Source organism: Pongo abelii, chromosome 1, assembly GCF_028885655.2.
Source record: "Pongo abelii isolate AG06213 chromosome 1, NHGRI_mPonAbe1-v2.0_pri, whole genome shotgun sequence".
In the NCBI taxonomy this organism is placed as follows: domain Eukaryota; kingdom Metazoa; phylum Chordata; class Mammalia; order Primates; family Hominidae; genus Pongo; species Pongo abelii.
In genome coordinates, this window is record NC_071985.2 from 211,499,343 (window position 1) to 211,563,067 (window position 63,725).

Below are 63,725 nucleotides of genomic sequence, written 5' to 3' on the forward strand. Positions count from 1 at the left end.
TAGATCTGTGTATTTACTGTAACAGTTCTAGCAGGCAGCAACCAAATGTCTTGCTTTGGAAAATAAAATCACTAAATTATTACAAGTCATTCATAAAGTGTCTTTAGAAGGGCCTTTTCTAATTTGCACAAAGGCTGTGTGTGGCCTGGGCAGTGGCCCAGATACCCATCAGGGGTTCCAACTGACCACCTGCACCGCAGCACAGGCACACAGAATACAGTAAGTGGATGGAGCACCCTGTAGGCTATTGAGACCAAAGTGCTTACCTCTGCCTGCTTACATCTCTGCACTGCTTGAGACTGTCATTCTCCAATGTCTCCAGTGCCAGGGAAGGGAACAGGTTTTTGATAAATAATGACACATGAATGTGTCATGGATATGCATGCACAGATAAAACTTTTACATTACTCTCGAGAGCAATGCAAAGTGGAAAGAGATGACATAGTTATTCAAGAGAAATCAGCTATCAAATTGTAAAGGAAAGAAAATTCCAAGTAGAAGTCAGGAGACATCTACTTTACTCTCTGTATATCCTCAGTGCCTTAATTGCTTTAAAAAACCTATTTGTTGAATTTACTAATTCGCTGTAAGAATGAACGAATAGGCCGGGCGCAGTGACTCATGCCTATAATCCCAGCACTTTGGGAGGCTGAGGAGGGAGGATCAAGAGGTCAGGAGTTTGAGATCTGTCTGGCCAACATAGTGACACCCAGTCTCCCTTAAAAATACAAAAAATTAGCCGGGCGCGGTGGCGGGCGCCTGTAATCCCAGCTACTTGGGAGGCTGAGGCAGGAGAATCACATGAACCTGGGAGGTGGAGGTTGCAGTGAGCTGAGATAGAGCCACTGCACTCCAGCCCGGGCAACAGTGCAAGACCCTGTCTCAAAATAAATAAATAAATAAATAAAATTTAAAAAAAAAACGAATGAATAGCACTGACTTGGGATCAGCTATATGCCGCCTCTGGGCAATGGAATACGAGAAGTGTAAATGCGCTTTCCCTTGCCCCTCTCTGGCCCACCATAAGCAAGTCCACACTCAAGCAGCCACTGCTCTCTGGGACTAGGCTCCAGAATGATGAACACAAAGCCCACCTGAGCCCAATCTGAAGGCTAGAGACAAGTTCAGCTGAACCATGAATGAGAAAAATAAATGCTGTTTTAATAAGCTACTGTTGGCATGGTTTAAACGCAACATTATTCTGGCAAGTGAATAAAATAAGGAATTTTTTTTTAAGGTGGAGGCACTTTGAAAAAAGACTCATAGTAGTAATTAAAAGTATTCATTCTGGCCAGGCGCAGTGGCTCACACCTGTAATCGTAGCACTTTGGGAGGCCGAGGTGGGCGGATCACGAGGTCAGGAGATCAAGACCATCCTGGCTAACACGGTGACACCCTGTCTCTACTAAAAATACAAAACATTAGCCAGGCGTGGTGGCACATGCCTGTAGTCCTGGCTACTCGGGAGGCTGAGGCAGGAGAATGGCGTGAACCCAGGAGGTGGAGCTTGCAGTGAGCAGAGATTGCGCCACTGCACTCCAGCCTGGGTGACAGAGCGAGACTCCGTCTCCAAAAAAAAAAAAAAAAAAAAAAAAAAAAGTATTCAAGCATTCAAGCAGCCCTGGAAAGAAAACATGATTGGGCCATGTAATTAAATCACCATGATCTGAAGTCGGGTGGATACAGAGTAAGACTTACAGAAAACAAGTGTGACATAAAGCCACTTCCCTCCAATAATCATTCAGAGATGCCCTAACCATCAACCGTTCCTGAAAGATGATGGAGTTGCTACTTCCTGGTGAAATGTTGTCCCTTCCCCCGCAGTTATATAACAAATTTCTAAATTTGTACCCAGCAGGGACTAAGTTTCAATCCTTCTTGAGCAGGGCCCTTGTATTGCGAGTTTCTTAGCACCCAGCACCAAAATAACCACTAATTTACCTCACAAATGGAAGAAGAAAGGAAAATAGTCCAAACCTAACAAGTAAAAGAAGTACCACTATTTAAGCATTCTATGAAGGTAACAATTATGATAGCACAAATTTAGTGACAACTTGCAGGGCAAAAGGAGAAAAAGTACTACTACATTAAATGTACACCAATGTTAAGAGATATCTTAATTACAATATGAAAATGTGAGAAAAATACACCTCAGAATGAAGGAAATATTACAATTGTTCTTTTAAACCACAATCCTTTTCTTCCCCCTTAGAATACACTCCCCTTGTCGCATAAAGTCCAGCTTGAAGAACATCGCTTTAACTATAGAATCTATTTCTAAGATGTTCAGTAAAACACTTATAAATAGCAATAATATATTAACATCTTATTAAATACTATAAATTCTGACACAAACTAAGCCCGTAAGGACTATTTTCAATAACCCTTTCCAGCCTCTAAATCATACTCCCTGGAGAGTATCACTCACCTCCTAAGCCACGACTATAAGCAAGTTTGTTAAGTCAAAAAGAAAACAATATTTAAATGGAAAACCTAAGCTGCATCCATTTTGCTACCCAAGTTCTTCTGACATGCAGAAATCAATTTGAAAATATTTAAGAAAACATTAGCTTCAATCAATCCCCGTCATCCTTGTTCTTCTGATACATGGATAATTCGTTACCGCAACTGTATGACCTGCTTTATTTCACTTACTCATTTATAAAATAATATATCCATCCAATGACTACTTCTAGAGCCATATCATGTCAAGCATTGCTTTAGGACAAAGATATAGCAATAGTCAAGGACCTATACGCCCCTGACTACACTAAGGATACATATGTCCCTGCTTTCCAGGGTATCACATGATCCAGGTATCTCTCCCTAATATAGTCAACAAGGAATAAATAAGACGCATTTCTTGGTTAGAACTGTTAAAGCTTACATCTGCCTCTTCCTAACCCCTTCTCAACCAACCCAGCTTAATTCTAGCACAGTATGCAAGTCATGCCAAACATGACTCCATGCAGAGAACTATCAAAATGAGGCCACAGTGTTATCAACCTTAACTGATTTTAAGGGTTCTTAGTTTCTAAGATTCTCATGCAGATCAGTATAATGTCCTAAAGGTAAATAAACCTTTCTTGCTACCTAAAGAAAATGTATCCCATATTCAGATTCACAGCACAGAATCTGTATTCTGATAGTAGTAGTTTGAGATAACCACCTAGGTGCAGTGATTCCCAAACTTGGCTACATTTTAGAGATGCCTGGAAAACTTAAAAATCACATTGTTCAAGCTGCACTCCAGTTTGAGAACCACTGATGCAGAAAACTTGGGGGAAAATGAGCTGCTTTCCAATGATCTATGGATTAAAGGTACACTGACATTTCCTTCCACCATGAGCAGTGAGCTTCCTGAACACTGCTTCACTAAGAATTATTATGGACCTAACTTGGTATTTAAGGGAAGTGTCAAACTTAGAGGAGAAAGCACAAACCTGAACATATAGAGGGCTAAATATTATCTCAAACTGAATGCCAGAAAATAAAAATAATAAAGCTTTAAAATTTTATCCCAAAGTTTGTCAGAAATTGATGTTATCAAGAGTCAAATTCCCACTCCTCAATATCTGAAAAGAGACGGAGGGAAAATAACAACCCTCAGGCTGGCTTGTGAAGGGTTTTTGTTTGTTTAATACATCTGAAAAGAATGCATATACAAAGAATTGAGACATGAGAAAGCATTGGTTCAACACTAATGAATCTACAAGAATTAGGATTGGGAAGGTGGGAAAGATTACCTCAATATTTTTAAAAATTGGAAACTGCAACCAAAATAAGCTGATAAAATCCCTATTAACACTTAAGAAGAGTCTGCATAAGACTCTTTCCATGATTTTTATTAAACTAGAGAGCCTCACCTGGCTGCTCTAGGGTTCCTCATATGCAAAACAGAAATAAGGGGATTCCCCTGACTGGTCCCCATGTTGTTAAGTGTTCTCCCCACCCCCACCCTACCCCCAGCTTCTTAATGAAGCAGGCCTCCATCCTCCTAACTTGAGAGGATGTGAATCATTCCACAGATGTCTGTCTTCTAGCACCACCCCTCGTATTTCCTCTACATACCAGGTCTTCAGCTGCATTCTAGGAACACCATATACTACTGAGCTGCAAATCTATGCTAAGCATATAAGACAATGACTGAAAGGGAAAAAAATTTTTTTAATTACAAACTCAATTCATTTGGTGCATTTCAAAGGTGCAATACTTTTCTTCATTTATCAGTGAAAGAAGTTAGAAATTAACTTCCAAAAAAAATCAGCGAATGGCAAACAAATGTCCTTGAAAGTCACAGTCACATATAGTGCGTCCTAGAAAAGAGGAGGGGCAAGACAGGCTCCACCCACTTTCATGAGTTTCATCAAATACTGGATCTACTCAAGGGTGGAGAGAAAAGGCAACTTTCAAAAAGGAGTATGTTATTAAATGAGGCATTTACTATACTCCTTCCTAAGAGCACCAGATGGGGAACATGTTTTCTAAACTAGATCTAGGAAGTGGAATGTGGAATCAATCCGTCCTCCTCCCCTTAAGGGCTATCCACTGGTTAATGAATTAAAAAAACAAGACTAAAAAACAAACCCCACACACACTCCCCCCAAAAAAAGAGGAGGGAAAAAAAAAAAAAAAACACTAAGATGTCCCAGATTACTCTCCAGAGTGGAACCAGGGAGCAGCTTCAACAATTCCAATTAGTCTGTTACAGAGTCATCCACAAGCATGCCTTGCTTTTAAACAAACCAACAAAAAAAAAAAAAAACAACAACAACAAAAATTTTTTTTTGAAACAACAAAAAAAAACTAGTACTAATCACTTTTCTGACAATACAATTACTCAAAATTAACTAGTACTGGGAGGGGGAAGGGGGGGCCATACCTATGGGCCTTGTCTCACACGAGTGCATGTGGGTAGGTGCAGGGCATTTGTCATTATTGCAAAAACGAATTTTAATTTTTAATCTTTAGTTTGATTTAAACATTGCTTTTAGTATGATGCCGACACCAGCTGTGCAGAAAGGGCTCTGGAGAGATGTTCATAGCAGCACACACCTGCGGCTCTTCTTCGGTTCTGGAGGCTCCAGGGCAGCCAATATTGCTTCGTCAAATACATTCTTTAGGCCTTTCTGAAAATGGGGAGAAAGAAAAAATGGGCGGTCTGATTTTCAGTATAATAAAGTTGGAGTTCAAATTCAAAACATTCAAACCCCCAAGAGTTGGCAAAGAAAGAAACATTAAAAACAACAACCCTGAATCTCAACACAATAATCTCACTTCACCAAGATTTGTCCAGGGCACTGGAAGGATTCAGCAATTCAGGAGCAGAGGAGCAGATATTCATGAGTGAGACAGTGGTCCTTTGAGAAAGCTTTGCGCAGACCAATGTATGTCACAAGAAGCAAACAAAAACGTGTCATTTGCTCATTCAATATGAGTTTTGTAATGTGCTGCTGAAACATTTTACATAAAAACAAGGGAAGCAGCTCTGCATTCAAATGAAACAGCTGGATATGAAACAGGACTGAGAGGACGGGCACGGGTCAGTGGCATCCTTATTCTATGGAAGGCACAGGCAAAGAGAGAGAGAGGGTGATTATGGTAGCTGCAAAGATAGTCACTTTGAACTCCCTTTATCCCACCAGTTAGACAGAGTCAAGGAGATTCAAGGGAGCAAAAATGTGGGTACCTGATACATATGTAAAATTAGAGCCAGTCAGTGCAACAGGAATAAGGCTTCATCAGGCATTTATACAAACGGTTGTATGTTTTTAATTTCAAAATTTGAAGGTAACCACAATTGTATATTTCCCTCACAATAAAATCAGAAGCAGGAAAATATAAAGGTGGCAGCTTTACATCTCAACATTAACAAACTGTAAGTCAACTGTTTAAATGGATGCTATTCTTAAAAGATAATGTAACAAATGAACTCATAAAGCAGTAGCAGATACATCAATATCTTCCCCACCCCAGACTGACAAATACTCCACTACAGCACAGACAGCCAAAGCAACAGCAACACAAAGTTTCACTGCACAAAGGAAAACCAGAAAAGAATCCTCCCTTCCCCATTACACTCTACTAGAAGGTCACCCCTTTTCCATAAGGTTTGTCATGCAATTACAATTAACAATTGATCATAAGAGTAAAATGATGTTTGTGTTACTTTCTCCATCTAGAACTAAGATCTAGAAGTGTTAAAACTCTTGTTATTTTCTCCAAGAGGACATTCTTAATGCCAGACCAAGTTCCCTTTTGCAATAGTAATCCAAACCAAAAAGCTCTGAGCATCAGGCTACTCAAGCAGCAGAAAGTTAAAACAAGTCCAACTTGACTACTGATCACAAAAGATTTCTATAAGATATTGCATTCTTGATCAAAAACTAATACAGAGGTTGCTCTAAGGTGGTGAGTAAAAAGACGCAGAGGCTTTCAAACAGGATGGTTTTATTCCTTTGTTTTTAAACGATCTTTCTACAGTAGTGGGACAGGAAGCAGCAGCAAAGAAGGGAAGGAGAAAACAGTTTAGAATATACAGCACTTCCTTTTGGGTTGAGTTTCCGGAGGCTCGAGGGCAGCTAGGATAGCCTCATCAAACACATTCTTCAGACCTCTCTACAAGACAGAGGGGAGGAGAGAGAATAGCAGCCAGGTTAGAGGATTAGAAAGACTAGCAGGTACAACAGCAGTCCGGATTAAATGAGCTGAATTCACAGAAGCAATGTGCCTTAAGAAAAATGCTAGAATGCTAGATCTTAAGCCCATTATTGGCAGAGTAGATAACTGACCAAAAACTTCACCTCAAGCAAGGTTAACTGAGCAGGAAAGCAATTTTTATTAAAATGCAATATGTTGACTTCTAACACATTTTGGAAATAAATCTATTACAATTTCAGGCTTATGTGAATTCAGCCCCTGAATAACTGAAGGACACAAATAGCAGACTAACAGGCATGCTATGTGTTTCTAGGTTCAATGACACATCTGAATGTGATTAATCAAGATTTCAGAGTAAACTGGTTTCCCAGAACAGAAAGGTTCAGACATTTAAAAAGTGTTAATTGTGCAACAGTACCAACTAGAAGGAGTTTAAAGAACAGACTCTAGAAACAGCATACACTTCAGTTATTCAGCAATGTTATTAGAGCAAGTAACCACCACCCAAGTCATAAGAAAACAAAGAATGGGGTCCTAGAATGAGTTTTAGCAAGCAGTCCAGTGCTTTAAGATGTCTGCATGGGTATCAGAGCATAAAGCATGGAGTGAAAACAAAGAATATTCTCAGATTTTATGAGGATTAAGATACAGAAATACACTTACACCTCAGCCACAAACTCCAACATGACAGTGTGACTCAGCAGTGGTGGTACTTAGGACCCAGGTCTACAGACTCACCTAAACTCACCTAAATCTGAAGCCACAAGTTTACCACCCAAGGTTGTTTCACATGTTCTTTAGTTTGATCAGTTTGATCCCAAGTAAATATGTCCTAAAAGTCCCAGAACACAGCTCCAATTTAAGTGCCAACTCCAGACCACCCCAAGTGTTCCCACCTCCACCCTGCCCCCATCCATGACATCCCACAGGACTGGTACCCACACGTCACATTAGATACAAAATAAATCAGAAAACAGCAGTAAATTCTTTAAAAGCAGCAAAAGTTAAAAAGTTTTCCTCTTTCTACATCATTTACAAAGTAGAAATGCCACATAAAAGTTAAAATTCCATTGCAATTCTTTCTACACATCTAGGAACCAACTCTGGCAGTAAAATATAAAAGGAAGGAAGGAGTACAGAAAGGGAAATATACTTTATAAGGAAAAAAAAGAGGAGGAGGACCATTAGAAACTGGAGTGTATCCCTTAACAGAAGGAATTCCTTTCTTGCTTACCGTGGACGAAGATCAACAAATGCTCTATGAAACAAAACTAATCTTTGCTTGACCACCATCTGTTTATATTAAGACTTTGGTTTTAGAGGAATCAACAAACAGAACCTGTAAGCCTCAAAGTTCTAGCTCCCAAACACAACCACAGACCCCATTTTCTAACTTCCCCTCTTTTGACTTCTCCATACTTCAAACTCTGGTAAGAAAAATGTACCTGCTAAGACCTTTTAAACTTCATGCCCTCTACAAACGGATTTACTATATACACCTGTTGATAAAGTAAAAATCTTACCTTAAAAGCATCCAATTATCTAAAGCATCACTAGTAACCTAAAAGTGAATCCACAGGGCCTATGTGTCTTCCCTCAAAGCAACCCATATCTAGAGAACAGAGGTATGCATAGAAGCACACAGAATTAGTGTCTAATATGGACATGAGTGTTTCACACATGACCTTCCCGTCTCCCCCAATATACACATACAGGCACGCTTTTCTGGGAATGTTACTAAAACAGAGAGAAGCACCAGCATTTTTTAAAACTCTCAAAACAGTGCTGTGCATGAAAAGATATAAAATCTTCTAAACTTTTAAGTAACTGCTTTTATAATAGCACTAAACTGCCCAAAAAAACTAGGATTAGAAGATTATGTTTAAATCATCTGATACTAGGCCTCAAAGTTATTCTGAGGGATATCCCAGTTAAGCATAAAAGTTTTATCTTTAAATATCCAACCAAGTACTAAACTGATTATTAAATTATGTACTAGGCCCTACAAACTAAATACCTAGTGCATATGTAATAAGTAATCATATATGCCATTTACCCTAGTATACATGTAGTTAAGAATCCAAGTGTTTTTAGAAACACAATAAAAATGAATTACCTGAAAACATAAGCATAAATATAATGAGTTTAATATAATTATTAGAAACCTCCACCCTTCAATCTTGCCCTATTAGGCATGTCTGCTCACTGTTTAAACTTCAAAGCACCAGTACCAGCAGAACATAAGACTTTTGTGCTAATTATTTCCACAACTTTTTCCTTTGCCCCCAGAACAGTACTCAAAGGACGGAATCAGCGATATCATGAAGGTGAAAAAGTTTAAACCACACACATCAGTTACAAGTCCCATCTTTTGCTCCCTATCTTCAAAATCTGAGTTTCCCATCAAACTACAAAAGGAGTTCCAATTAAATCACCCAAAAATGGCCAGAATACATGAGGAAGGAATACTTCCAAAAACATAGGAATAGAGACACTATATAAAGCATGCTTGAGAACTGTGGCAGAAATAGCCATGGCTGCCTTCTCTGACATTAAAGTCTCAATTATTATGACTAATTCCCTATCCTGGTTGAATTGCCCAAGAAACAGCATAGTATCAATTGTCAGAACTGGCAAGAAAAGATCAGACATATTTAGATGAAAATTTAAGTTAAGAAAAAAAAAAATCATTCACATCCTCTCTTGCAAGTGTGTGCTTATCTGAACCTTTCCTGTAAGGTTTTTGTTTTAACACAACCCTGACCACTATGAATCATTCAGTACAATACGAGAGCTTACCAACACAAGGGGTTTAGGAACTAATAATATTCTCCAAAAAACACAGAGGCCTCTAACAAAAGAACATACAATATGAAGCTGTTCATATTCTTGCTGGGCATCTTTGAGCACTGCTGATCACTGTTAGAAATAACTCCTGTATCCTAATGCTCTAACAAATGACTCGACCATAAATACACATGGGGTTTCATGCCATCCTTACCTGTGTAAGTGCAGAACACTCCACATACTTGACAGCCTTCAGGTCACGGGCCAGCTTTTCAGCAGTCTCTGGAGTGATAGGCTTCTGTTTGTTCTTGGCAAGTTTCTCAATAGTAGAGGGGTCATCTCTGAGATCAATTTGAGTCCCAACAAGCAAGAAAGGAGTCTTTGGACAGTGGTGAGTTATCTCAGGCACCCACTAAAAAAAGGTATTTTAAAATACACTCTTGTTAATCAACAAGCCTCTAATGCTATTTATAACAGGTCAGTAGAAATTCTGAGATGACTTTCTTAGGGCAAGAATATCTGATCAGCTTACCTTTTCTTTCACATTTTCAAATGAAGATGGAGAGACCACTGAAAAACAGACTAGAAATACATCTGTTTGTGGATAACTCAGCGGTCGTAATCTGTCATAATCCTCTTGCCCTAGAAAAAAGAAAAATATTGGAGAGAATTCAGCAACTGAATCTTGGTGTCCTCAAAGTGTTAAAAGCATGCTGGTCATTACTCAAAAAAGCAACTTACTTATCTAACAAAATGTATGGCTTTTTAATGTAATATGTGGGCAATATTCTCAATCAGCTAATTCTACAAACTTCAAGCACTCAGAACAGCAATGAATTTACTATTATGTTATTTGCTTTTATTACTAGTTTGTGGTGTTCAATCTTTGTGTCCCTTAGAAACCCAATAATAAATGTAATAATAAACTCTTGCTACAGAAATGGTTAAAAATCAATCCTTGTAATCCCAGCACTTTGGGAGGCCGAGACAGGCGGATAACCTGAGGTCAGGAGTTCGAGACCAGCCTGGCCAACATGATGAAGCCTCATCTCTACTAAAAATATAAAAATTAGCCGGGTGTGGTGGTGTATGTCTGTAATCCCAGCTACTTGGGAGGCTGAGGCAGAAGAATCGCATGAACCCAGAAGGCGGAGGTTGCAGTGACCCGAGATGGCATCACTGTACTCCAGTCTGGGTGACAGAGTGAGACTCCATCTCAGATATGGTAAAGGAACAATCACAGTGAAATCATCTAAGGAAAGAAAAACCTCACTGAAACCCAGATGACAAAATCCACTGCCCATCATGACTACAAACAGGTTCACATATTTAGTTAATGCGTGTATATAAGACCAGTATCTGAAAATGATAAAGCCTAGAAAACAAAGTTAGCAAGAATTAATGGATACTCAAAAGAATAAAAATACTTAGAATTAACTTAATCAGAGGCAAAAGACTTGGACAACAAAAATTTTGAAACTGCTGAAAGAAATTAAAGAAGACATAAATAAATGTAAACACATCCCACATTCATGAATTGGAAGACAATATTGTTGACATGTCAACATCATCCAAAGCAACCTACAGATTCAATGCAATCCCTATCAAAATCCCAACAAGGGATAATAATCTTGCAAGGGATAATAGCAAAAATAATCTTGAAAAAGAATAAAGCTGAAGGACTCCCACTTCCTGATTTCAAAACTTACTACAAGGCTACAATAATCAAAACAGTGTGGTATTGGCATAGGGAGATATATAAGACAATGGAATGACTAGAGAACCCAGAAATAAACCCTTACATATATGGACAAATAATTTTTCTTTTCTTTTTTTTTTTTTTTTTTTAAGGCAGAGTCCCACTCTATCACTCAGGCTGGAGTGCAGTGGCACAATCTCGGCTCACTTGCAACCTCTGCCTCCCTGGTTCGAGAGACTCTCCTGCCTCCACCTCCTGAGTAGCTGGGACTATAGGCACACACCACCACGCCAGGCTAATTTTTGTATTTTTAGTAGAGACAGGGTTTCACCATGTTGGCCAGGCTGGTCTGAAACTTCTGACCTCAGGTGATCTGCCCACCTCAGCCTTCCAAAGTGCTAGGATTACAGGTGTGAGCCACCGTGCCTAGCCTAGGTCAAATAATTTTTGATAAGGGTGCCAAGACCTTCATTCAGTGGTAAAAGGACTCTTCAATAAATGGTGCTGAGAAAATGACACATTCACATGCAAAAGACAAAGATGAAACCTTACCTAATACTATATACTAAAATTAACTCAAAATGGATAAAAGGTCCAAATGTTAGACCTAAAATTTTAAAACTCCCAGAAAACACAGGGCAAAAGATTCAGGTGGACTTGGCAATAATTTGTTTGGATATCACACCAAACCAACCAAAAAACAGACAACAGAATCTACAGAGAACTCCTAATACTTACCCCAAAACAAAAAATCCCAATTCAAAAATGGGTAAAGAACTTGATTAAACAGACCTTTCTCCAAAGATATATAAATGGCCGTAAGATGCTCAACATCACTAACCATTAAGGAAATGCAAATCAAAACCACAATTAGATACCACCTCACACTAATTAGGATGGCTACAATTAAAAAAAAAAAAAAAAAAAAAGTGTCAAAGAGAAGAATGTGACTATATCAAGCCCCCCACGTACTGTTGGTAGGAATATAAAATGGGACAGCCACTGTGGAAAACAATATGGAGGTTCCTCAAAAAAATTAAAAACATGATCCAACAATTCCACTTCTGGGTATATACCCCAAAAGAACTGAAAGCAGGGTCTCAACAAGGTATTTGTATACTCATGTTGATAGCAACATTATTCAAAATAGCTAAAACGTGGAAGCAATTCATAGCACCAGTATTAAAACTGGAACCCAAACATCCATCAACCTGTTAATGGATAAACAAATTGTGATATATTCATAGAACAGAATACCACTCGGCAATCAAAAGAAACAACTACCAATACACACAACATGGACAACTCTCACAAGCATTATGCTATGTAAAAATAGTCACACACAAAAGACTACATATTGTATGGTTCCATTTATATGAAACCCTAGAAAAGCAAAACAGTAGAAACAAAGAAAGCAGATCAGTGGTTGCCTGGAACCAGGTCAAGGGACAGGGCTGACTGCAAAAGGGAACCCAGAAATAAACGCTCACATATATGGTCAAAAAATTTTTGATAAGGGTGCCAACACCATTCAGTGGTAAAAGGACTCACCACAGAAAATTTGAGGGGTGATAAAAATGTTACACATTTTATTATGGTGGAGGGTCAGCAAAATGCATCACACTAAACACTTAAAATGATTTTTTTTTTGAAGACGAAGTCTCACTCTGTCACCCAGGCTGTAAGGCAGTGGTGGAATCTCGGCTCACTGCAACCTCCGCCCCCTGGGTTCAAGCAATTCTCCTGTCTCAGCCTCCCGAGTAGCTGGGACTTACAAGCATACACCACTACACTCGGCTAATTTTTGTATTTTTAGTAGAGATGGGGTTTCATCATATTGGCCAGGCTGGTCTCAAACTCCTGACCCTCAGGTGAACTGGCTGTCTCAGCCTCCCAAAGTGCTGCGATCACAGGCCTGAGCCACCGCGCCTGGCCTTAAAATGATTTTTATTGCACTACGCATCAATAAAGCTTTAAAAAGTACTCGCCAGAAAATGTAAAGGCTTATAAAAAATAAACTTTGAAATCTGAAAATATTAATTTTCAACCACAAGTAGCCATACATTATCTTTTCTCGCCAGGCGCGGTGGTTCACGCCTGTAATCCCAGCACTTTGGGAGGCCGAGGCGGGCAGATCACCTGAGGTCAAAAGTTCGAGACCAGCCTGACCAACATGGAGAAACCCTATCTCTACTAAAATACAAAAAAATTAGCCGAGTATGGTGGCGCATGCCTGTAATCCCAGCTACCTGGGAGGCTGAGGGAGAAGAATCGCTTGAACCTGGGAGGTGCAGGTTGCGGTGAGCCAAGATTGCACCATTGCAGTCCAGCCTGGGCAACAACAGCGAAACGCCGTCTCAACAACAACAACAACAACAACAACAACAAAACTTCTCTGTGCCTTTGGACACAAATGAACGCGGAAGAAAATCCCTCATTTATCATGAGATTATGGGTCATTGTTTTCTCTATATTCCAAATTTAATATACCATTACTTTTATGATTTTTAATTTTTAAAAATTTCTCTAATCTTTATTGTCTCTCCATTTCACGTTCTCAATTAAATCCAAACAGTTGCTTGTGGTACACAGTATAACAACACATTCCATGAGAGCAACATGTTAACTTGCAAACAGTAACACTAACTCAAAGCAGAAAGTTTAGAATTCCTACATTCTAAAGATACTCTAAAGGATTATCTTTCTGAGATCTTCCTCTGGCTAACTGAGCTGATAATAAGACGGCACATAGAGAAAAGTCAGAAATTAAGATGTGCAGCCACTCTTGAAAACAAGAAATAGCAGAGGAATTAGGTACATTTAAGGAAGAAAGTAATTTGTTCTTACAATTTGGATAGCTGACAAATGTCAATACTGTGAGCAGGTAATAGTTCACAAAATATTTTCAGATACAGTTTAAAGTAAGCTATCTATTGTAAGAAACTAAACATGTTATTAGACACATAAATTGAACACGCCTTCAAATATCAGAGAGTAATAATAATAAATACTGTAATGGCTTACGACCCTACAACCTTAGGCATATTTAGGAAACTCTAGGCTTTAAAAAGGAGCAGGTAGGGGTGAAGGGAGAGAATCAGTGGGCATGATTCCTATGAATTCACTCCCTTAGTCCCTCCCCAACCACTAATGCAGTCCCCAATTCTCTGCAAGGTGCACACATCAGGATTTTAGATCAATTTGGAGCGTGTATAATGCACTCTAGTCTCACTCTACTTCATCTACTACACTGTTCACCCAGGGTACTCCAAACTCCTATTTGCCAATCCGGGTCTGGGACTGCTCCTTGATCAAGCATCGACGATCATTATACTCAATCCTGCTAACTAATAACAAAAGGCAAATACTTTGCTCATGTGCTAGTTTCTCAAAATGTCCACAAGAGACAGACAACTAGCAACTGTTAAAGATCAAAACAGTATAAAAGACATTCAGTTTTCACCTGCAGTATCAAAAAGTCCAAGAGTATATGGTTCTCCACCAATCATAACTGTGACTGCATAGTTGTCAAAAACCTAAAAACAAAAAAATACAACACTGTTAGTGTGCAAGGAGAGAGTTAAAATGGGACAGGATAACTCTTAAGCTAAGGCAATGTTTCCTTGCTAAGACTTAATCGTCCCTTAGTCCATCCATCATCCTTATATAACCAATCTTGCCAACCAAGTCCTTGCATGAGCTAAATGATTCCTGGAAAAAGACAAAGGATGTGTTCTGAGATTTCTGCTCTACCCCAGCAGCCTGGATAAAGAGCCAGAGAAGGTTTAGAGGTGTCACAGGAGCAGAGTCCTCTAGCTACACAAAATGAACCTGTTCAAGTTTGAAACTTCTGAGACAGTGGTCTACCTCAACATTCAATCTGCTTCCTAAGAAATTAATTCTTCATAGACCATTTCCTTTTCATCTAGAAATAAAATCTCCTAGATCCATGATCTTTCTTCCTTTCAGAGTCCTAGAAAAGATAAGCCTTGTTACAAACAAGCCCATTTGAGAGAAATAACGGTTCCCTCAAAGTACTCAAAGTGTCCAAGAAAAAGCTGGCAGATTATTTGCTGGGAATATTTTTTTTTTTTTTGAGAGAGAGTCTCACTGCATCACCCAGGCTGGAGCACAATGGCATGGTCTCGGCTCACTGCAACCTCTGCCCCCTGGGATCAAGCAATTCTCCCACCTCAGCCTCCTGAGTAGCTGGGACTACAGGTACATGCCACCACACCCAGCTAATTTTTGTATTTTTAGTACAGACAGAGTTTCACTATGTTGGCCAGGCTGGTCTCAAACTCCTGACCTCATGATCCACCTGCCTCGGCCTCCCAAAGTCCTGGAATTACAGGTGTGAGCCACTGCGCCCGGCCAGCTAGGAATTTTGAGTAAAATTCATGTTACTGGGCACAAACTGCATGACCTAAGACATCTTCTTTAACAAGATGCTTAATATGTAAATAGACCAAAAAACCCTTATCAAATTCAGTACAGCATATGCTAATATTGGTTGTACTAAGTTATTTGTGAAAATGGGAGGTTTAACAATGCTAAATGGAAAAGACCCAACACAAATTCTGGAGTCTTTAGAATTAATTTACAATTGAAAAGCAATGCTTTCATATACAACTATAATCTGACAATTTACAATAAACATTTAAAAATTAAATGATATATATAAAAAGAAAAGAAAAGCTTTCCAACTAGGAGAAGAATGCCACATTTTAAGACCAGCCCTACTTAACTTTTAGGTACCTACTCTGATTTTCTGACTTATGTTTTAACAGACTGTTCAAGAGCTTATTTAAATGTAAAGAAGAGAAGCAAGGGCATGAGGGAGATGATGGTTAAAGGAAAGTCGGTTCTTAAAAACAGGAACAAAGAAATTGAATGAATGTGGTTAAGTTCTCAAACCAAACAGATTATTTTCTTAAATCACACTTAAGAGACTCAAAAACAACCCTCCTTTACTAGATTGTTCATATCCAAAACTAGACTAAGAATCAGAAAAGCTAGCTTCCATTCCAAAGTCTAGTTACGCTAGTGTAATTACACTAAGTAATTAGACTTCTAAGTCTCATCCCTAAATTGGGCCTGAGTACCCTCATCCATTAAGAGATGGGTAAGACAATATATATTGTCCCATCCAGCTCTGAATTTCTATTAATCTCTAGAAATGGCAAGCCCCAATTTATAGATGGGAACTAAAATGCATTTTACACCAAATCCATTTCCATATTAACTTCAACAGGTACCATGAGAACACTATTCGTGCCTCACGGTGCATTCATTTACCTAAATCGGCTCATTTAAAATTTTATTCTACTACTCCTCTTCCTTCCACCCCATCACTTTTCCAGAGATGTACACACAAACATACATATAAAACACCCACAAGCCCACTTAAAATACAACACCAGAAGATCAAAGTCATAAAAGACTCAGAAATTATGTTGACAAGTAAATAACTTCAATGGAGACTGAAACAGAAAAATTCTGATTCATGTACCTCTAAACGTCCCCTGTAAGTCCACTGAACCTCAAAATGTCTTCCACTTATCTTGTCTCCAAATGGGCCAATTCAAAATATCAATGTGATTTTAGTGTTTAATAATACCTTCAAATTCTCCCCCCTTCAAAAAAAAAAACTTTACTTATTTTTGAGACAGGGTCTCACTACCTTTCACAAATGAGTGTTACTTTAACTCTTGTCTCTCTCTCATTTCGGTATTTTTGTTATTCCCATCTTCCTTCTACCATTCCAAAGAGTTGATTTAAAAAACAGTTGTGGGGCCAGGCATGGTGGCTCACGCCTGTAATCCCAGCACTTTGGGAGGCCGAGGCGGGTGATCATTTGAGGTCAGGAGTTCAAGACCAGCCTGACCAACATGGTGAAACCCCGTTTCTACTAAAAATACAAAAATCAGCCAGGTGTGGTGGCGGGCGCCTGTAATCCCAGCTACTCAGGAGGCTGAGGCAGGAGAATTCCTTGAACCTGGGAGGTAAAGGGTGCAGCAAGCCGAGATCGCGCTACCGCACTCCAGATACAACGGGTGATAGAGACTCCGTCTCAAAAAAAAAAACGAACAGTTGTGGGGGTGACCCCCAAAGGTTTCTGTTGGTGTTCTCATAACATAACAGGTCTTCTCTTCTCTGCCCCTAAGAACCAGTTTGGAGCTCCATTACTGCTAAGACAACAGCTCCACAAGAAAAGTGGAGACACATACTACTTTCTCTCAAGTTACAGGACCCCAAATGGTATCCCAGGAGACCTCCAAGTACTGATCAATAATTGGCCAAAATATCCAAAAAAAAAAAAAAGTCACCTCATTCCAAGATGTAGGGCATACTTCACCAAACTGAGACTACCACTCGTTAGAATCTTGTCTACTGGAGTTTTGCCTCCCAGCACTTCTTGCAAACCCTTGTGTCACCCCTTCTGACTTTCCACTGATTTTTCAGCTGTTTAAAGTGTATAAAATTTACCCATGAGAAGTCAAGATCTTTAAAAACAGGAAACAAAGGCAGACAACAGAAAAAAATTCAGTACACATAGAGAAAGCGTTTTCAAAAGGATATCAAATTCTACAACATTTTACTAACAGAAGGAAGCCTTTATACTTACAGTCGGTACATATTCCGATGGAAATTTGTTTGTTGTGTAGGATATCAGGAGACATGTTTTACCAACAGCACCATCGCCCACAACAACACACTTAATTGTCTGCATTGCTGAAATAGTTTTGTATTCACTTTAAATATTTCAGATCTGATGTTGAGACCTGCAAAAAGATTAAAGACATTTGTTTATTTATACTTACATATGTATTTTTTTTTCCTCACTTAGCAACAGGTGCAGGCACTCGGAGCAAGAAAAGAACTAGCACAATTATTATGGCTAAAAGAACCCAATAAGAGAAACAATGACTTGCTATAAGTTACAATAACAAATAAGGTCCATTTCTAAGTTTCTGATCCCTGGCTGTTTCAAATTCTTAAGTGTTATTTTTAAAAGGTCCAAAGTGGTGTGATAATCAGCAAATTTATTTTTATAATGAAAGAGAAGAGGCTGTATCAGAGAAAATTCCACATAGTGTGCTAAATATTATTTTGTGAAAGCTGTTCTTCGGTTACATGTGCACACACACCTGTATGTATGCATGTATGTGAACTAGACTGCAATACAAAGGCCACTGCCTTAAAGAATGGTTCATTATCCAGCCTTATTCAGCCTTACTCAGGCTCTGACCAACAAGCAGCAGGACACCACAAGATCACACAGTAATTATGAGTAACGTGAGAAACCGAACAAAGAACAGGGTGATCGCTGGCCTCAGCAGCTGTTTTAGCACCAGGATGCCTAGTCCAAAACCTACATTTTTACAATGAAAAAGTCAGATTGCTCTAAAGCATACTGACTTATAAACAGATACCATAGCTTCTCTTACTAGAGTCTGCCTCCATTTTAAGAAGCTATCAATTACAAGTATCAAACAGTCATTAATTTGACATGCTTTTTTTCATTTAAACATCTCTAAAGTCAGAATGTATCTTTGAGTCTCTTACAATCATTATCAGCCATTTTTCCCCCACATGTTGACTTCTATGAAATTGGAATCTTAGATTCAATGAAATACTTTTAACAGTTTTCTGAAAGAATAAAAAGAAACACCACCCAATATATACCTAAATTTTAAGATTTATAAATTAATTTAAATTATAATCCTAAAGGGGTTATAATTAAACATAAAAATACAGAACCACCTAACTCTTGGTCAGATGCCACCATGCTCCTATAGCACCATTCACAACAATTAATCATAACAATTTATAAATGCCTATTAACATCCCTGTAAATGAACCTACACTACCTCATGCACCACTATACTTCTAGCACTGAGCACTTCTAGACTGACACACTGTGAGTTGTTGAATGGATACAAAAATCACGAAACAAAAGAACATGAAACTACATTAGTGTGAGTAACCTACAGGAAATACACACTCTCCCGCTCCTCATCAAAATTATCTGCAGTATATTTTTCTTTTTTTTAGACAGGGTTTTACTCCCATCACCCAGGCTGGAGTGCAGTGGCACAACCTCAGCTCATTGCAACTCCACCTCCCAGACTCAAGCAATCCTCTCACCTTGGCCTCCCAAGTAGCTGGAACCACAGACACATGCCACCACGCCCGGCTAGGTTTTTGTTTTGTTTTTTTAAGAGATGGGGTCTCACTGTTACCCAGGCTGGTCTTGAATTCCTGGGCTCAAGCAATCCACTCACCTCGGCCTCCCAAAGTCCCAAAGTGCTGGGATCACATGCATGAGCCACCGCAGCCAACCATATTTATCTTTCTTTATTCAACTTTCTTTTATATCTCCTTTTTCCTTCTCCTTTCCCTTTTATGCACTAAGAAGCACCCATACTAATACAACATTAAAGGTTAACAACCCTCATCCCTAAGATCAATCAATTACTGGTTAAATCTAAAAGCACTCAAATAATAATAGTAAGCAGCAAACACTTACACAGCATTTACTAAGTGCCATGTACTGCTCAAAACATATTACACATATTCACACATTTCATCCTCCCAAAAAGCCTATGAAGTATGTGCTATATAATCCCTATTTTACAGGTAAGAAGAGTGAGGCTCAGCAAGTAACTAAGCCAAGGCTATTCAGCCAGTAACTAGGAGAACTGTAATTTAAACCCAAGCAGTCTGACTCTCAAGCCCCTGCTTGTTGTGTGTGTGTGTGTATGTCAGTGCAGTGGCATGATCTCTGCTCACTACAACCTCTGCCTCCCGGATTCAAGCGATTCTCCTGCCTCAGCCTCCAGAGCAACTGGGATTAGAGGTACATGCCACCATGCCTGGATAATGTTTGTATTTAATAGAGACAGGGTTTCACCATGTTGGCCAGGCTGGTCTTGAACTCCTGACCTCAAGTAATCCAACTGCCTGGGCCTCTCAAAGTGCTAGGATTACAGGTGTGAGCCACCGTGCCCAACCTCAAGTCCCTGCTCTTAATAAACATTACATTACACTATACTGTCTGAGAAGTGACATTAATAAAAAAATATATAATCAGTGCTAGTGGAATGACAAGTATATATCCAGCAATGCAAAGAGGAAAGCAAATATAAAGAAGAGGAAGCAAAAAATAGGGGCTAAGCTCATTTCCTGTTTTTCACCCTGCATATAACTACTGAATTTTATTGGGAGAAGGGAGTAAGATAAGAGTTTGCTCTTCCCCTTTCTATTTACCCACAAATCTTCCACTTCTTAGACTTCCCAACCTGACTGCTCAGCAATTTGTTACAAACTGGTTGGTTGTGAGTCCCCTGTTAAGCCTGGGTTCTGGAGTCAGAGTGGCTCTACCACACTCTAGCTATTCAACCTCTGTGTTATTCAACCTCTGGGTAGCTTGGTTTCCCCTTCTCTAAAAATGAAAACAGTACTACCTTTCTCATAAGGTAAACTAAGATAACACATGTAAAGAACTTGCAACAGTGCTTGGCACATAGTACATGCTTAGTAAATGTTAATTATTAGTCTTCAACAAGTAACGGTACCTTTAAGTCAATATAAGGAATTTTAAAACAGCAATTCCAAACTTCTTAGAAAGAAACTCATAACACTTTTTATCTCCAAGATAATTACAGTACAGTCAGCCCTCCACGTACACAGATGCAGAACCCACAGATACATACGGATAACTGTACTATGTAATTTTACATAAGAAACTTGAGCATTCCAGGATTGTTGTATCCTTGGAGAGTTCTGGAATCAATCCCCTGCAATATCAAGGGACGATTATACTAATTGTTCTCAGTACAAATGTAGTCAAATGTAGAGTTACCATTACAAAGATGGTCATTTCAGAGTCAAGTTCTAATTAAGACTATTCTGCAAAGCATTTGACATGTATTAATAATTGTTTCATGTTTTAAACAAAAACTATAGGAGGCTACCGTTGTGGACTAATCTCCTGCACTAGGCCCCAAGTGACCAGACTAAAAATCAAAATGGAGTTACTCATGCTAAAGTTTCACATCACTAAACTTAAATTTAGTTGTTATCTGACCTTCTGAGAAACAGGAGAGATGACAGCCAGTTTACCAAACAGGCCACTTTCAATCTTCAATTGGAATGATAATGAAGTTCCCTCTGCTTTAATCCTTACACAAAAAAAGCAGCCTGAAGTAACCTGATAGTAACTAATCAGTTATTTTTCTATTGTTCTGTCTTCTCCCTGTTCCTGCCTTACAAGAAAGGTAGCTCTGAAACAACTAATAGGCCCTTTGTTCTTTGCTTCCCCTTTCCTCAGCTCTTCTGTCTATTAAGCCAACCTCTTCTGCTCAGCTCCTTTGAATTTAACTGTTTTGTGGAATGAAGCACTGCCCAACTCTAAAATCACAATAAAGCCAAGTGAGATTTAAATCTGTTGTAGTTTTGCCTTTTAACACATGTATTAAAGAGCACAGTGGCTCACCTGTAATCCTTGCACTTTGGGAGGCCAAAGTGGGAAGATCACTTGAGCTCAAGAGTTCAAGACCAGCCTGGGCAACAAACATAGTAAGACCTGACCTCTATTTCTTTTTTTTTTTTTTTTTCTTAATGTCACCAGATACTCCACAGATTGGGGTGGGTAAAGGGAGCAATCAGGGGAGAGACTTTGGGTTTTGCAATATATATAAGCCAGACATGTTCATATACTCTATGTTAATTTCCTATTGAAATAATGTCAAATCACTATGGCAGCAAAGAGGCCACATAGAAACAATTACCATTCTGCTAACCAGAAAAGTTATCCCGTGCTGGGCACGGTGCCTCACGCCTGTAATCCCAGCACTCTGGGAGGCCAAGGCAGGCAGATCACAAGGTCAGGAGATGGAGACCATTCTGACTAACACGGTGAAACCCCGTCTCTACTAAAAATACAAAAAATTAGCTGGACGTGGTGGCACGCACCTGTAGTCCCAGCTACTCAGGAGCCTGAGGCAGGAGAATCGCTTGAACTCGGGAGGCGGAGGCGCATTGCAGTGAGCCAAGATGGCGCCACTGCACTCCAGCCTGGGCAACACGGCGAGACTCCGTCTCAAAAAAAGAAGAAAGAAAAGCGAAGTTATTTTGCACCAATAACTGAATCCTACCTCTTTTCAACAGTGAAGTTCATTTGTACCACAAGTTAGAATTGGGGTTGGGCAACTTACAGCATAAAAAATGATTCTGCAGGGTCAGGCATGGTGGCTCACGCCTGTAATCCCAGCACTTTGGGGGGACAAGGTGGGGAGATTGCTTGAACCCAGGAGTTTGGGACCAGCCTGGGAAACAGAGTGAGACCCCATCTCTACAAAAAAATAAAAAATTAGCTGGGTGAAGTGGCACACACCTGTAGTCCCAGTTACCAGGGAGGCTGAGGTGGGAGGATTGCTTGAGTCCAAGGCGGCAGTTGGCTATGATTGTGCCACTGCCCTCCAGCCTGGATGACAGAGCAAGACCATGTCTCAAATTTTTTTTTTAAATGATTCTGCCAATCATAAGGAAATAAAATTGTGAAATAAGGTATATCTTCCTTCTTTCCTTCCTGGCATCTACCCCTCCAATACCCATATCTTCTAGTTTTTTATTTTTCTTTTTTTTTTTTTGACAGAGTCTTGCTCTGTCACCCAGGCTGGAGTGCAATGGTGCGATCTCGGCTCATTGCAACCTCCGCCTCCTGGGTTCAAGCGATTCTCCCACCTCAGCCTCCCAAGTAGCTGGGATTACAGGCACGCGCCACCATGCCTGGCTAATTTTTGTATTTTTTTTGTAAAGACGGGGTTTCGCCACGTCGGCCAGGCTGGTCTCAAAATCCTGACCTCGGGTGATCCACCCACCTTGGCCTCCCTGAGTGCTGGGATTACAGGCGCGAGCCACTGCACCTGGACTCTTCTAGGTTCTTAAAACTATGGGAATCCAAATATCCTTTGAGAATCTCAGAGCTACAGCACCTGAAATTTTAAGTCCACGCGCTACAGATTTTAAAAGGCTATGGAACCCTCTCTATGGTATCATTATGATTGGCTGGCTGCCATCTAAACTCCACCAGACAATCCCTGAGCAAACGATCTGTATGGAGGAAGGGGATACTCCCAGCTACAAATGCCCTATTTTCCCGTGCCCCATGGTTCATTCTAGGCACAAACATACAGCAATCTTAAGATTTGAGATTAAATATTTGCTAATAAGTTTCACAAAAAATTTATACTCTCAATCAGATTACACCTCTTATAAAACTATGTCAAGTATTAATAGTAATGGTGAATAAAAGGCAAGTCAAATTTTTGGTAAGACACTGTGGCAATATTTGGTCTCTGTCCCCACTTCCTAGCAGAGAGCTCCTAAAAACCCTAGGAATTTCCTGAGTGATGAGTGTCTCTTGTTTTTCATAACAAATTCACACCTGAATTTATGTTAATAAAGTGACAGGGGGGTGGTGGAAGGGATGCTAGGAAGCCTCAGGATGGGGCTGGTCACCAGAAAGACAAGGTGACTAGAGGGATGTAACTTTCAGCCCCATGCACCAACCTCCAGAGAGGGGAGGAGGGCTGGAAACTGAGCTCTATGAAAACTCCAGAACAGGAGATTTGGAGAGCTTCCAGGTCTGTGAACATTTCAAGGTGAGGGGAAAGCAAGTCCTGGGAGGGCAATACTTGAAGCCCTCCCCACCCACAACCATGCCCTATATATCTCTTCCATTTGGCAGTTCATGAGTTGTACCCTTTATGACAAAGGCATAAAGGTAAGTGAAACGGCTGGGCACGGTGGTTCACGCCTGTAATTCCAGCACTTTGGGAGGCCAAGGCAGGCAGATCACGAGGTCAAGAGATCGAGACCATCCTGGCTAACATGGCGAAACCCCACCTCTACTAAAAATACAAAAAATTAGCCAGGCATGGTGGCAGGCGCCTGTAGTTCCAGCTACTCGGGAGGCTGAGGCAGGAGAATGGCATGAACCCGGGAGGCGGAGCTTGCAGTGAGCCAAGATCGCGCCACTGCACTCCAGCCTGGGCAACAGAGCAAGACTCCGTCTCAAAAAAAAAGGTAAGTAAAACGTTTTCCTGAGTTCTGTGAGTTCTTCTAGCTAATAATCAAACCTAATAAGGGCCATGGGAATCCCAAAATTTGTAGTCTACTGGGCAGAGGTGTAGGTAGCCTAGGCACTGCATTTGTAGCTGCTGCCTGAAGTGAGAGCAGTCTTGCAAGACTGAGCCCTTAAGCTGTGGCGTGGGAGTATCAGAATTAAACTGTTAGTATCAGAACTGAATTTTCTTTTTCTGACACCACATTCACTCTAATCCAAAACACACTAAAAGTAAAGTTGTCTTCATGTGAAATACATTTGCCCCTGAAGTAACCCATTTTCATACTTAGGATACAAGAAAGAAGAGGCACTACAGAGAATCAAGAGAATCAAGAGAATGACCCAATTTCACAATCTTCCTTATCAGTTCAACAGAAGGACTAGTCTGGTTGTGGGATTAAACAGAATAAAATCAGAACTACTTGTCTCTCCTGTCAAATCCAGCCACTTTGGAAAATGCAGCTTATATAACCTTCTGCTGTAAGTTATAGTAGCAGTATCTAACGTACAATTTTTTAAACATCTACCCATGCATGTGATTTTTAGGCAACCCAAAGTACTCAAACCACAGCAATGTATTCCATGCATTCACACATGTATGCAAGTGTGCTAACAAACTGTCTTGTTTGCAAAACTTCTTGTTTGCTTCTATATCACAGAAGACATGTAACAAAAAGCATACAGCCGGCCTTACATGTTTGTTAGAAATGCTTGTTCCGACCGGGCGCAGTGGCTCATGCCTGTATCCCAGCACTTTGGGAGGCCGAGGCGGGTGGATCACAAGGTCAGGAGATTAAGACCATCCTGGCTAACACGGTGAAACCCCGTCTCTACTGAAAATACAAAAAATTACACATGTACCATAAAACCTAAAGTATAATAATAATAATAATAAAAGAAAAAAATAAAAAAATAAAAAAAAATAAAAAAGAATAAAAAAAAAAAAAAAAAAAGAAAAAAAGAAAATACAAAAAATTAGCCGGGTGTGGTGGTGGGTGCCTGTAGTCCCAGCTACTCGGGAGGCTGAGGCAGGAGAATGGCGTGAACCCAGGAGGTGGAGCCAAGATCATGCCACTGCACTCCAGCCTGGGCAACAGAGCGAGACTCCATCTTAAAAAAAAGAAAAAAAAAGAAATGCTTGTTCCTCAGTGCCGTAAAGAAATAGCACTTGAACATAAATTTAATTTTCTCAGCAAGGCCATTTATACCTTCTGCAGAAAGGATACACTTGCCAGCAGTTTTGCCATGAAAGTACACCAAGCAAAGGAGACAGGGTCATTTATAACCTGACGCATCTATCCTACTGCTGTGTCCGGTTTTTATTGGCTGGAACGGGACCTCACATTTTGTATTTGTCCTGATAGGCTAGCAACTTACAACTTTTAAAAAGAGGCAAAGAAGGCCAGGCGTGGTGGCTCACGCCTGTAATCCCAGCATTTTGGGAGGCCGAGGAAGGCAGATCACGAGGTCAGGAGATCAAGACCAGCCTGGCTAACACAGTGAAACCCTGTCTCTACTAAAAATACAAAAAAATTAGCTGGGCGTAGTGGCAGGCGCCTGTAGTTCCAGCTACTCGGGAGGCTGAGGCAGGAGAATGGCGTGAACCTAGGAGGCGGAGCTTGTAGTGAGCCGAGATCATGCCACTGCACTCCAGCCTGGGCGACAGAGTGAGACTCCATCTCAAAAAAAAAAAAAAAAAAAAAAAAAAAAGGCAAAGGCAGAGGAGAACAAAGGAAGGAGTAAACTTGTGGAATGCTGAGAAAGGTAAAAACACCTTTGAACAGGCTATGTCCTAATGCTTGCTTGGACCAGTATAAGCATGCCAGGGCAAATATTTAGGCTACATTGTGGGAGCTAAGAACATAAAGTACACTGATTTATTTATTACAGCTAGCAGGTATTTAGGATTGTTAGCACAGATCTTTGAATAAATTTTGCTTTTAAGAGAAGTTACTATTTATTTCTAATTAGATGGGGGGGAAGTCTTTGAAGAGGAATCTCTACTTTACTTTTTACATGTTCAATTAAGAATACAACATTGATTGCTTAGAAAATCCTACCCAGAGGCTGGGCACAGTGGCTCACATCTATAATCCCAGCACTTTGAGAAGCCAAGGCAGGTGGATTGTTTGAGGCCAGGAGTTCGAGAACAACCTAGGCAACATGGCAAAACTGCGTCTCTACCAAAAATATAAAAATTAGCTGGGCACGGTGGCATGCGCCTGTAGTCCCAGCTACTTGGGAGGCTGAAGATCACCTAAACCCAGGAGATGGAGGTTGCAAGTAAGCCAAGATTATGCTACTGCACTCCAGCCTGGGCAACACAGGGAGACGCTACCTCAAAACAACAACAAACAAATAAACCTCTACCAAGGCTGGGTGTGGTGGCTCATGCCTATAATCCCAACACTTTGGGAGGCCAAGGCAGGAGGATCACTTGAGCCCAGCAGGTCAAGACCAGCTTGGGCAACACGGCAAAACCCCAACTCTACAAAAAATTTTAAAAAAAAAAAAATAGTGGTGGCATGTGCCTGCAGCCCCAGCTACTGGGGAGGCTGAGGTGAGAGACCACCTGAGCCGGGAAGGTCAAGGCTACAGTGAGCTGTAGTCACACCACTGCACTCCAGCCTGGGTAAGAGAACAAGACCCTGTTTCAGCCAGGCGTTGTGGCTCAAGCCTGTAATCCCAGCACTTTGGGAGGCTGAGGTGGGCGGATCACTTGAGGTCAGGAGTTCGAGACCAACCTGGCCAACATGATGAAACCTGGTCTCTACCAAAAATACAAAAATTCGCCAGGTGTGATGGCGCTCACCTGTAGTCCCAGCTATTTGGGAAGGTGAGGCAGGAGAACTGCTTGAACCCAGGAGGCAGAGGTTGCAGTGAGCTGTGATTGTGCCACTGTACTCCAGCCTGGGGACAGAGTGAGATTCTGTCTCCGAAAAAAAAAAAAAAAGGAATAAAATGGAGATTACAGTAAGATTTTTCCTCAAAATATTTAAGACTTGTAGATTTACTCATTCATTCAACAAGCCTTTACTAAGCACCTACCATGTGCCAAGCTTTGTCCTATACGTAGGCACACCCCACAATTCACATAACAAAGTTCACGCCCTCTTGGAGCAACAATTCCAGTGGGGTATACAGACAATAAATAAGCATCACCCCCTACATATTCTTCCTTCAATAATACTACCAACTGACATCCTTATATGTAACTTTCTCATTCTAGTCTCTTAACTAAGAAACAGCAGGTGGCCAGAATACAGCACAAGCTGAAGCCAGCATGGCACCTGAGCACAAGACCAAGTTCTCCAAGAACCTGCTGCACATGAAGTTCATGCAAAGAGGACTGGACTCAGAAACTAAGAAATGACTAGAAGAGGAAGAAAATAAAATTAGTTAAGAGCAGTGGTACTCAGATTTGCCAGAACTTAATAAAAGTAAAGAATTTCATAACAGAAGAGCAGCATCTCTTGTTGTGTGAAGATCATTTCTATGGAAGGAATTTCATTCATCAGATTTACTCCTGAGGTTGAGAAATTAATGCTTCAGATGAATACTAAGAACAAAGCAGAAATTGAAGATGAAACAGTGGAATTTTACGTGTCAGATGAAGAAGAAACGGCTAAAAGAAATGTCTAGAGTATGAGACCTTGGTGGGGACAACAGGAAAAAAGCCTGCCAAAAAGGGAGATCAAGCCAATTATGAAGACAATGAAAATGGAGACTTACAACTAATTAAAGCAAAGAAAATGTTCTTAAAGCTCCACGATCAAAATGCACATCTTAAGAGATGGCTCAGAGATGCCTTGTGAAAGTTAGAAGCATGTTTTGTAAATAGCTCCGATGGTGCCTCTATAGTTATTAACACTATAATGTTTATTTGTAAAGAGATGTATAGTTCTGGAAACATGCTGTTTTTGAAACAGATGTGTAATGGATGTTATACATCCTCTGCTAAATGGTACTGAGTGGATTTTTAGCTCTTGATCTTCAAATATACAGGTTTCCTAAAGATTTTTGTTTGTTTGAGACAGGGTCTCACTCTGTCACCTAGGCCAGAGTGGAGTGGCTCAATCACGGCTCACTGCAGCTTCAACCTTCCTGGGCTCAAGGGATCCTCCCATCTCAGCCAAATCTTGGGTGTCTGGCCTTACAACTCACCCTATTTTCAAGCTACCCTTCCACTACAAAACCTCTCCTTCTCTGAGACCTTTCCTAACTAGTCTAGGTATTGAAACTGCCCCAACTGCCTGACCTCCTGCTATGATTAGAATGTTTGTGTCCCAAAAGTCATAAGCTGACACCTGATCACCAGTGTGATGTTGTTAGAAGGTGAGACTGTTGGGAGGTGATTAGGTCCAGAGGGCAGAGTCCCCTCATCCCCAAATGGGATTAATGGCCTTATAAGATACCCCAGAGAGCTCCCCTACCCCTTGCACCATGCAAGAGGACACAGCAAAAAGGAACAAACTGGTCTGGACGCAGTGGCTCAGGCCTGTAATCCCAGCACATTGAGAGGCCGAGGCAGGCGGATCATCTGAGGTCAGGCGTTCGAGACCAGCCTGGCCAACATGGTGAAACCCTGTCTCTACTAAAAATACAAAAATTAGCCGGTGGCGCATGCCTGTAACCCCAGCTACTCAGGAGGATCGCTTGCTTGGGAGGTGGAGGTTGCAGTGAGCTGAGAGCACCAAAGCGAACCTGGGAGGCGGAGGTTGCAGTGAGCTAAGAGCACCACTGCACTCCAGCCTGGGAAACAGAGTGAGACTGTCAAAAAAGAAAAAGAAAAAAAGAAAAAACCACCATCTATGAACCACAAAGCAGGCCCTCACCAAACATCAAATATGCCAGCACCCCAATATTGTCCTTCCCAGGATCCAGAACTGTGGTAAGTTTCTGGAATTTACAAGCTACCCAGTCTATGGTATTGTTAAAGAAGCCTAAATGGACTAAACAGAACCCATGGCAAGGCCCTTCTTAGCTCTCAGACCTTCTCATGCTCCATTCTCCTGTACTCTCCATGCTCTAGCTACACAAGTCTCTTACCTCCCCAAACGTGCCAGGCTCTGTCCTGCCTTCAGGTCTTTTCTGGCCCAATCTCTGCTCACCACAACCTCCGCCTCCCAGGTTCAAGCGATTTTCCAGCCTCAACCTCCCGAGTAGCTGGAATTACAGGCATGTGCCACCACACCCGGCTAATTTTGTATTTTTAGTAGAGACGGCGTTTCTCCATGTTGGTCAAGCTGGTCTCAAACTCCCAACCTCAGGTGATCCACCCACCTCGGCCTCCCAAAGTGCTGGAATTACAGGTGTGAGCCACTGCACCCAGCCATGCCTTCAAGTCTTTACCAACAGTACTCCTGCCCCTGCTCTTAAAGCTTTTGGCTTCTCACTCTCCAGATCTCAGCTCAAACCATCATCTCCTCCCAAAGTCCTCCCCTGACCACATTATCCAGGGCAATAGTGCCCTCTCTCCTTACACTCCTTCCATATTACCTTATTTCCTTTATTGTAAGATCATAATCTACAATTATCTTGTTTATCTGTCATATGGCAGTAGAAACAGACTTTTAAAAATAAGGAAATCTCTATGAAGGCAATAACTGCTGTATGCCCACAAAATAGCTCAATACCAGTCACACAGGACACACTCACCGAATAAATGAATCACAAGAGTAATTAACCATGTTATTTTTAGTCACATATGCTTATGTTTATTCTAACAGTTTTTGTTGTTGTTGTTGTTTGGAGACAGGGTCTCACTCTGTCACCTAAGCTGCAGCACAGTGGCGCAGTTTCAGCTTACTGCAACCTCTGCCCCTCACGCTCAAGCCATTCTCCTGCCTCGGCCTCCCAAGTAGCTGAGACTACAAGCATGCACCACTTCACCTCACCCAGCCCCTCTAATAGATTTTAAGCTCTCTGAGGGAACAACTAGGCTTATACTTCTTTATTCCCCACCCCCCCAATGCAGCCAATACAATATTGAACAATATATTAAGGGCAGGAAAAAATAAAATTCTTAATTAAATGTCTTTTAAAACTTTGTTGACTAAAGTAGTAATATGAAAAAAATGCCCAGGCACAGTGACTGTAATCCCAGCACTTTCGGAGGCCAAGGTGGGTCAATTATTTGAGGTCAGCAGTTCAAGACAAGCCTGGACAGCATGGTGAAATCCTGTCTCTGCTAAAACTACAAAAAATTAGCCAGTCATGGTGGTGCATGCCTGTAATTCCAGCTACTCGGGAGGCTGAGGCTTGAGAATCGCTTGAACCCGGGAGGAGGTTGCAGTGAGCTGAGATCATGCCACTGCACTCCAGCCTGGTTGACAGAGACTCTGACCCAAAAAAAAAAAAAAGGTGAGATTTTTAAAGACAAGCAAATATGGGTTCCAATCTTAGCTCCACCTCAATGTGTATGATCCTGGCAAGTTACTTCACTTCTATGCCTTAACTTTCTCGTCTACAAATTGACATCTAATTCACCAGACCACTACAGAGAAATGAGGTAATGTATATAAAGCAACTGGTACACCACCTAGCAGAGAGTAAATACCTAATATGGCACCTTATTCTTATGCAAAATTAAAATCTGCAGAAACAGCCCTAAAAAGATCACAACAGTTGTTAAGTAAAAGCATCTAAATACCATAAATGAGAGGGAACTCAGAAAAATCCTTGCTTCTACTAGACAGGGTTATTTGCTAATTTGATCAATCCTTTCAGAAATCCCTTCACTCCAATCTCAAAGAGCAAGTTAATTTAATAAGTGTCACACTGGTAGCCAAGAGATTCAAAATATTACAGAAAGGGCTGTAACCCACCTCGCCCTATTTTAAGAGACAAAATAACCTAATCACACAGCAAGTATTTCTCAAGTCTCTAACATGCCCAAGGAAGACCACACAGTTGCAGTAAAGAGCATATGCTTTCAATCAAGTAGCCCTAAAGCTCATATTCTCATTCTTGTGTGATTTTGGGCAAGCTACTTAAAACTCTTTTAAGCCTCGCTTCTTTTGTAAAACAGTGACAACAGTATCACCATAACAGGTTGTCAGTCACTCTGCAAAGAGCACTAAACACTCAACTATGAACTCTTACTATCAACGTGAAATAATCCAAATATGCAGGCAACTTAGTGGTGGCTCACGCCTGTAATCCCAGAGTGCCGAGGTGGGTGGATCACCTGAGGTCAAGTTCGAGACCAGCCTGACCAACATGGTGAAACCCTGTCTCTACTAAAAATACAAAAATTAGCCAAGCATGGTGGCAAGTGCCTGTAATCCCAGCTACTCAGGAGGCTGAAGCCAGAGAATTGCTTGAACCCAGGAGGCGGAGGTTGCAGTGAGATTGCGCCACTGCACTCCAGCCTGGGCAACAGAGCGAGACTCTCAAAAAAAAAAAAAAAAAGAATCTTCTCCAGGCAATCTTCTATAGCAGGCTGTGTTCTAAACTCCATCAAAGTGAAAGTCAATTATACACCCCTGAAAACAAAATAAGAGCACTCACAAGGCCAGGCGCAGTGGCTCACACCTGTGATCCCAGCACTCTGGGAGGCCGAGGTGGGCAGATCACCTGAGGTCAGGAGTTCCACACCAACCTGGCCAATGTGGCAAAACCCGTCTCGACTAAAAATACAAAAATTAGCAGGCACGATGACGCACACCTGTACTCCCAGCTACACAGGAGGCTGAGACAGGAGAACTCTTTGAACCCAGGAGGCAGAGGCTGTGGTGAGCCAAGATCACGTCATTATACTCCAGCTTGAGTGACAGAGCAAGACTCCATCTCAAAAAATTTTTAAAAAAGAGCATTCACAAGAGTATTTGATTAGAAGGGAAGAAAGATTACAGTAAGATTTTCCCTCAAAATATTAGGAAAACACAAGTTTTTTTTGTTGTTGTTTTTTTTTTTAATGCCCTACACATATATTTCCACTTCAGGTAATTTATCCAAAAAGAAGAAAATACTTTATCAAGAAACAATGAGATGCTATACCATCAAAACAGTTAATGTAACAAAAACAAACAAGTAATAATACATCACAGGATGAAATGTTATACATATTAAAGATGATAGTGAAGGCCTGGCACAGTGGCTCACGCCTGTAATCCCAGCACTTTAGGAGGCCAAGGCGGGAAGATCATAAGAGGTCAGGAGTTCCAGACCAGCCTGGTCAACATGGCAAAACCCCATCTCTACTAAAAATACAAAAATTAGCCGGTGTGGTGGCTCACACCTGTAATCCCAGCTACTCGGGAGGCTGAGGCACGAGAATCACTTGAACTCGGGAGGCGAAGGTTCCAGTGAGCCATGATGGCATCACTGCATTCCAGCCTGGATGACAAGAGCAAGACTCTGTCTCAAAAAAAAAAAAAAGTTGTGAAGGCCACCAACAAGGTAATACAATGTTATTAAAAGCACATAACTGTTAAATCCTTTTTTGTTCTAAAGGGGGAAAAAGCGCAAAAGAAATTTCACAGTAGTTGTGCTTGGTATATGTGCAGTTGAAGAACAAGATCCCAAGCACCTAACAGACCCTCTCTAATTAGGACACAAGTTAGGACCTAAAACATCTGTTAAAATAGGATTTCGTTCTTCCAAGAACCAACTCTATTAACTTACTACAAAAGTTATCTAAGTAAGATATCTAAATGCCTACTATAGCATTACACTAGGTAACAGAAATCTTGCCTTCAAAGGCCTTTAAAACATTTCAATAATTTACTAAATGCCTACTCTGTGCCAAATTCTATGCTAGAAAGTTCATCATACATCATCTAGTATACTTTACTGGTTATAAGAAGAGGCTAACAACTGTAGTAGTCTCAGATTGCTACAATTTTATACTATGAAATACAAGTGCCACAGATTTTCAGAGCAAACATGGGAGAGTAATCTAAAATAATGTAAGAATAAATCTCTAGTTAGATAGAAGTATCAGGAGAAAAGGCACAAGCAAGCATGCAAAGTGGAAAAAAGAAACAAAAAAAACTATGAGTCTAAGTCATATAGACTCTAAAAGCTAACCAGAACAGTCACTTCTTCCATATGCATGAACAGTGTTTTAGGAGTATCAATATTGTACCTGTATTCCAAGGTGGACTGCCAAAGACAACCAGATAGTTAAGGAACTCAGCTAAGAAACTAGGGTAATAATCTAAGATTGAAATGGAGACTCTGCCCTGCGGTAGTAGCATAGAAATAGAGAATAGGTCATCAGATTGGAGGCGGAGGGTTTAAGGAGAAAGTTATAAAGAAGCTTTTTGGTTTGAAAAATTAGAGGATAGGTTTGTACCACAGACAAATGGATAAGTTCAGAAAAAATCTTTTTTTTTTTTTTTTTTTTTTTTAAATAGAGCCACGGTCTCACTGTGTTGACCAGGCTACCAGGCTAGTCTCAAACTGCTGACCTCAAGCAATCCTCCCACCTCAGCCTCCCAAACTGCTGGGGATTATAGGGATGAGCCACCACACCCAACCAGGAAAAAACTCTTAAGATCAGGCAACTTATGTTCTTATACATGCATCAAAAAGACAAATCTTTTCAGAATCAGTACAGAGTAATTTGGCCATAAGTCTACAAGAATGAAATCATGCCAGCCTATATCAGAAATCCTAAACAAGCATATTATTTGCAGCATAAAATAAGTCACTACATTACCCAGGCAGCAAACGTGACAAATTGAGAACCTTTCTTTTAAAAGTTATGAGGTAAGATGCCAACTACAAAACAAACTATGATTATTTAGACTTTCTTTGTTCTAGCTGATGAGGTAGAAGTACCTACATTCAGATTCTCAGACAATTTGTCTTATAAACCACAAGCCATTTTTTAAATGGGTCAAACAGCCAGGCATGGAGGCTCATGCCCGTAATCCCAGCACTTTGGGAGGCCAAGGCAGGCATATCATTTGAGGCCAGGAGTTTGAGACCAGCCTGGCCAACGTGGTGAAACCCCCGTCTCTACTAAAAATACAAAAATTAGCTGGGTATGGTGGCACATGCCTGTAGTCCCAGCTACTCGGGAGGCTGAGGCAGAATTGCTTGAACCCAGCAGGCAGATGTTGCAGTGAACCGAGATCACGCCACTGCACTCCAGCCTGGGAGATAGAGGAAGAATCCGTTCTCCAAAAAAAAATAAATAAATAAAATAAAAAAGAGTGTAGTGTTCCATAGGGGTGATGGGGAGGATGAAATGCCATCAAACAAGTTTAAGAAACATCGAGTTAGGCCGGGCGCAGTGGCTCACGCCTGTAATCCCAGCACTTTGGGAGGCCGAAGGGGGCGGATCACTTGAGGTCAGGATTTCGAGACCAGCCTGGCCAACACGGTAAAATCCCATCTCCACTAAAAATACAAAAATTAGCCGGGCATGGTGGCGGGCACCTGTAATCCCAGCTACTCGGGAGGGTGAGGCAGGAGAATTGCTTGAACCCAGGAGGCAGAGGTTGCAGTGAGCCAAGATCACGGCACTGCCCTACAACCTGGGCGATAGAGCAAGACTCCGTCTCAAAAAAAAAAAAAAAAAAAAGAAACATCAAGTTAAACTGATTGACTGTCTAACTTCTCTAACCCTTTAAAATAAACTTATATACATGATGATTTCCAGGATGAAGACATAATAAAGGGTTTCTTTTTTTTTTTTTTCCTGAGACACAGTTTTGCTCTTGTTGCCCAGACTGAAGTGCAGTGGTGCAATCTCGGCTCACTGCAACCTCCACCTCCCAGGTTCAAGCGATTCTCCTGCCTCAGCCTCCCAAGTAGCTGGGATTACAGGCACCTGCCACCACGCCCCGCTAATTTTTTGTATTTTTAGTAGAGATGTGGTTTCACCATGTTGGCCAGGCTGGTCTCAAACTCCTGACCTCAGGTGATCCGCCCGCCACGGCCTCCCAAAGTGCTGGGATTACAGGTGCAAGCCACTCTGCCCCGCTGGGTTTCTAATTTATCTGACACCCAAGCCCATGGAAACGTCTTTCAGATATTCTGAAACACACTAAGCCACACAAGCCTTACTCTAAAATTATCCCCTACCCTCATCTTTAGTAGCTTATCAACTATTAGGATGATCTAACATTTCCTTTGCCCCTATGATGAGCAGAGCAAATAGCACGAATAAAATAGCAAAATAAAAAAACACTGATATCCATAGAACTATCCTTTCAAGTTATCTGATAAACCAAACTTTACACATTTTAAAATCTAATCACTTATTTTAAAAACTTGTTAATCTTAAACCCTATAATAAAAATGTTTTTTAGGCAAGCAAGTGATATGAATGTATTAATTCCATTTCAGAATTTATCTAAAACTGAGTTCTTCTCCAATAGTATTCAGCTAATGAAACAAATACTAGTAAAGTTGTAATGAAAATCCCTGAAACCAGAGATAAGTGTTATTCAAGTAACATTATTCTTTCACTTCCCACTCCTCTTCATCTGCTTTTATATAGATTAAAAACAAACTAAAAATATTACAAATACTCCTAAACTGTCTTCCAGTAAAGCAAATGAACCATAACTGAAATCTTGTTTATGCTTTCTTCTACTAAATTTATCCTTTTTTCTCATACCCCTTAACACTAATTAACATAATATTCTTTTATTCCACCTCCATCTCTCTCTGGTTTCATCATCTGTTCCTCATTTGGTTCTCAGACACCTCTCCTTCCACCAGGAGTAACGAATTGCAATAATCTTTTTTTTTTTTTTTTTTTCAATTTTTTGAGACGGAGTCTCAGCTGTCGCCCAGGCTGGAGAACAGTGGTGCATCCCCACTCACTGCAGCCTCTGCATCCTGGGTTTAAGCGATTCTCGTGCCTCAGCCTCCCGAGTAGCTGGGATTACAGGCGCATGCCACCACAGCTAATTTTTGTATTTTTAGTAAAGACGGGGTTTCACCATGTTGGCCAGGTTGGTCTTGAACTCCAGACCTCAGGTTATCTGCCTGCCTCAGCCTCCCAAAGTGCTGGGATTACAAGCATGAGCCACCGCACCCAGCCTACTAATAATCTTTTAATTGAAAAGGATATAGATGGCTTCAAATGGCCACTTAAGACACAGAGAATGGACACAGGTAATAAACACAGGTGTTCCTGAGACGCTGATCCCCCAGCTCTCAGAGATAGTCCTGGTGAATTTCTCCTACACCAAATAGTTAAAGAAGGAAAAAGGAAACATTAGAGAAATAAATTCAATCTGGCCCTTGAAAAATAACAGGCCGGGAGCCATGGCTCACACCTGTAATCCCAGCACTTTGGGAGGCCAAGGCAGGCGGATCACCTGAGGTCAGAAGTTCAAGACAATCCTGTCCAACATAGTGAAACCCCGTCTCTACTAAAAATACAAAAATTAGCCAGGCATGATGGTGTGCACCTGTAATCCCAGCTACTTGGGAGGCTGAAGCAAGAGAATCGCTTGAACCTGGGAGGTGAAGTTGCGGTGAGCCAAGATCGCACCACTGCACTCCAGCCTGGGCGACAGAGCAAGACTCTGTCTCCAAAAAAAAAAAAAAAAAAATAGCAATAATTTTTTCAAGCAGGTAGCTGAAAAAGATGATTTTGCTTCTTAACTTTTTCCCTTGAAATTGGAAATACGATTTTAGCAAAGAAAGCAGAAAACATGTTTACATTCAACAAGCTAAATGCCAAGTCTGTATTTCACCTAAGTTTTCATAATGAATATGAATTATCCTAATCACATGCTTAGACCATTCCTCTTCACAACAATTAGTTTTCAATAAAATGTCACTTAAGTTCAAATGTATGATTAAGGCCCCGTGCTGTGGTGGCACATGCCTGTAATCCCAGCTACTAGGGAGGCTGAGGCAGAAGAATCACTTGAACCTGGGAGGCGGAGGTTGCAGTGAGTCAAGATTGCGCCACTGCACTCCAGCCTGGGCAACAAGAGCAAAACTCCGCCTCAAAAAAAAAAAAAATTAAGGCCTGGTGCAGAGACTCACAACCGTAAACTCACAGCTCTGGGAGGCCAAGGTGGGAGGTCACTTGAGGCCAGGAGTTCAAGAACAACCTGGGCAACATAAGAAGGCCCCATCTCTACAAAAAATATATATATATTTACAATTAGCCAAGTGTGGTGGTGGTGCGTGCCTGCAATCCCAGCTACTTGAGAGGCTAAGGTTGGAGGATCTTTTAAGCCCAGGAGTTCAAGGCTACAGTGAGCTATAATCACACGACGCACTGCAGCCTGGGTGACATAGCAAGACTCCATCTCCAAAAAATAAAAATAAAATTAAAAAATATGTAATTCAGGGTGCGGTGGTTCACACCTTAATCCCAGCACTATGGGAGGCCGAGGTGGGTGGATCACCTGAGGTCGGGAGTTTGAGGCCAGCCTGACCAGCATGGAGAAACCACCAACATGGAGAAACCCCATCTCTACTAAAAATACAAGATCAGCCAGGCGTGCTGGCACATGCCTGTAATCCCAGCTACTTGGAAGGTTGAGGCAAGAGAATCACTTGAACCCGGGAGGCGGAGGTTGCAGTGAGCGGAGATCGCGCCATTGCACTCCAGCCTGGGCAACAAGGGCAAAACTCCATCTCAAAAAAAAAACACTTTAAACAACACATTAGTTCCTGATAATGAGCAGACATGAGGCAATTCTACATAATAGGCAGGAAACTACAATTCCTTTAAAAACTAAATATGCTTCAGATCCATTTTCAGATTATGATCCTTGCAATAAATTCTGGTACACTGCCTAAAATAAACCAGGTTATGCTTCCGTAGGAAAATAAAATGAAATAAAGCATTCATATTGCTTCTGAAATTTGAGACATCACTCTAGCAGTCCTGAAGACGGTGCTTCAAGCCTTAATACACATAAAAATCATGTGGGGATCTTATTAAAATAAGACTGAGTCAGTAAGACTGGGATGAATCCTGATAGTTCTAATGAGCTCCCAGGTGATGCTTATGCTGCTGGGTCCACGGACTATACTGCATACCTGAGGCCTGACACCCTTGCTTCTATGACAGTGGTAAAGATAACGGACAAAAATGTAAAAGAGGCCGGATGCAGCGGCTCACGCCTGTAATTCCAGCACTTTGGGAGGAGGAGGCAGGCAGATCACGTGAGGTCAGGAGTTCCAGACCAGCCTGACCAACATGGTGAAACCCCCACCTCTACTAAAAATACGAAAATTACCCGGGCATGGTGGCGGACACCTGTAATCCCAGCTACTCAGGAGGCCGAGGCAGGAGAATCCTTGAACCCGGGAGGTAGAGGTTGCAGTGAGCCAAGATCGCGCCACTGCACTCCAGCCTGGGTGACAGGGTGAGACTCTGTCTCAAAAAAAAAAAAGAAAGAAAAAAAGAAAAGAAAAGAAAAAAAAAAAGTAAAGCAATCCCCACTTCATTTAGAAATGTTTTTGGGCCAGACGTGGTGGCTTACGCCTGTAATCCCAGCACTTTGGGAGGCCGAGGCAGGCGGATCACCTGAAGTCAGGAGTTCGAGACCAGCCTGACCAACATGGAGAAACCCCATCTCTACTAAAAATACAAAATTAGCCGGGTGTGCTGACACATGCCTGCAATCCCAGCTACTCAAGAGGCTGAGGCAGGAAAATCGCTTGAACCCAGGAGGCGGAGGTTGCAGTGAGCCGAGATCGCGCCATTGCACTCCAGCCTGGGCAACAAGAGCAAAACTCCGTCTCAAAAAGGAAAAAAGAAATGTTTCTGGATTCATCAGATTAGTCCAGGAGAAGGATGGTTATTAAAATGTTTATGTTTGAGAGAAACACAGCTTCTCAAAGATGGCGGGGAAGGGTCCTCAGAGTTGTGCCAAGAGCAAAAATCTATACAGCACTCACTATGTGCCAGTGAATAGTCCTAAACACTTCACATATATTAATTCAATCTTCCTAACACTGCAACACTGTGAGGTAAGCACTATTGCTACCCCTATTTTAGAGGAAGTAAACCTGAGTCACAAAGACGTTACTTAGACTGCACATAGCTGATAAGTGGCAGAACCCGGATCTGAACCCAGGCATTCTGGTTCCAGAGCCTATGCTTTTAATCACTATAGTAGCAACATACCAATCAAGAACACACAGCAGAATTGAAATGGCAAATGGCAATGGCTTAATTTTACAGAAAAGGACGCAAGGTTAAAGTGTAAAGCGTTACAGAACAACGGTAAGTAACAGAGCCTAAATCAGAATTTCTCTTAAGGTGATAGAGCACCAATGCTTAGTGAATACCGTGACTTAACAATATAGTTTTCTGCTCTATTAGAAATTGTTCTGGACTTTAGTATAATGGCTAATGCCAAATCTTTGATTTAAAAAATATTTTTCTAAAATTGCAAGGAGGGATGCCATACTGGTGGCAGAAAGCCTGGTTTCACTTCACGGAATAATCAGTTTGAGATCAATGTCCCAGAAGAGTTTTGACATTCAGGACTTAAAATAGCTGCAGCAGCAGAGGTAGCTGAAATGGCAAGTAATGAAAATTGCTTTAGTAAAAATATTTTGGACTGAAGGTATGAGAAACTAAAAGTAGAAACTAGTAAGACACAAAGCATAACATGACCAGGAATCTGATACAGTAGTGAACAAGTGGCAAAAGCTATTTGCAAACAAAGAAATAAAGGAAGATAAGGAAACAAACATTAAGTGAATAATTTTTAGGAGAGTAAGAGAACTAGTAGTCATCACAGATTTTCTAAGTGATGGTAAATTGTCCAGACAGTGCAGCTGCAGAAGATACTGAACTAAACAGATGGAAAAAGTCAAGCAAGAGTAGATTAGTAATCACTACTTCAATAAGCCCAAATAAAGATATGGCTGACCAAGCACAAAAGTTGTCTCAGGAAACACAGCACAAAGACCCATGGAATATTAGGGAAAACGTTAACCAACCCTCAGACATCATCAAATTCATTCACTTGAAAAATATTTCTTAAAAACTACTGCATGTATGGCAGTATTCTAGACATTAGCAATGGGTTGACCATGCCAGGCCAAAGCCCTGCCCTCACAGAACTTACAATCTAATGAGGAAATGTATGTGGAAGAGAACACTGAATAAGGCATTACCATAAAATTCCCGAATGAAGCCTTTTAATACAGAGAGATATTTTCATGGAAGATATGTTAACACAATATTTAACCCTCTCTCCCCTTCAAAGGAAGCCCTGTAACCTAAGGTGCTCATTGTTTCTCATCCTCTCAAAAAAAAAAAAAAAAAAAAAAAAAAACTCTAAAACAATAGAGAAGTGCATTTAAAATACATCTATAAATAAAAGCACAACTTGTCTTTTACTTCCAAGAAAGCCTGTCAGCGGCACAGCAGCTCATGCCTATATCCCAGCACTTTCAGAGGCCAACAGGAGCAGATAGCTTGAGTTCAGGCATTCCAGATCAGCCTGGACAATATGATGAAACCCGATCTCTACGAAAGATACCAAAATTAGCCGGGTCTGGTTGCATGCACCGTAGTCCCAGCTACTGCAGAGGCTGAGGTGGAAGGATCAGTTGAGCCTGGGAGGCTGAGGCTGCAGTGAGCTGTGATCACACCAATCACATCACTGCACTCTAGCCTGGGCGACAGAGTAAGACCCTGTCTCCAAAAAAAAACAAAAAAAAACACCAATTTTTTATTTAAGTCCCTATACTACTCTAGGCTGTAACATCTGCCTTAGATTCCCAAAAAATTAAGTTTAATAAGAACAGGTATTGGTTGTAACATGAAAACATCTTAAGAGTATAAACAGAGAATGTGATACCTTTCTGGTCTTTAAGAAATTACTGAAAACGAGCTCATTTAATACTTAGTTGATTACCAATCTCTTATCTCCATCTCAGTATAAAAACTATAAATTCAGGCCAGTCGCGGTGGCTCAGGCCTGTAATCCCAGCACTTTGGGAGGCCGAGGCATGTGGATCACGAGGTCAGAAGATTGAGACCATCCTGGCTAACACGGTGAAACCCCGTCTCTACTAAAAATACAAAAAATTAGCCGGGCGTGGTGGCGGGCGCCTGTAGTCCCAGCTACTCAGGAGACTGAGGCAGGAGAATGGCATGAACCTGGGAGGTGAAGCTTGCAGTGAGCCGAGATCGCGCCACTGCACTCCAGACTGGGCGACAGAGCGAGACTCCTCCTCAAAAAAAACTATAAATTCAAACTACCGTTATTTTCTAAAAGGAAAGATACAAATTGATATTACTTAAAATTATTAAATATAGAAAGCTCAAGAAAATAAGGCAGAGGTGTTCCAATTTTATATGCCTAAAATATTACATCAAGGCTAACAAATGTATTTCAGAAGATTCAAGTTCCACACCTATCCAATGGTCTGTAATGCCTACACACCCCAGAAAGCTGCCTTGAACCTACACACTCCTTTTGAGTGTTTACCAATCTATTCTCTATAGAAATGAGAAACAGTGGGAAAGCACTTGTTTCGACATGAATTATCTTTACAACAATGCATTACACAATTGGATCTCATTTGCTTTACAGTGTCAACATTTTTCTGTGATACTATTGCAGTCGCGGAACGATATAAAAATTTAGAATGTAAACACCCTAGGGAACAAAAATTGTGATCTCTGCTTGACCCCGGGAGTCCGAGACCAGCCTGGGAAACACGGCTAAACCCTGTCTGTACAAAAAATACAAAAATTAGCGGGGCATGGTGGTACATGCCTGCAGTACCAGCTACTCGGGAGGCTGAGGTGGGAGGATCACTTGACCTGGAAGGCGGAGGGCCAAGATCGCGCCACTGCACTGCAGCCTGGGAGTGCAATATCCATTATATTTAGTAACATCTTTGAGATCCAGTCTCAAAAAAAATAAAAATTGTGATCTCAAAATTATGAAAATATTAAGTTTTTTGCTCAAAGATCCAAGTCTCGTTTTTAATTACAAAACTAAAATGTCTAGCATAGATCAGGCATAAACTGATCCTCTTTTCAACACAACTTCACCACAAAAAGGGCACTTGAATCAACCTAGGGAGATTCCCAGCATGCAGTAAGTCATAAAGGAGAAGAAACAGTCTGGGAAAGTCATTTTGGACCGAAAAGTGTTCCCACAAATAAACCCACTTCATTCTAGTATAGTCAAAGGGTCCTCTATTTAAAGTTAATGCACGCAAGGGGCCGTGGACGGTGTTGTCTTACACTTTATTCCCTGACACAAACTAATCCTGGGATTTTAAACCTTCCTGGCTTTTAGGTGCACTGAAGGCGGTCATGAACACAAGTAACAAGCTTTCAAAACATCATCTGTGAATACGACGTGTTGGGAAGCAGGCAGGATAAGCCACTGGGTGACCGACTAAGGCTGCAAAATGCTGTTTGAATTTAAGTCCCTGACTTGTAGGAGTTAAGTCTCACTCCTTATACCGCGATGACGTAATCTTCCACACTGCATTTATCTTGGACTTAAAGGGGAGGAAAAACAAACGAACAAAGAAAATTTCCCCCCGATAAGAGGAATTAACCAAGCAGCAGAACGACGGCTTCGAGAGGTGGTTAGGTAACTCCCCGAAAGGGAAGCTTCAGCTGAATCGGCAGGGAGCGGGCTGGAGGAGCGGATGGAAATGCCAGGAACTCGACCTCCAGCAGGAAGAGCAGCCTGGAGCCCGGGGCTCGGGGCCCGGGGCCACCCCGCCCAGAGGACGCGGCCGGCGCGGAGAGGAGCGCGCACAGGCACCGCCGCGGGCAGCCCGCGAGCCGCCCTCCTGCCACCGCCCCGCCGCGGCCGCAACGCCACTCCCCTCCCCCGCCCCCCCACCCCCCGCCGCAAAATGTCCGCTGCGGCGCCCGGCGAAGCAGGAAGTCCAGGCCGGAGCGCAGGGCACGGAACGCAGCCTGCGAGCCCCGACGACCGGCGCTCGGCCAGGCCCAGGCGCCCGCGAGTCGCTCTGAGGTCCCCGGCACCCGGGCCCCGGCCGCCCTTAGGAGCCCACGGGGCCGGGCTGGGGGGAGGGGAGCCTAGGCGCCCAGAATGGGTGTGACCCCCTTCCTTCCGCCGCTGCCGGTGACAGCCCGGTCCCGCTCGCGCCCCAAGCCCCGGCCGCGCGCCCCTCCGCAGACGGGCGCCCCCTGCTTCCCCGGCCGCGACCCCCGCCCCGGCTCCCCCACAGAACGCGGACCCACGCCCGCCCGGAGGACGCAGCGCGAGCCGGTCACTCCCCCACAACCCGTGCTCCCGGGCCCCCCTCGATCCCGCTGACAGGGTGTCCCCGAGGATTGGGAGAGGACGGAGACGGCGGGAACGGGACGGTGGGGTGGCCGCTCCCGCGGGGAACCTCGGGCCCCGCACTCACCTCAGCTTCTCCACCGGGGCGTTGGCAGCACTGCGCGGGGTCTCCTCGGCTGCCGGACAGGGGCACGCACCTGACGTCAGCGCGCAGGAGACGCACAGTTGGGTGCCCGCGGAAGTGGGAGGAACAGGGAAGGGGAAGAGGCTGGGGCGGGTCAAGGCGGTGCCTGGACTGCCCTGGCTCCGCCCGCCTGTCGCGCAGGCGTGGGCCGGCGCAGCTCGTGAGTTCGGGGCTATGCTCCGCATCTTTTCCCAATGGTTGTATTTGTAATAATACTGTGAACGGTAGTATGCAAAGCGCTTCCTCTACCAGTTCTTTTTTGTTTGTTTTTCTGAGACAGAGTCTTGCTCTGTTGCCCAGACTGGAGTGCAGCGCGCGATCTCAGCTCACTGCAACCTCCACCCCTTGGGTTCAAGCGATCCTCCTGCTTCTGCCTCCCTAGTAGCTGGGATCACTGCCACCACGCCAGGCTAATGTTTGTATTTTTAGCAGACACGGAGTTTTCGCCATTTTGCCCAGGCTGGTCTCGAACCCCTGACCTCAAGTAAGTGATCCACCTGCCTCGACCTCCCAAAGTGCTGGGATTACGGGCGTGAACCACCGCGCCCGGCCCACTACCAGTTCTTTTGATCCTTGCAACCTTGTGAAGCAAGGTATTATCGTCCCATTTTGCAGAGAAGACGGAAGCTTCTCTGAAAGGGCTGGTGACTTGCCCCAGATCACAGGGGTGGATGGTCTCTCACTCCCCCGGGCCTGTATTCAGTCCGCCGTGATGTGAGAACTGAGTATCACTCTTCTTATCTCTACCTACAGCCAGTGTCCCTCGCTATAGCCACATGGGTCTTTTTTAGAGTTACAACCTTCCCCCAACCACAGGCCTTGTTTTTTTGTGGTTTTTTTTGTGTGTGTGTGTTGTTGTTGTGGTGGTTGTTTTTTCTTTGAGACGTTCTTGCTCTGTCACCCAGGCTGGAGTGCAGTGGCACGATCTGAGCTCACTGCAATCTCGACGTCTCGGCGATTCTCCCACCTCAGCCTCCGAAGTAGCTGGGACCACAGGCGCATGCCACCATGCCTGGCTAATTTTTGTATTTTTTTCTAGACACAGGGTTTTGCTGGATTGCCCAGGCTGGTCTCGAACTCCTGGACACAAGCTATCAGCCTGCCTCAGCCTCCCAAACTGCTGGGATTACAAGGTGTGAGCCATTACGTCTGGCCAAGGCCTTGAACTTTCTTTGCTCTGCCTCCCTCCTCTTCCCCCAAATTTATATCACTGCATTCTTCTATCATCCTATCTTCACAGTATCTATTATTTGTCTTCTCTGCTAGTATGAAAGCTTCAGGAAAATAGAGAACTTCCCTCTCTTATTCTTAGATGTTTCCCCATGTTAGAGAAAAATCACTTAAATTGCTTATCCTAGGCCGGGCACGGTGGCTCACGCCTGTAATCCCAGCACTTTGGGAGGCCAAGGCAGGCAGATTACGAGGTCAGGAGATCGAGACCATCCTGGCTAACACAGTGAAACCCCATCTCTACTAAAAATACAAAAAAATTAGCCGGGTGTGGTGGCGAGCACCTGTAGTCACAGCTACTCGAGAGGCTGAGGCAGGAGAATGGCGTGAACCCGGGAGGCGGAGCTTGCAGTAAGCCGAGATCGCGCTACTGCACTCCAGCCTGGGCAACAGAGCGAGACTCCGTCTCAAAAAGAAAAAAAAATTGCTTATCTTAATAACAGCTCATTTATTGTCTACTGCCACAGCTATCTGGCCAACAAAGACACTTAATTCCAGTATATTGACTTATAGACATATTTTCTTTTGTATTTTTTTTTTTTGAGACGGAGTCTTGCTCTGTCACCCAGGCTGGAATGCAGTGGTTCGATCTCGGCTCACTGCAACCTCCGCCTCCCGGATTCAAGCGATTCTCCTGCCTCAGCCTCCCAAGTGGCTGGGACTACAGGTGCCCACCACCATGCCCGGCTAATTTTTGTATTTTTAGTAGAGACGGGGTTTCACCATATTGGCCAAGCTGGTCTTGAACTCGTGACTTTGTGATCCACCCGCCTCGGCCTCCCAAAGGGCTGTGATTACAGGTGTAAGCCACCGCACCCAGCCCTCTTTTGGATTTTTTAATTACCCAAAAATAAGAACTACATTTTTTAGCATTTACTGCAGGTATGGCTAATAGCTTTGCAGGTAGTAGTACCTAATTTAATAGTCACAGCCACCCTATGAGTTAAGAACTGTTACCCCCACTTTATGGTTACATGAACTGAAGCTCAGAAGTGTTAAGAGACTTGCCCATAGCCGCCATGCCAAGCAGTGGCAGAGCTGAGACTTCCACTCAAGAGGCTGGCTCTAGTAGACTATGACACTACCACACTATCAAGCAGGCTTATTATAGAGAAATTAGAAGATAAGCTTCAGGCCAGGCACAGTGGCTCACACCTGTAATCCCAGCACTTTGGGAGGCTGAGGCTGGTGGATCACCTGAGGTCAGGAGTTAAAGACCAGCCTGACCAACATGGTAAAACCCCATCTCTACTAAAAAATAAACACACAAAAATTTGCTGGGTGTGGTGGCAGGTGCCTGTAATCCCAGCTACTTGGGAGGCTGAGGCAGGAGAATCATTTGAATCCAGGAGGCAGAGGTTGCAGTGACCCCGAGATCATGCCATTGCACTCCAGCCTGGGCGACAAAAAAGTGAAACTCTGTCTCAAAACAAACAAAAAAGCCAGGCGTGGTGGCTCACGCCTGTAATTCCAGCACTCTGGGAGGCCGAGGTGGGCGGATCAGTTGAGGTCAGGAGTTCAAGACCAGCCTGACCAACATGGTGAAACCCTGTCTCTACTAAAAATACAAAAATTAGCTGGCTGTGGCATGCACCTGTATTTGCAGCTACTCGGGAGGCTGAGACAGGAGAATCGCTGGAACCTGGGAGGCAGAGGTTGCAGTGAGCCAAGATTGTGCCATTGTACTCTAGCCTGGGCAACAAGAACAAAACCCCATCTAAAAAAAAAAAAAAAACAAGAAGATAAGCTTCAGCTGTAGTCCTACTTCTAATGCAGCTCACACCTATCATCCCAACACTTTGGGAGGCTGGGGCGGGTGGATCACTTGAGCCCAGGAGTTCAAGACCAGTCTGGGCAACGTAGCAAGACCTGCCCCCACCCATCTCTACAAAAAATATAAAAACAAAACAAAACAAAAAAACTACATTGTGAACATCTTTCCATGTCAAATAAAGCATCATTTGTAAAAGCTGCATTTTACTCTCCAGGCATTACAATATTTACCCAGACTCCTACTGTTGGAATTTGGGTTGTTTTGGGCTATTGTGAATTTATTACTATTGTAAAAACGCATAAGCTTCATTTTTTAAACTTGAGGGGAAAATGGTCATTTCTTCCCTTCACAAGTCCAGCTGGCAGTGCCCTTTCCTTCATCCTGTCTCACAATCCCATGAATGTCCCCAGACAACGTCTGCCCTTTCCAGTAGCAGCACTATCTTGATGGGGTGTCACCCAACTGTTCAGCTTTTCCTGCCTTTATTCTGAGGACAAGGACTTACTTAGCACTGTCTTTTATGTTGTCAGGTTTTTTGTCCAAAGAACCCTCCTAGACCTTTTCAAAGCCCCAAACAGCAGTGGCAATGGTGTTACTATTACTCGACCCAATCTACCATGTCCCTCACTGCCGGCCCAGCCCCCAGCCTCCTAGTGCCTCCCCGAAACTGCCCCACTGCTATAGCTGCCTCATGTTAACAGGAGGGACGGCCTGTGGGGCTCCAGCTCCCTTCCCGGTGGCTACCATTCCTGTGTCCATTCTTCCTTCTGGTAACAGCACTTCTATTTCTCCTAGAGCAGCCCCTGTCCCCACTCTCAATCCATGTGGCTCTAGAGATGACACTATCTCTAGTTGCGGGAATGGACACGTGACCCAGGCTTGGCCATTCACAGCATTATAGAGAGCCCTGTTGCCACACCATTTCAGCAACAGGCATGTGACCCAATGAGATTTAATCCTGGAACTTTGGTCAGAACTATTCAGTTCAGTGAATCTCTATTTGCTGAGGGTAGGATGTAATCGTGGCACTGCTGGCAGCCAGCTTCCCACTGCAAGCAGAGATGCTGCCTGAGAATGAGACCAAGACAGAGGGGGAAACAGAACTGAGAGATGGAGACATGAAACCAAGTCCCAGTGGCATTGCATGAGCCATCAGATCCAGTCGTGCTTCAATCTTCAGTCACATTAGCAATAAATTCCCTCTACTGCCTGAACCAGGTTGAATAGCTTTCTGTTGCTTATGACTGCCAAACTCGATGAATCACTGCCACCCCTGCCCTGCTTGTCTGCCCATGAGGTACTTGTCCCTAACCCTCTAGGTAATAACTCCCAAATCTATACCTCTTCCAACCCCTATTCCCACTCCCAATTTTTTTTTTTTTTTTTTTTTTTTTTTTTTTTTTTTTTGAGACAGAGTCTCTCTCTGTCACCCAGGCTGGAGTGCAACGGCGCCATCTCAGCTCACTGCAACCTCCGCCTCCCAGGTTCAAGTGATTCTCCTGCCTCAGCCTTCCGAGTAGCTGGGATTGCAGGCAACTGCTACCATGCCCAGCTAATTTTTGTATTTTTTAGTAGAGATGGGGTTTCACCATGTTGGCCAGGCTGGTCTCAAACTCCTGACTACAGATGATCCACCCGGCTCAGCTTCCCAAAGTGCTGGGATTACAGGTGTGAGCCACCGTGCCCGGCATCCTACCCCCATTTTCAAATTTCCAGCTACTCAGCACCATCAAAATCATCTTCCAGCTCCCACCGACTCCAGGGTCTAAGCACCTATGTCTGCTCTTGGCCCCTACAGCCTTGTAAATCCAGGAGTTCTCAACCTTTTCTGCATCACAGATCCTATACCCACAAAATTCATATCTAATTTCTAGAGGCTCCCTTCAAGCTCTCTGCTTTAGCCAGGCATGGTGGCTCACGCCTATAATCCCAACACTTTGGGAGGCTGAAGCGGGAGGATCACTTGAACCCGGGAGTTTGAGACCCGCCTGGGCAACATACTGAGACCTCGTCTCTACAAGAAATATAAAAATTAACCGTGTGGTGGCAAGCACCTGTAGTCCCAGCTACTTGGGGAGGCTGAGATGTGAGGGTCGCTTGAGCCTGCAACATTGAGGCTGCAGTGAGCCATGATCATGCCACTACACTACACTGCACTCCAGCCTGGGTGACAAAGCAAGACCCTGTCTCAAAAAAATAAATAAAAAGAATCTCGGCTGGGTGCGGTGGCTCATGCCTGTACTCCCAGCACTTTGGGAGGCCAAGTCGGGAGGATCACGAGGTCAGGAGATCAAGACCATTGTGGCCAACATGGTGAAACCCTGTCTCTACTAAAATACAAAAAATTAGCTGAGTATAGTGGCGCGTGCCTGTAGTCCTAGCTACTCGGGAGGCTGAGGCAGGGGAATCGCTTGAACCCGGAAGGCAGAGGTTTCAGTGAGCAGAGATCGCACCACTGCACTCCAGCCTGGCCACAGAGCAAGACTCCGTCTCAGAAAAAAAAAAAAAAAAGAATCTCTGCTTTAACTCATTTGACAAAGCACAGCATTTATCTTCCTAGATCATTGCTCTGATTAGGTCACTCCCTTACTCAGAAACCTTCAGTGTTTTCTCCTTTGTCTTCAGAATAAAATTCAAGATCTTTGGTTGGGTACAGTGACTCAGACCTGTAATCCCAGCACTTTGGGAGGCCGAGGTGGGCAGATCACGAGGTCAGGAGTTTGAAACCAGCTTCACCAACATGGTGAAATCCTATCTCTACTAAAAATACGAAAATTAGCTGGGCGTGTTGGTGCATGACTGTAATCCCAGCTACTCAGGAGGCTGAGGCAGGAGAATCACTTCAATCTAGGAGGCGGAGGTTGCAGTGCCTGGGCAACAAAGAGAGACTCCGTCTCAGAAAAAAAAAAAAAAAAAATTTAAGACCTTTACCCAGACATTCCATGTCTTCTATGATCTTTGCCTTTCCAAAGTGATTTCCCTTTCTTTTTGTATTAGTCATAGTTCTCCAGAGAAACAGAACCAATGGAACGGTAATGTATATTATTTATGTATTACATATAAAACCATTCTGACCATGTGCGGTGCCTCACACCTGTAATCCCAGCACTTTGGGAGGCCAAGGCAGGTGGAACACTTGAGGTCAGGAGTTCGAGACCAGCCTGGCCAACATGGTGAAACCTCCTATCTACTAAAAATACAAAATTAGCTGTGTGTAGTGATGCGTGCTTGTAATCTCAGCTACTTGGGAGGCTGAGGCAGGAGAATCATTTGAACCCAGGAGGTGGAGGTTGCAGTGAGCCAAGATTGAACCACTGCACTCCAGCCTGGGCGACAGAGGGAGACTCCATCTCGAAATAATAATAAAAATAAAACCATTCTCTATATAGAGAGTGGTTATATATACATATAGAATGGTCTATATATAATACATATATTAATCATATATAATATATAAATTATATATTAATCATATATATTAATCATATATAATATATAAATTATATATTAATCATATATAATATATAAATTATATATTAATCATATATAATATATAAATTATATATTAATCATATATTATATATTAATCATATATAATATATAAATTATATATTAATCATATATAATATATAAATTATATATTAATCATATATAATATATAAATTATATATTAATCATATATAATATATAAATTATATATTAATCATATATAATATATAAATTATATATAATAATCTCTCTATATAAAATATACATATATAGAGAGAAAGATTTATTATAAGAGATTTATTATAATTGGCTCACTCACACGACTATGGAGGACAAGTCCCAAGATACACAGGGTGAGTCACTGAGCTAGAGACCCAGGAGAGCCAATGGTGTAGCTCCAGTCCAAGCCTGAAGGCCTGAGAACCAAGAGAACTGATGTTTCAGTTCCAGTCCAAAGGCCAGCAGGCTCAAGACTGAGGAAGAGCCAGTGTTTCTCTATGAGGTCTGAAGGCAAGAAAAATTCTCCCTCAGTCAAGGGAGGGTCAGCCTTTTTGTTTTATGTTGGCCTTCAACTGATTGGATGAGAGGGCAATTTGTTTTGCTCAGTCTCCTGATTCAGATCTTAATCTCATCCAGAAACAAGTTTGCAGACACACTGAAAATAATGTTTGACCAAATATCTGGGCACCCCATGGCCCAGTCAAGTTGACATATAAAATTAATCATCACACCTTCCACTACACACCTATGCTACAGCTAGACTGTATACTACTTAGTATCATACAGGCAGGAACCATGACTTCTCACCTCTCTGCCACTGCTCATGCTGATCCTCTTCCCTAAAACAGCTTTCCTGCTTATCCATCCTACCTGTCAAGTCCACTCTCCTTCCCACCATGAACTGTACATTTTGCCAACATCCACCTTGTGTCCTTTCCCACCTCTGTGCCTCTGTGGATTCAGTGGCTCCCTTCTCTGTCTGCCAAACTCCACTCTTCTCTCCTTCAAGGACTAGCCTAGGTCTCAGTTTTGAAATCTCCCAACAACCCCAGGCAACCAATCAGTCTTACATCACTTTGTATTTAAAGCATCTCATATTGGAATTATTTGTATCTATTTATGCTAAACTATTAGGCCATAAGCAGGCAGAGATCTTATTCATTTTTTTGTATTATTTTACCTAATTTCCTGGCACACTGCCATCCCTCAAAAATGTTTGATAAATGATGCATGAATGAATACAACAGCACCTCTTACACAAAGCCAGCTCTGCTTCCCACTGCCAAAAGGGATTGCTGGCTCTTCTAAACCCCCAGAGCACTTATCAGAGTCCCTCTCCAGGCCCTCTGTCTGGGCTGTCATGTTTACCCACACTTTTTCCACCCTACTGCAAGCTCCTAGGGGCAAGCTTGGTTTTGGATGCATTGCTGTGCCCCTCACAGTCCTCTTCAGATCCCTAGAACACTTTGGCTGAATGAGAGAAGCCTCATACTGCATTCTTTGCCAAATGCAAGACTGCAAATCCACCACCATCTCCCCAAGGGCCTGCCAAGATTTACTAAAGAAGAAGATCTACATTAAAGAGGCTCTCCTCCAAGGTCTTCAGGCTTGGGATTTGTGTGAGAAAATTCTAATTTAATTAGAATTTTAATTTGTGTGATTAAATTAATCACACAATCACCTGTGTGATTCATAGGTGAAAACTACGAAGAAAACCAAGGAAATGATTACCATACAAATTCAGCTAGTGGCCGCCTCTAAAGGGGGTTAGAATCTGGAAGGGATGGGGGTACTGGGGGGGCAGTGTTGGCAGTGTTCTATTTCATGACCTGGGTGATGATTACATGGATGTTTGCGTTATCATTATTTATTCTATAGTACATGTTTTATTTGCTTTTCTTATGTGTAATAGTTCATTAAAAAATAAAAGGCCAGGTGCAGTGGTTCATGCCTGTAATCCTAGCACTCTGGGCGGCTGAGGCAGGTAGATCACGTGAGGTCAGGAGTTCAAGACCAGCCTGGCCAACAGGGCCCGTCTCTACTAAAAATACAAAAATTAGCCAGGTATGCTGATGCATGCCTGTAGTCCCAGCTACTTGAAAGGCTGAGGCAGGAGAATGGCTTGAACCCAGAAGGCGGAGGTCGCAGTGAGCCAAGATGGTGCCATTGCACTCCAGCCTGGATGACAGAGCAAGACTCTGTCTCAAAATAAATAAATAAATAAATAAATAATAAAAGTTAGGGCCAGACACAGTGGCTCAAGGCTGTAATCCTAGCACTTTGGGAGGCTGAGACGGGCAGATCACTTGAGGTCAGGAGTTCAAGACCAGCCTGGCCAACATGGTGAAATCCCATTTCTACTAAAAATACAAAAACTAGCAGGTGTGGTGGTGGGTGCCTGTAATCCCAGCTACTTGGGAGGCTGAGGCAGGAGAATCACCTGAACCCAGGAGATGGAGGTTGCAGTGAGAGGAGATCATGCCACTGCACTCCAGCCTGGGCAACAGAGTGAGACTCTGTCTCAAAAAAAAAAAAAAAAAAAAAAAGTTAAAGCCTAGACAACATAGCAAGACCCTCATCTCTACAAAAAAATACAAAAATTAGCCGGGAATGGTGGTGTGCGTCTGTAGTGCTAATTAACCAGGAGGCTGAGCTGGGAGGATCATTTGAGCCAGCAGGTCAAGGCTGCAGTGAGCCAAGATCACACCACTGCACTCAAGCCTGGGCAACAGAGTGAGACCACCATCTCAAAAAAATAAATAAAAATTAATTAAAGCTAAAAATAATTATATTAAAGTATCTCTGCTGTTGCCAAAAGGTTGATGTGTTGTATAATTCATATCACTGAGACTGCAGCCCACTCCTCTTTCCTGATTCCCCTGGCTGGTCATGGCCCAGACCTCTCCAGGAGCCCCCCAACCCTACTGCCAGGACTCCAGCCATGTTCCTGGTTTACCTGCTGCACCACAAGGGGTTACAGCTGCTGGGGCTGCCTCCACTAAGGGATCTGCTCCCTCTGCAGCCCCTCCAGCTGTTCAGCCTCCCTCCTCCACTTATGCCCATATCATTATGCTTGTCTAGGGACCTGGACCCTTCCTGGAGGCAGAGAAAGGGGAGGAACTCACCAAACCTGTTTCCTTCTTGCCTTTTCTCTAACTGGCCCAGGCTTGCCTCCTTCATCTTGCTTACACATCTCTGGCGAAGATAATCTGGGTCACTGAACAAGGGTGGATGAGAAAGGATAGGGGAAAGAGTAAAGTCTAGAAATAACTGAGCAATTCTGTCCCCATCCTGTAGGCCCTTGTCCCTCTCTCCAATCTCATCAGTACTACGTACTCACTCACTGGGCTCCAGCTATGCCGCCCTGGTTGCTGTTCCTCAGATACACTGAATTTATTCCGCCTAGCTCAGACGCTTTGCTCTTGCTGTTCCCCCTGGTTATCTGTACACACCTGCTCCTTTCCACCCCACAAGAATTTGCTCCAATACCACCTCTTCAAGAAGACCTCCTCCTTCTCAGCTTAACTAGCACCCCCTACCTGCTATCACACACAGCTTTGCTTCCCTCAAAGTGCTTATCTCTATCTGAAATGGTCTCAATTCTTTATTTTTCTTACTGTCTCCTCCCATTAAAGCCAAGTAAAACCCAGTAAATCCAAGGGCTTGCTTCATCACTGTACCCTCAGTGCTAGAATATAGTGCATACTCAATAGAAATCTGTTAAAGAAATACAATAGGCCGGGCTCGGTGGCTCACTCCTGTAATTCTAGCACTTTGTGAGGCCGAGGCTGGCGAATCACAAGGTCAGGAGATTGAGACCATCCTGGCTAACACAGTGAAACCCCGTCTCTACTAAAAATACAAAAAATTAGCCAGGTGTGGCAGCGTGCACCTGTAGTCCCAGCTACTCGGGAGGCTGAGGCAGGAGAATGGCGTGAACCCAGAAGGCGGAGCTTGCAGTGAGCCGAGATCACACCACTGCACTCCAGCTTGGGCGACAGACCGAGACTCCGTCTCAAAAAAAAAAAAAAAAAAAGAAATACAATAAGACCATAAGACCAATCCCTACTCAAGGAATTAAGGACTCCCAGTGGGACAAACAATAATTAAAACAAGGCTGGGTGGGTGCGCTGGCTCACACCTGTGATCTCAGCACTTTGGGAGGCTGAGGCAGGCAGATCACCTGAGGTAAGGCGTTCGAGACCACCCTAGCCAACATAGTGAAACACCGTCCCTCCTAAAAATACAAAAAAATTTAGCCAGGTGTGGTGGCACGCGCCTGTAGTCCCAGCTACTCAGGAGGCTGAGGCAGGAGAAACACTTGAACCTGGGAGGCGGAGGTTGCAGTGGGCCAAGATTGCGCCACTGCACTACAGCCTGGGTGACAGAGTGAGACTCCATCTCAAAATAATAATAATAATAGTAATTAAAACAAGCACTAAGACAGGGTATGTATAAGGTGTAGAGGAATTGGAAAAGCAGAGTATTCACAATAGTTCCAGCTAACATTTGTTAAGCACTTCCTACACTCCAGGCACTGCTCTAAGTATTTAGTATGTTATTATCTCACTTGAAATTCACAACAGCTCTGAAATATATAAATTATCAGTAAAAGTCAGGCATGGAGAGGTTAGTAATGTTTGCACAAATTCATGCAGCTGGTAGATGGAAGGGCTGGGATTCAAACTCAGAGCTGATCACGGAAGTTTTCCCAAAGGAGCAAGGTCTGATCTGCGTCTGGAGGAGCTGCCCAGACTGGCTGGGCCAGGATAGAACATGCTGTGTCCTGGCAGAAAGAACAGGCGTGTTCAGGTACACAGGCATGGAAAAGCAGGATGCTCAGGGGATGGATGATCTCACAGACAAAGTATTCAACATAAGAAGACAGACACTAATGACTCCCTTTGGTTCAGAAACAGACAACACTAGGGCAATAATATTTCGGAGGTTAATAATTGGGAGAGGGCCTGAGGAAGGCTTCTGAGGTGCGTGTAATATTCTGTATTTTGATCTGGAAGGTGGTAATAAGGGTATGCCCACTTTGTACAAATTCATTAAGCCATACAATTAAGATTTGTACACTTTATAGGATGCATGTTATATAGATATGTGAAATTTATTATATATTCTGGTTTTTTGTTTTTTTTTTTTGATATGGAGTCTCGCTCTATAGCCCAGGCTGGAGAGCACTGGCGTGATCTCAGTTCGCTGCAACCTCCACTTCCTGAGTCCTGGTCAAGCAATTCTCCTGCCTTAGCCTCCCAAGTAGCTGGGATTACAGGCACGCGCCACCATGCCCAGCTATTTTTTGTATTTTTAGTAGAGATGGGGCTTCATCATGTTGGCCAGGCTGGTCTTGAACTCCTGACCTTGTGATCCGCCCATCTCAGCCTCCCAAAGTGCTGGGATTACAGGCGTGAGCCACTGCACCCGGCCTATTTTTTATTTTTTTGGAGACAGAGTCTCATTCTGTCACCCATGCTGGAGTGCAGTGGCACAATCTCGACTCACTGCAACCTCTGCCTCCCAGCTTCAAGCAGTTCTCCTGTCTCAGCCTCCCAAGTGAGCGATCTGGGCTCACTGCAATCTCTGCTTCCCAGGTTCAAGGGAAGCTGGGATTACAGGCACGCGCCACCATGTCCGGCTAATTTTTTTTATTTTTAATAAAGGCAGGGGTTCATCATGTTGGCCAGGCTGGTCTCGAACTCCTTACCTCAGGTGATCCACCCCCCTCGGCCTCCCAAAGTGCTGGGATTAGAAGCGTGAGCCACTGCGCCCGGCCTTTATTTATATATTTATTTTCTTTTGACTCAGGATCTCACTCTGTCACTGAGGCTGGAATGCAGTGGCATGATCTCAGCTCACTGAAGCCTTGACCTCCTGGGCTGAAGGAATCCTCCCACCTCACCCTGCTGAGTAGCTGGGACTACAGGTGTGCACCACCATACCTGGCTAATTTTATTATTTTTTTGTAGAAATGGAATCTCACTATGTTGCCCAAGCTATCCTCGAACTCCTGGGCTCAAGTGATCCTCTTGTCTCAGCCTCCCAAATTGTTGGGATTACAGGCGTGAGTCACCATGCCTGGCCAAGAACAGGATTTGATGTATAGAAATTTGACATAAGATGGAGCTGCCTGCAGAGAGAGGGTCAAAAGAACAAGATCCAAGGGACAGCTGAGAAAAGGTCACTCACTGAATCTTCCCCTAATTAAGCAGATTCAGATTCAGATACAGTAGCATTTACTGAGTATTTGTGGACCTGGGGTGCTATGCTAGGGTAACCCTGCCTGAGAATAAGCCAGGACTAAGACAAGTATAGGAGCTGAAGCTCAGAAAGGTGGCATGACTTGTCTGACATCACACATCTAAGTGGTAGAAGTTATTGTTGCTAGAAACGTTCCATTTGTGTTTCTAAGACAGGGCTAAAAACAATAAGTATTGGCCCCAATTGGAGGCGGAGTTTTGGCTCAGAGGAAGTGAAGGGGAGGCCCAGGCTGCTCTGGCGGTGTTGGTGGCTTCCTGCCCAGGAGACCACACCCAGCTTCAAAATCACCATTCTGGGTAGTCAAGTTGTTGCTAGGCACCTAAAGAGGCCCCTGAACTTTGCAGAGCCAACTAAGGGCAGTTAACCTCATCTCACTGCAAGGTCAGATGCAGAACAGAGAAGTGAAGCCTTCCCCTTGTAGTTTTTGTTTTTCTTTTGTTTTGTTCTTATCTCCATCCCTACTTCTTCTACAGGAATTAGTAGTCTCACTCCTTGTTCCCTCCATAACATAGCACCTAGTTGTCACTGATGAACTGTAGATACTTGCGTTTGCTAAAAGGAAATATCTGAAGAAGTAGCAACTGTGACCGGGCACGGTGGCTCACACTGGTAATCCCAGCACTTTGGGAGGCCGAGGTGGACGGATCACGGGCTCAAGAGATCGAGACCACCCTGGCTAACACGGTGAAACCCCATCTCTACTAAAAATACAAAAATTAGCTGGGCGTGGTGGCACGTACCTGTAGTCCCAGCTACTTGGGAGGCTGAGGCAGGCGAATCGCTTGAACCCGGGAAGCGGAGGTTGCAGTGAGCCGAGATCGCGCCATTGCACTCCAGCCTCGCAACAGAGAGAGACTCTGTCTCAAAAAAAAAAGCCAGGCGTGTTGGCTCACACCTGTAATCCCACCGCTTTGGGAGGCCAAGGCGGGCAGATCACGAGGTCAGGAGATCGAAACCATCCTGGCTAACACGGTGAAACTCCGTCTCTACTAATAACACAAAAAATTAGCCAGGCGTGGTGGCGAGCACCTGTAGTCCCAGCTACTTGGGAGGCTGAGGCAAGAGAATGGCATGAACCCGGGAGGTGGAGCTTGCAGTGAGCCGAGATCATGCCACTGCACTCCAGCCTGGGTGACAGAGTGAGATTCTGTCTCAAGGAAAAAAAAAAAAAAAAAAAAAAAAAGAAGGAACAACCATGTCTCCCACAAAAGTCAAAGTGCTCCTTGAGGATCCCCCAGGTGCAGGCCCTGTGTTCAATGCAAAGAACATAGAGAGTCTCCCTCTTCATGGAGCTCACAATCTGCCTGGGACACAAACAAGATGCTGCACTGCAGTGTGATGCTTAGAACGGGGCATGGCACATAACATCTATTTGCTGCATGAGCAAGTACCAAGAACTAAAGCTAAAGTGTTGTAGGAGCTCACAGGGGAGCTTCAAGTGCTAGTTCAAGGCAGAAATCAAAGAAGGCTTCATGAAGGTGACCGTGTCTATCTGCAACATAAAGAATGAACAGTTTGGGAGCGCAAGGTAGGCAGGTCACTTGAGCCTAGGAGTCTAAGACCAGCCTGGGCAACATGGTAAAACTCTTTCTCTACTAAAAATACAAAAAATTAGCCGGGCATGATGGCACACATCTGTACTCCCAGCTACTCGGGAGGCTGAGGTGGGAGGATCACCTGAGCCTGGGAAGTCAAGACCACTGCACTCGAGCTTGGGTGACAGGAATGAGATCTTGTCTCAAAATAAATAAATAAAGAACGAACAAACAGGAGTAGGCTGGCAAAGATTCAGGGAGAGCATTCCAGGCCAAGGGAAAATGTCCAATTGTCTAATACATGCGTAGCAGTGGGTGGAAAGAGAATGCTTAGCAAAAGAGTCAAGTCATTGTCAAGCGCATTGTACAGAGCTGTCTAGGGAAACTGACCACACGTGATGCTCTGGGAGGACCAGCTGCACTTGAATTCTGCAGCCACCACCACCACTACCACAGTCGACTCCTCATGGCCCCCACACCCGCTGGAGCTGGCCTCCTCTCTGGCAGCTAGGGCCTGGCACCCACTCACTGCTCAGGGAGTAGCTGCCCAACAGATGACATGTTTTTCCATGGCACAAGCCAGTTGCTAGGGATCTCATATTACCTTGTGGTCCTAACACTGGTTTTTCCCAGCAACCATCTCGCAGGAGCACTTTTCAATAACTAGATGAAATTATTATCTTGTGGAACTTGCAGTCAAAATAATCACAAAGGGGAAATAGACAGAAATACAATATGGAAGTATTTCTACGTTGACTTCCTCCTTCCCCCAAGACTCATGGACAGAGTTTTTAGGGTTCTTTAGAAGTGAGGTCTAGACTGATTCAAGAAACAATGACAGACACAGGCACCATCTCAGAGGTGCGGCAATAGAAATGGGGAATTCCTCTATTCCCAAATCCTCACAGAGCCCTTGAAACAGTGGAGCTGCTCTATTCTTTGACATTCAGGTAGTATGACCTTGTGGCAAGGGCATGAGGCTAGGGCCAGATGAAACGAGAGATGAACTGTAGCTTCTCCACTTACTAGGTTTCTTTGGGACAATCTAATCTGTAAATTCACTTCCATAACAAAGAACTGGTACCAAGGGGTTGTTGGGAAACAAAGCTGGTTTCAGAACATGAAAGTTGAGCCCTGGCTCTATCACTTACCTCTCTAAACCTCACTTGTGCCTCAGGGGTTTGAGTCCGTAACTAAATCCTCTACCTTACACTTCTTGCTGGAAAGTAAAAGGCCAAGTACAGCCATACAGCTGCCAAAAAAATTTTTTTTACTTTTTTTTTTTTTTTTGAGACAGTCTTGCACTGTTGCCCAGGCTGGAGTGTGGTGGTGTGATCTCGGCTCACTGCAACCTCTGCTTCCGAGGTTCAAGGAATTCTTGGGCCTCAGCCACCCGAGTAGCTGGGATTACAGGCATCCAGAACCACACCCAGCTTATCTTTGTATTTTCAGGAGATGGGATTTCACCACGTTGGCCACGCTGGTCTCAAACTCCTGGCCTCAAGTGATCCACATGCTTTGGCCTCCCAAAGTGCTGAGATTACAGGCGTGAGTCACCACACCCAATCAATTTTTTAAATAAAGTAAATCTCTGTATGTTGATAGCAAAAGGCCTCTAAGACTTATTGAGTAATGAAAAAATATGCACTAAACATGCATATTTTTATGTAAATTCTAAAGGAATATATATGTGTATCTGCTCACATAAATATAACTTGTATTTTCTGCTCACATATATATATAATTTGTATTTTCTGGAAGGATACATAAGAAACTGTTAATAATGAGAAGAGGGCCTTTAAGTTTTCTTTTTATATCCTTCTATTCTCCTAGACTTTTCTATCCATATGCAAATATATATTTTTATATATATTACATATAAATATATACATTTATATAAAATATATAAACATTGAAATGTATATATAAATATGTAAATCTATATATGTATATTCTTTTTTTGAGACAGGGTCTCACTCAGCCACCTGAGTTGGAGTGCAATGGCACAATCACAGCTCACTGCAGCCTTGACCTCATGGGCTCAAAGGATCCTCCCGCCTCAGCCTCCTGAGAAGCTGGCAACTACAGGCATACACCACCACACCCGGCTAATTTTTAAATTTTTTGTAGAGACAGGTCTTGCTATGTTGCCCAGGCTGGTCTTGTACTCCTGGCCTCAAGTGATCCTCCCATTCTGGCCTCCCAAACTGCTGGGATTACAGGCATGGCCTCTACTGACATTTTGTTTTGTTTTGAGACAGAGTCTCGCTCTATCGCCCAGGCTGGAGTGCAGTGGCACGATCTCCGCTCACTGCAAGCTCCACCTCCTGGGTTCATGCCATTCTCCTGCCTCAGTTTCCTGAGTAGCTGGGACTACAGGTGTCCGCCACCACACCGAGCTAATTTTTTTTGTATTTTTAGTAGAGACGGGGTTTCACAGTGTTAGCCAGGATGGTCTCGATCTCCTGACCTCGTGATGCGCCTGCCTTGGCCTCCCAAAGTGCTGGGATTACAGGCGTGAGCCCCTGCGCCTGGCCTCTACTGACATTTTTTAAAGGTAAAAGAAATACTTGCAGAACAGGTGTGGTGGCTCACACTTGTAGTCCCAGCTAAGAATGAGACCCAGGCTCTTAAAAAAAAAAGTCAATAGGAATTACCTGGGCAGTGAGATTATGAACCATTTTTTTTCATACGTTTTCTGTATCAAATGAATCTAAGAAATGTTATTTTAAACTGTAAAACAGAGATTTTTAAAAAGCAAAAGAAGGGCCAAGCACAGTGGTTCATGCCTGTAATCCCAGCACTTTGGGAGGCCGAGGTGGGCGGATCACAAGGTCAGGAGTTCGAGACCAACCTGGCCAATATGGTGAAACCCCGCCTCTACTAAAAATACAAAAATTAGCCAGGCATGGTGGCAGGTGCCCATAGTCCCAGCTACTCAGGAGGCTGAGGCAGGAGAATCGTTTAAACCCAGGAGGCGGAGGTTGTATTGAGCCGAGATCACACCACTATACCCCAGCCTGGGAGACACAGCAAGACTGTCTCCAAAATAAATAAATAAATAGCAAAAGAAGAAACACTGTGCATACAGGACATTCTCAAGAAATGTTAAACAAACATTTCCATACATGAGGGATGAAGGTCCATGCCTTGGACAGACATCTAAGGCTCAGATCCTAGCTCCACACTTATTAGCCATATTGCTTAACTGCTGGACCTCAGACTTCTCCTCTGTAAAATAGGTAGATTTACTATTTACCTCACATGATTGTTAGGATTCAATGAATCATAGATGCATCAGTAGAGACTTTGGCACACAGTAAACCATCCCAACTAAATGTTCTACAGGTTGACGATTGGGAGGTGTAGTATTTAGTCTTCACACCAAAGAGCTTCTTTTTTTTTTTTTTCTTGAGATGGAGTCGCGCTCTTGTTGCCCAGGCTGGAGTGCAATGGTGCAATCAAAGCTCACTGCAACCTCCGCCTCCCGAGTTCAAGCAATTCTCTTGCCTCAGCCTCCCGAGTAGCTGGCATTACAGGCATGTGCCACCATGCCCGGCTAATGTTGTATTTTTAGTAGAGACAAGGTTTCTCCATGTTGGTCAGGCTGGCCTCGAAATCCCAACCTCTGGTGATCCGCCCGCCTCGGCCTCCAAAAGTACTGGGATTACAGGCATGAGCCACTGCGCCCAGCCAAGAGCTTTTTAAGATTTGCCAGAGTAGGTGGTATGTACTCAAGCACATAATAGGAATTTTTTGGTTTTTTTTGAGATGTAGTCTCGCTGTCACTTAAGCAGGAGTGCAGTGGCGTGATCTCTGCTCACTGCAACCTCCACCTCCCAGGTTCAAGCGATTCTCGTGCCTTAGCCTCCCAAGTAGCTGAGACTACAGGAATGTGCCACAATGCCTAGCTAATTTTTTTACTTTTAGTAGAGACGGGGTTTCACCATGTTGGCCAGGCTGGTCTGGAACTCCTGACCTAAAGTGATCCACCCACCTTGGCCTCCCAAAGTGCTGGGATGACAAGCATGAGCCACCACGCCCAGCCATATAATGGGGATTTCAAGACTAATTTATTATATATCCCACTCTTCCTACAGCATTCTCAGTTCAACGTTAAGCCTGAGGCCAGGGATTGGAGGGCTGAGCTCCATGATCCCCGCAAATGGCCATGATGAACTCTCCTACATAATCAGTGGTTCTCGACCAGGGGCAATTTTGCACACACCCTCACCCCCACCCCCAGGACATTTGACAGTGTCTGGAAACATTTTTGGTTGTCACATCCAGACAGATGCTACTGGCATCTGGCAGGTAGAGGTCAGGGATGCTGCTAAACATCCTCCAATGCACAGGGCACGCCCCACAACAGTTATCTGGCCCAAAATGTCAACAGTGCCAAGGCTGAGGAATTCTGTACTAGGGTCACTCAATTCAAGAAACCTCAGCTGACCAGGCGTGGTGGCTCATGCCTATAATCCCAGCACTTTGGGAGGCTGAGGTAGGAGGATCATTTGAGCACAGGAGTTCGAAAACAGTCTGGGCAACATAGCAAGGCCCTGTCTCTACAAAAAAAATTAAAAATTAGCTGGGTGTGGTAGCACATACCTGTAGTCCTAGCTACTTGTGAGGCTGAGGTAGGAAGATCGCCTGAGCCCAGGAGGTCAAGGCTGCAGTGAGCCGTGATCCTACCACTCAACTCCAGCTTCAGTGACTGAGAGAGACCCAGTCTCAAAAAAAAAAAAAAAAAAAGGCTGGCCTCAGTGGCTCATGCCTGTAATCCCAGTACTTTGGGAGGCCAACGCAGGTGGATCACCTGAGGTCAGGAGTTCAAGACCATCCTGGCCAATATGGTGAAATCTTGTCTCTACTAAAAATACAAATTCACTGGGCATGGTGGCACGCCTGTAATCCCAGCTGCTTCGGAAGCTGAGGCAGGAGAATCGCTTGAACCAGGAGGCAGAGGTTGCAGTGAGTTGAGATCGTGCCATTGCACTCCAGCCTGGGTGACAAAAGCAAAACTCCATCTCAAAAAAAAAGAAAAGAGGCCAGGCGCGGTGGCTCACGCCTGTAATCCTAGCACTTTGGGAGGCCGAGGTGGGATGATCACTTGAGGTCAGGAGTTCGAGACCAGCCTGGCCAACATGGGGAAATCCTGTCTCTACTAAAAATACAAAAATTAGCCAGGCGTAGTGGCGTGTGCCTGTAATCCCAGCTACTCAGGAGGCTGAGGCAGGAGAATCGCTTGAACCTGGGAGGCAGAGGTTGCAGTGAGCCAAGATGGTGCCACTGCACTACAGCCTGGGCAACAGAGCAAGACTCTGTCTCAAAAAAAAAAAAGGAAAAGAAAGAAAGAAACTTCAGCTGTTGTGTCATAAAATCTGTGAGTCCACCTGTAAAGCCAGGTCCTTTACTTGCAGACCAAATCTTAGATCACTGAAGCAGCTGAGAAACTGATGGAGGCCAGGAAATTCCTGAACGCCAGGAGTTCCGGATCCCTGCAGACTAAAGGAAATACCTTCAGAATGTTTCAAAATACTATAATCCTATCAGTGATACTAACTCCTTTGCCAATGTTACATTTTACTATTCAAATTAAGGATAGAAAACCTTACCTTACAGGGGCCGGGCACGGTGGTTCACACGTATAAGCTTTGGGAGGCCAAAGCAGGCAGATCATGAGGTCAGAGTTTGAGACCAGTCTTGCCAACATCCCGTCTCTACTAAAAATACAAAAAATTAGCCAGGTGTGGTGGTGGATGCCTGTAATCCCAGCTACTTGGG

At 43.2% G+C, this 63,725-nt stretch overlaps 1 protein-coding gene and 1 pseudogene across 4 annotated transcripts; one reads left to right on the forward strand and one right to left on the reverse strand.

Annotated features, from left to right (window-relative positions):
* Nucleotides 1–3,616: 3,616 nt before the first annotated feature.
* On the reverse strand, nucleotides 3,617–43,699 carry CDC42 (cell division cycle 42). Of its 4 annotated transcripts, none has more exons than XM_054546747.2 (7): nucleotides 43,590–43,697; nucleotides 22,127–22,252; nucleotides 17,775–17,931; nucleotides 14,610–14,682; nucleotides 9,980–10,089; nucleotides 9,662–9,859; nucleotides 3,617–5,129 (listed from the first exon to the last, which is right to left on the reverse strand). In XM_054546747.2, the coding sequence occupies exons 3-7, from the start codon at nucleotides 17,877–17,879 to the stop codon at nucleotides 5,040–5,042; spliced, it is 576 nt and encodes a 191-aa protein (XP_054402722.1). In that variant the 5' UTR covers nucleotides 17,880–17,931; nucleotides 22,127–22,252; nucleotides 43,590–43,697; the 3' UTR covers nucleotides 3,617–5,039. The 4 variants fall into 4 exon arrangements, with proteins under 4 accessions (XP_054402722.1, XP_063570542.1, XP_002811380.1 ...); XM_063714472.1 differs by lacking the exon at nucleotides 43,590–43,697 and adding an exon at nucleotides 24,976–25,111; XM_002811334.6 differs by lacking the exon at nucleotides 22,127–22,252 and having other exon boundaries at nucleotides 43,590–43,699.
* LOC103888932 (M-phase phosphoprotein 6-like) lies at nucleotides 27,565–28,096 on the forward strand (annotated as a pseudogene).
* Nucleotides 43,700–63,725: the final 20,026 nt, after the last annotated feature.

Bases quoted from the DNA above. Each gene is read 5' to 3' on its own strand.
- CDC42 (XM_002811334.6), bottom strand. From the start codon at position 17,879: ATGCAGACAATTAAGTGTGTTGTTGTGGGCGATGGTGCTGTTGGTAAA. The intron at 14,683-17,774 runs GTAAGTATAAAG...TTTTGTTTTTAG, and splicing joins CATCGGAATATGTACCGACT to GTTTTTGACAACTATGCAGT. The intron at 9,860-9,979 runs GTAAGCTGATCA...ACCTTTTTTTAG, and splicing joins TTGAAAATGTGAAAGAAAAG to TGGGTGCCTGAGATAACTCA.